Source organism: Triturus cristatus, chromosome 10 (assembly GCF_964204655.1).
Source record: "Triturus cristatus chromosome 10, aTriCri1.1, whole genome shotgun sequence".
Lineage (NCBI taxonomy): Eukaryota > Metazoa > Chordata > Amphibia > Caudata > Salamandridae > Triturus > Triturus cristatus.
Genome location: NC_140593.1, coordinates 956,282,236 through 956,354,324, shown reverse-complemented (window position 1 = coordinate 956,354,324; position 72,089 = coordinate 956,282,236).

The window sequence follows — 72,089 nt, the reverse complement described above, 5'->3', positions numbered from 1 at the left end:
ATCGTATTTTCATACGAAAATTGTTTTTTTTGGATTGTACAAAAAATTATTCAAAATGTCATTTGGATCATGCCTAATGTTGAATATCAATTTTGTGGGCCTCTCAGTGACAAAAGTTGACATTTTTACAGACTTTTTCTCCTTCTCAGAAGATTCTATTTTGGCCAAGTTTGGGCAGGAAAATGACCTTAAACAGACTAATTAAACATGCTTGTTATAGTTCAAAAAGAAATGATTCACATCCAACAGTCATTTACCGTCAAAAGATTAAGAATTAAAAAGTATCACCAATTCTGACCTTTGGAGATGGTTTGTCAGGTCTGGGGTCATCGTTTTTTTATAAGAAAATAGATTTTTTGGACTGTACAAAAAATTATTCAGAATTGCAATTGTATTGGGCCTCATGTTGAATAACCACTTTTTGAGGCCTATCAGTGATCAAAATTGCCTTCTTATAGTCTTTTCCTCCTACTGAAAGATTGTATTTTGCCTGATTTCAACCATACAAATGACTCTAAACACACATATTTGAGTTCCAAAAGTGATGATTCACATCCTACCAGTCCTTAACGTCTAAAGATTAAACATTCAAAAAAGAACCATTAGTGATTATTTGGAGAAGGTCACGTCCAGCTCATTGCTTTTGATCATAAAAATAATGTTTGGGATTGTACAAAAAATGATTTAAAATGTTAATTGTATCAAGCCTCTTTTTGAATACCCACTTTTTAAGGACTCCCAGTGATCAAATTTGTCAATTTTATACAATTTTCCTCCTTCTCAGAAGCTCGTATTTTGCCCGATTTCAAGCATGAGAATGACTCAAAATACAATTATGTTAGTTCTAAAAGTGATGATTCACATCCGACTTTCAATTCCAGTCCAAAAATTAAAGTTCGATAGGTCGGGGTTCATTGGATTTCATCAGAAATTAGATTTTTTGGACTGTACAAAAAAAGATTAAAAATGTCATTTGAATTGTGCCTCATGATAAATAACCACTTTTCAAAACCTAACAGTGACCAAAATTGCCATTTTTACAGACTTTTCCTCCTACTCAGAAGCTTCTATTTTGTCAAATTTCGGGCCGGAAATATACTCTAACCACACTTATTTTCGGTCCAAAAGTGATAATTCCCATGCAATAGTCATTTATTGTCAAAAGGTTAAACATTAACAAATGACCATTTCTGACCATCTGGAGAAAGTTCGATAGGTCCGGGGTCTATTTTTTTCAAAAAGAAATTTATTTTTTGGACTGTTCAAGAAATGATTCAAAATGTCAATTGGATTGTGCCTCATGTTGAATAACCACTTTTTAAAGACTAACAGTGGCCAAAATTGCAATTTTTACAGACTTTTCCTCCTACTCGGAAGCTTCTATTTTGATGAATTCCGGGTACGAAAATGACTCTAAACACACTTATTTTAGTTCCAAAAGTGATAATTCACATGCAATAGTCATATACCGTCACAAGATTAAACATTACAAAATTACCATTTTTGACCATCTGGAAAAAGTTTGACAGGTCTGGGGTCATCGTTTTTCATCCGAAAATAGATTTTTGGGACTGTAAAAAAAATGAATCCAAATGTCAATTGCATTGTGCCTCATGTTGAATAACCACTTTTTAAAGCCTCACAGTGACCAAAATTGCCATTTTTACAGACTTTTCCTCCTACTCAGAAGCTTCTATTTTGACCAATTTCGGGCAGGAAAATTACTCTAAGCACACTTATTTTAGTTCCAAAAGTGATAATTCACATGTAATAGTTGTTTACAGTCAAAAGATTAAACATTAAAAAATGACCTTTTCTGACCATCTGGAGAAAGATCGACAGGTCCGGGGTCACTGTTTTTCATAAGAAAATGTATTTTTTGGACTGTAAGAAAAATGATTCAAAACGTCAATTGGATTGTGCCTCATTTTGAATAACCACTTTCTGAAGCCTCACAGTGACCAAAATTGCCATTTTTACATACTTTTCCTCCTACTCAAAAGCTTCTATTTTGACCAATTTCAGACAGGAAAATGACTCCTAACACACTTATTTTAATTCCAAAAGGGAAAAATTCACATACAATAGTCATTTACAGTCAAAAGATTAAACATTAAAAAATGACCATATCTGACCATCTGGAGAAAGTTCGACAGGTTCGGGTCATCGTTTTTCATCAGAAAATTGATTTTTTGGACTGTACAAAAAATGATTCGAAATGTCACTTGGATAGTGACTCATGTTGAATAACCACTTTTTAAAGCCTCACAGTGACCAAAACTGCGAGTTTTACAGACTTTTCCTCCTACTTAGAAGCTTCTATTTTGACTGCTTTCGGGGAGGAAAATAACTGTAAACACACTTATTTTAGTTCCAAAAGTGATAATTCACATGCAATAGTCATTTAACGTCAGAAGATTACACATTAAAAAATGACCATATCTGACCATCTGGAGAAAGTTCGACAGGTCCGAGGTCCTTGTTTTTGATGAGAAAATAGATTTTTTGGACTGTACAAAAAATTATTCGAAATGTCACTTGGATAGTGACTCATGTTGAATAACCACTTTTTAAAGCCTCACAGTGACCAAAACTGCCAGTTTTACAGACTTTTCCTCCTACTTAGAAGCTTCTATTTTGACTGATTTCGGGGAGCAAAATAACTGTAAACACACTTATTTTAGTTCCAAAAGTGATAATTCACATGCAATAGTCATTTAACGTCAAAAGATTACACATTAAAAAATGACCATATCTGACCATCTGGAGAAAGTTTGACAGGTCCGAGGTCCTTGCTTTTGTTGAGAAAATAGATTTTTTGGACTGTAAGAAAAATGATTCAAAAAGTCAATTGGATTGTGCCCCATTTTCAATAACCACTTTCTAAAGCCAAAATTGCCATTTTTACATACTTTTCCTCCAGCTCAAAAGATTCTATTTGACCGATTTCGGGCAGGAAAATGACTCCAAACACACTTATTGTAATTACAAAAGGGGTACATTCACATGCAAAAGTCATTTACAGTCAAAATATTAAACATTAAAAAATGACCATCTCTCACCATCTGGAGAAAGTTCGACAGGTCCGGGGTCCTCATTTTTCATCAGAAAATTTATTTTTTGGACTGTACAAAAAGGATTCAAAATGTCAATTGGATTGTGCCTCAAGATAAATAACAATGTTTCAAAGCCACACAGTGACTAAAATTGCCATTTTTACAGATTTTTACTCCTAATCAGAAGCTTCTATTTTGACGAATTTCGGGCAGGAAAATTACTCTAAACATACTTATTTTAGTTCCAGATGTGATAATTCTCATGCAATAGTCATTTACTGATGGATTGTGCCTCATGTTGAATAACCACTTTTTAAAGCCTCACAGTGACCAAAATTGACATTTTTACAGATGTTTCCTCCGACCCAGAAGCTTTCTACTTTGAACAATTTTGGGCAGGAAAATTATTCTAAACACTCTTAGTTTAGTTCCAAAAGTGATAATTCACATGCAATAGTCATTTAAAGTCAAAATATTAAACATAAAAAAATCACTATTACTGACCATCTGGAGAAAGCGCAACAGGTCCGGGTCATCGTATTTTCATACGAAAATTGTTTTTTTTGGATTGTACAAAAAATTATTCAAAATGTCATTTGGATCATGCCTAATGTTGAATATCAATTTTGTGGGCCTCTCAGTGACAAAAGTTGACATTTTTACAGACTTTTTCTCCTTCTCAGAAGATTCTATTTTGGCCAAGTTTGGGCAGGAAAATGACCTTAAACAGACTAATTAAACATGCTTGTTATAGTTCAAAAAGAAATGATTCACATCCAACAGTCATTTACCGTCAAAAGATTAAGAATTAAAAAGTATCACCAATTCTGACCTTTGGAGATGGTTTGTCAGGTCTGGGGTCATCGTTTTTTTATAAGAAAATAGATTTTTTGGACTGTACAAAAAATTATTCAGAATTGCAATTGTATTGGGCCTCATGTTGAATAACCACTTTTTGAGGCCTATCAGTGATCAAAATTGCCTTCTTATAGTCTTTTCCTCCTACTGAAAGATTGTATTTTGCCTGATTTCAACCATACAAATGACTCTAAACACACATATTTGAGTTCCAAAAGTGATGATTCACATCCTACCAGTCCTTAACGTCTAAAGATTAAACATTCAAAAAAGAACCATTAGTGATTATTTGGAGAAGGTCACGTCCAGCTCATTGCTTTTGATCATAAAAATAATGTTTGGGATTGTACAAAAAATGATTAAAAATGTTAATTGTATCAAGCCTCTTTTTGAATACCCACTTTTTAAGGACTCCCAGTGATCAAATTTGTCAATTTTATACAATTTTCCTCCTTCTCAGAAGCTCGTATTTTGCCCGATTTCAAGCATGAGAATGACTCAAAATACAATTATGTTAGTTCTAAAAGTGATGATTCACATCCGACTTTCAATTCCAGTCCAAAAATTAAAGTTCGATAGGTCGGGGTTCATTGGATTTCATCAGAAATTAGATTTTTTGGACTGTACAAAAAATGATTAAAAATGTCATTTGAATTGTGCCTCATGATAAATAACCACTTTTCAAAACCTAACAGTGACCAAAATTGCCATTTTTACAGACTTTTCCTCCTACTCAGAAGCTTCTATTTTGTCAAATTTCGGGCCGGAAATATACTCTAACCACACTTATTTTCGGTCCAAAAGTGATAATTCCCATGCAATAGTCATTTATTGTCAAAAGGTTAAACATTAACAAATGACCATTTCTGACCATCTGGAGAAAGTTCGATAGGTCCGGGGTCTATTTTTTTCAAAAATAAATTTATTTTTTGGACTGTTCAAGAAATGATTCAAAATGTCAATTGGATTGTGCCTCATGTTGAATAACCACTTTTTAAAGACTAACAGTGGCCAAAATTGCAATTTTTACAGACTTTTCCTCCTACTCGGAAGCTTCTATTTTGATGAATTCCGGGTACGAAAATGACTCTAAACACACTTATTTTAGTTCCAAAAGTGATAATTCACATGCAATAGTCATATACCGTCACAAGATTAAACATTACAAAATTACCATTTCTGACCATCTGGAAAAAGTTTGACAGGTCTGGGGTCATCGTTTTTCATCCGAAAATAGATTTTTGGGACTGTAAAAAAAATGAATCCAAATGTCAATTGCATTGTGCCTCATGTTGAATAACCACTTTTTAAAGCCTCACAGTGACCAAAATTGCCATTTTTACAGACTTTTCCTCCTACTCAGAAGCTTCTATTTTGACCAATTTCGGGCAGGAAAATTACTCTAAGCACACTTATTTTAGTTCCAAAAGTGATAATTCACATGTAATAGTTGTTTACAGTCAAAAGATTAAACATTAAAAAATGACCTTTTCTGACCATCTGGAGAAAGATCGACAGGTCCGGGGTCACTGTTTTTCATAAGAAAATGTATTTTTTGGACTGTAAGAAAAATGATTCAAAACGTCAATTGGATTGTGCCTCATTTTGAATAACCACTTTCTGAAGCCTCACAGTGACCAAAATTGCCATTTTTACATACTTTTCCTCCTACTCAAAAGCTTCTATTTTGACCAATTTCAGACAGGAAAATGACTCCTAACACACTTATTTTAATTCCAAAAGGGAAAAATTCACATACAATAGTCATTTACAGTCAAAAGATTAAACATTAAAAAATGACCATATCTGACCATCTGGAGAAAGTTCGACAGGTTCGGGTCATCGTTTTTCATCAGAAAATTGATTTTTTGGACTGTACAAAAAATGATTCGAAATGTCACTTGGATAGTGACTCATGTTGAATAACCACTTTTTAAAGCCTCACAGTGACCAAAACTGCGAGTTTTACAGACTTTTCCTCCTACTTAGAAGCTTCTATTTTGACTGATTTCGGGGAGCAAAATAACTGTAAACACACTTATTTTAGTTCCAAAAGTGATAATTCACATGCAATAGTCATTTAACGTCAGAAGATTACACATTAAAAAATGACCATATCTGACCATCTGGAGAAAGTTCGACAGGTCCGAGGTCCTTGTTTTTGATGAGAAAATAGATTTTTTGGACTGTACAAAAAAGTATTCGAAATGTCACTTGGATAGTGACTCATGTTGAATAACCACTTTTTAAAGCCTCACAGTGACCAAAACTGCCAGTTTTACAGACTTTTCCTCCTACTTAGAAGCTTCTATTTTGACTGATTTCGGGGAGCAAAATAACTGTAAACACACTTATTTTAGTTCCAAAAGTGATAATTCACATGCAATAGTCATTTAACGTCAAAAGATTACACATTAAAAAATGACCATATCTGACCATCTGGAGAAAGTTTGACAGGTCCGAGGTCCTTGCTTTTGTTGAGAAAATAGATTTTTTGGACTGTAAGAAAAATGATTCAAAAAGTCAATTGGATTGTGCCCCATTTTCAATAACCACTTTCTAAAGCCAAAATTGCCATTTTTACATACTTTTCCTCCAGCTCAAAAGATTCTATTTGACCGATTTCGGGCAGGAAAATGACTCCAAACACACTTATTGTAATTACAAAAGGGGTACATTCACATGCAAAAGTCATTTACAGTCAAAATATTAAACATTAAAAAATGACCATCTCTCACCATCTGGAGAAAGTTCGACAGGTCCGGGGTCCTCATTTTTCATCAGAAAATTTATTTTTTGGACTGTACAAAAAGGATTCAAAATGTCAATTGGATTGTGCCTCAAGATAAATAACAACGTTTCAAAGCCACACAGTGACTAAAATTGCCATTTTTACAGATTTTTACTCCTAATCAGAAGCTTCTATTTTGACGAATTTCGGGCAGGAAAATTACTCTAAACATACTTATTTTAGTTCCAGATGTGATAATTCTCATGCAATAGTCATTTACTGATGGATTGTGCCTCATGTTGAATAACCACTTTTTAAAGCCTCACAGTGACCAAAATTGACATTTTTACAGATGTTTCCTCCGACCCAGAAGCTTTCTACTTTGAACAATTTTGGGCAGGAAAATTATTCTAAACACTCTTAGTTTAGTTCCAAAAGTGATAATTCACATGCAATAGTCATTTAAAGTCAAAATATTAAACATAAAAAAATCACTATTACTGACCATCTGGAGAAAGCGCAACAGGTCCGGGTCATCGTATTTTCATACGAAAATTGTTTTTTTTGGATTGTACAAAAAATTATTCAAAATGTCATTTGGATCATGCCTAATGTTGAATATCAATTTTGTGGGCCTCTCAGTGACAAAAGTTGACATTTTTACAGACTTTTTCTCCTTCTCAGAAGATTCTATTTTGGCCAAGTTTGGGCAGGAAAATGACCTTAAACAGACTAATTAAACATGCTTGTTATAGTTCAAAAAGAAATGATTCACATCCAACAGTCATTTACCGTCAAAAGATTAAGAATTAAAAAGTATCACCAATTCTGACCTTTGGAGATGGTTTGTCAGGTCTGGGGTCATCGTTTTTTTATAAGAAAATAGATTTTTTGGACTGTACAAAAAATTATTCAGAATTGCAATTGTATTGGGCCTCATGTTGAATAACCACTTTTTGAGGCCTATCAGTGATCAAAATTGCCTTCTTATAGTCTTTTCCTCCTACTGAAAGATTGTATTTTGCCTGATTTCAACCATACAAATGACTCTAAACACACATATTTGAGTTCCAAAAGTGATGATTCACATCCTACCAGTCCTTAACGTCTAAAGATTAAACATTCAAAAAAGAACCATTAGTGATTATTTGGAGAAGGTCACGTCCAGCTCATTGCTTTTGATCATAAATATAATGTTTGGGATTGTACAAAAAATGATTAAAAATGTTAATTGTATCAAGCCTCTTTTTGAATACCCACTTTTTAAGGACTCCCAGTGATCAAATTTGTCAATTTTATACAATTTTCCTCCTTCTCAGAAGCTCGTATTTTGCCCGATTTCAAGCATGAGAATGACTCAAAATACAATTATGTTAGTTCTAAAAGTGATGATTCACATCCGACTTTCAATTCCAGTCCAAAAATTAAAGTTCGATAGGTCGGGGTTCATTGGATTTCATCAGAAATTAGATTTTTTGGACTGTACAAAAAATGATTAAAAATGTCATTTGAATTGTGCCTCATGATAAATAACCACTTTTCAAAACCTAACAGTGACCAAAATTGCCATTTTTACAGACTTTTCCTCCTACTCAGAAGCTTCTATTTTGTCAAATTTCGGGCCGGAAATATACTCTAACCACACTTATTTTCGGTCCAAAAGTGATAATTCCCATGCAATAGTCATTTATTGTCAAAAGGTTAAACATTAACAAATGACCATTTCTGACCATCTGGAGAAAGTTCGATAGGTCCGGGGTCTATTTTTTTCAAAAATAAATTTATTTTTTGGACTGTTCAAGAAATGATTCAAAATGTCAATTGGATTGTGCCTCATGTTGAATAACCACTTTTTAAAGACTAACAGTGGCCAAAATTGCAATTTTTACAGACTTTTCCTCCTACTCGGAAGCTTCTATTTTGATGAATTCCGGGTACGAAAATGACTCTAAACACACTTATTTTAGTTCCAAAAGTGATAATTCACATGCAATAGTCATATACCGTCACAAGATTAAACATTACAAAATTACCATTTCTGACCATCTGGAAAAAGTTTGACAGGTCTGGGGTCATCGTTTTTCATCCGAAAATAGATTTTTGGGACTGTAAAAAAAATGAATCCAAATGTCAATTGCATTGTGCCTCATGTTGAATAACCACTTTTTAAAGCCTCACAGTGACCAAAATTGCCATTTTTACAGACTTTTCCTCCTACTCAGAAGCTTCTATTTTGACCAATTTCGGGCAGGAAAATTACTCTAAGCACACTTATTTTAGTTCCAAAAGTGATAATTCACATGTAATAGTTGTTTACAGTCAAAAGATTAAACATTAAAAAATGACCTTTTCTGACCATCTGGAGAAAGATCGACAGGTCCGGGGTCACTGTTTTTCATAAGAAAATGTATTTTTTGGACTGTAAGAAAAATGATTCAAAACGTCAATTGGATTGTGCCTCATTTTGAATAACCACTTTCTGAAGCCTCACAGTGACCAAAATTGCCATTTTTACATACTTTTCCTCCTACTCAAAAGCTTCTATTTTGACCAATTTCAGACAGGAAAATGACTCCTAATACACTTATTTTAATTACAAAAGGGAAAAATTCACATACAATAGTCATTTACAGTCAAAAGATTAAACATTAAAAAATGACCATTTCTGACCATCTGGAGAAAGTTCGACAGGTTCGGGTCATCGTTTTTCATCAGAAAATTGATTTTTTGGACTGTACAAAAAATGATTCGAAATGTCACTTGGATAGTGACTAATGTTGAATAACCACTTTTTAAAGCCTCACAGTGACCAAAACTGCCAGTTTTACAGACTTTTCCTCCTACTTAGAAGCTTCTATTTTGACTGATTTCGGGGAGGAAAATAACTGTAAACACACTTATTTTAGTTCCAAAAGTGATAATTCACATGCAATGGTCATTTAACATCAAAAGATTACACATTAAAAAATGACCATCTCTCACCATGTGGAGAAAGTTCGAAAGGTCCTCATTTTTCATCAGAAAATTTATTTTTTGGATTGTACAAAAAATGATTCAAAATGTCAATTGGATTGTGCCTCATGATAAATAACCACGTTTCAAAGCCACACAGTGACTAAAATTGCCATTTTTACAGATTTTTACTCCTAATCAGAAGCTTCTATTTTGACGAATTTCGGGCAGGAAAATTACTCTAAACACACTTATTTTAGTTCCAGATGTGATAATTCCCATGCAATAGTCATTTACTGATGGATTGTGCCTCATGTTGAATAACCACTTTTTAAAGCCTCACAGTGACCAAAATTGCCATTTTTACAGACTTTTCCTCATACCCAAAAGCTTCTATTTTGACCAATTTTGTGCAAGAAAGTGACTCTAAACACACTTATTTTAGTTCCAAAAGTGATACTTCACATGTAATAGTCACTTACTGTCAAAAGCTTAAACATTAAAAAAATGACCATTTCTGACCACCTGGAGAATGTTCGACAGGTCTGGGGTCATCGTTTTTCATCAGAAAATTGATTTTTTGGACAGTAAAAAAAAACTTCCTCCAAATGTCAATTGGATTGTGCCTCATGTTGAATACCCACTTTTTAAAGCCTCACAGTGACCAGAATTGCCATTTTTACAGACTTTTCCTCCTACTCAGAAGCTTCTATTTTGATGAATTTCCGGCAGGAGAATGACACTAAACACACTTATTTTAGTTCCAAAAGTGATATTTACATGCAATAGTCATTTACTGTCAAAAGATTAAACCTTAAAAAATGACCATTTCTGACCATCTGGAGAAAGTTCGACAGGTCCGGTTCATCGTTTTTCATCAGAAAATGAATTTTTTGGACTGTGCAAAAAATAATTCAAAATGTCAATTGGATTGTGCCTCATGTTGAGTAACCACTTTTTAAAGCCTCACAGTGACCAAAACAGCCATTTTTACAGACTTTTCCTCCTACTCAGAAGCTTCTATTTTCACCGATTTTGGGCAGAAAAAACACTGTAAACACACTTATTTTAGTTCCAAAAGTGATAATTCACATGCAATAGTCATTTACCATCAAAAGATTAAACATAAAAAAATGACCATTTCTGACCATCTGGAGAAAGTTCGAAAGGTCTGGGGTCATCGTTGCTCCTCAGACATTTAATTATTTTGGACTGTACAAAAAATTATTCAAAATGTCAATTGAATTGTGTCTCATCTTGAAATACCACTTTTTAAAGCCTCCCAGTGACCAAAATTGCCAGTTTTTACAGACTATTCCTCCTACTCAGAAGTTTCTATTGTGTCAAATTTCGGGCAGGAAAATTACTCCAAACACACTTATTTTAGTCCAAAAATTTATAATTTACATGAAATAGTTGTTTACAGTCAAAAGATTAAACATTAAAAAATGACCTTTTCTGACCCACTTGAGAAAGTTCGACTGGTCTGGGGTCATTGTTTGTCATAAGAAAATATACCTTTTGAACTGTACGAAAAATGATTCAAAACGTCAATTGGATTGTGCCTCATTTTGAATAACCACTTTTTAAAGCCTCACAGTGACCAAAATTGCCTGTTTACATACTTTTGCTCCTACTCAAAAGCTTCTAATGTGACCAATTTCGGGGAGGAAAATGATTCTAAGCACACTTATCTTAATTACAAAAGTGATAATTCACATGCAATAGTCATTTACCGTCAAAAGATTGAATATAAAAAAATGACCAATACTGACTATCTGGAGAAAGTTCGACGGGTCCAGGGTAATGGTTTTTCATCAGAAAATTTATGTTTTGAACTGTACAAATAATGATTTAAAATGACAATTGAATCATGCCTCATGTTGAATAACCACTTTTTAAAGCATCTCAGTGACCCAAATTGAAATTTTTAGAGACTTTTCCTCCTACTCCGAAGCTTCTATTTTGACCAATTTTGGGCAGGAAAATGACTCTAAACACACATATTTTGGTTCCAAAACTGATAATGCACATGCAATAGTCATTTACAGTCAAAAGATTCAATGGTAAAAAATGACAAATACTGACCATCTAGAGAAAGTTCGACAGGTCCAGGGTAATCATTTTTCATCAGAAAATGTATTTTTTGAACTGTACAAATAATGATTTAAAATGTCAATTGGATCATGCCTCATGTTGAATGACAACTTTTTAAAGCCTCACTGTGATCAAAATTGCCATTTTTACAGGCTCTTCCTCCTATTCACATGCTTACATTTTGACCAATTTCAGGCAGAAAATGACTCTAAACACACATATTTTAGTTCCAAAAGTGACAATTCACATGCAATAGTCATTTACAGTCAAAAGATTAAACATTAAAAAATTACAATTTCTCATCATCTGGAGAAAGTTCCACAGGTCCGGGGTTAGTGGTTTTTCATCAGCAAATAGATTTTTGGGACTGTACATAAAATGATTCAAAATGTTAATTCTATTGTGCCTCATGTTGAATAACCACTTTTTAAAGCCTCACAGTGACCAAAATTGACATTTTTACAGATCTTTCCTCCGACCCAGAAGCTTCTACTTTGAACAATTTTGGGCAGGAAAATTATTCTAAACACTCTTAGTTTAGTTCCAAAAGTGATAATTCACATGCAATAGTCATTTAAAGTCAAAATATTAAACATCAAAAAATCACTATTACTGACCATCTGGAGAAAGCGCAACAGGTCCGGGTCATCGTATTTTCATACGAAAATTGTTTTTTTTGGATTGTACAAAAAATTATTCAAAATGTCATTTGGATCATGCCTAATGTTGAATATCAATTTTGTGGGCCTCTCAGTGACAAAAGTTGACATTTTTACAGACTTTTTCTCCTTCTCAGAAGATTCTATTTTGGCCAAGTTTGGGCAGGAAAATGACCTTAAACAGACTAATTAAACATGCTTGTTATAGTTCAAAAAGAAATGATTCACATCCAACAGTCATTTACCGTCAAAAGATTAAGAATTAAAAAGTATCACCAATTCTGACCTTTGGAGATGGTTTGTCAGGTCTGGGGTCATCGTTTTTTATAAGAAAATAGATTTTTTGGACTGTACAAAAAATTATTCAGAATTGCAATTGTATTGGGCCTCATGTTGAATAACCACTTTTTGAGGCCTATCAGTGATCAAAATTGCCTTCTTATAGTCTTTTCCTCCTACTGAAAGATTGTATTTTGCCTGATTTCAACCATACAAATGACTCTAAACACACATATTTTAGTTCCAAAAGTGACAATTCACATGCAATAGTCATTTACAGTCAAAAGATTAAACATTAAAAAATTACAATTTCTCATCATCTGGAGAAAGTTCCACAGGTCCGGGGTTAGTGGTTTTTCATCAGCAAATAGATTTTTTGGACTGTACATAAAATGATTCAAAATGTTAATTCTATTGTGCCTCATGTTGAATAACCACTTTTTAAAGCCTCACAGTGACCAAAATTGACATTTTTACAGATCTTTCCTCCGACCCAGAAGCTTCTACTTTGAACAATTTTGGGCAGGAAAATTATTCTAAACACTCTTAGTTTAGTTCCAAAAGTGATAATTCACATGCAATAGTCATTTAAAGTCAAAATATTAAACATCAAAAAATCACTATTACTGACCATCTGGAGAAAGCGCAACAGGTCCGGGTCATCGTATTTTCATACGAAAATTGTTTTTTTTGGATTGTACAAAAAATTATTCAAAATGTCATTTGGATCATGCCTAATGTTGAATATCAATTTTGTGGGCCTCTCAGTGACAAAAGTTGACATTTTTACAGACTTTTTCTCCTTCTCAGAAGATTCTATTTTGGCCAAGTTTGGGCAGGAAAATGACCTTAAACAGACTAATTAAACATGCTTGTTATAGTTCAAAAAGAAATGATTCACATCCAACAGTCATTTACCGTCAAAAGATTAAGAATTAAAAAGTATCACCAATTCTGACCTTTGGAGATGGTTTGTCAGGTCTGGGGTCATCGTTTTTTATAAGAAAATAGATTTTTTGGACTGTACAAAAAATTATTCAGAATTGCAATTGTATTGGGCCTCATGTTGAATAACCACTTTTTGAGGCCTATCAGTGATCAAAATTGCCTTCTTATAGTCTTTTCCTCCTACTGAAAGATTGTATTTTGCCTGATTTCAACCATACAAATGACTCTAAACACACATATTTGAGTTCCAAAAGTGATGATTCACATCCTACCAGTCCTTAACGTCTAAAGATTAAACATTCAAAAAAGAACCATTAGTGATTATTTGGAGAAGGTCACGTCCAGCTCATTGCTTTTGATCATAAAAATAATGTTTGGGATTGTACAAAAAATGATTAAAAATGTTAATTGTATCAAGCCTCTTTTTGAATACCCACTTTTTAAGGACTCCCAGTGATCAAATTTGTCAATTTTATACAATTTTCCTCCTTCTCAGAAGCTCGTATTTTGCCCGATTTCAAGCATGAGAATGACTCAAAATACAATTATGTTAGTTCTAAAAGTGATGATTCACATCCGACTTTCAATTCCAGTCCAAAAATTAAAGTTCGATAGGTCGGGGTTCATTGGATTTCATCAGAAATTAGATTTTTTGGACTGTACAAAAAAAGATTAAAAATGTCATTTGAATTGTGCCTCATGATAAATAACCACTTTTCAAAACCTAACAGTGACCAAAATTGCCATTTTTACAGACTTTTCCTCCTACTCAGAAGCTTCTATTTTGTCAAATTTCGGGCCGGAAATATACTCTAACCACACTTATTTTCGGTCCAAAAGTGATAATTCCCATGCAATAGTCATTTATTGTCAAAAGGTTAAACATTAACAAATGACTATTCTGACCTGGAGAAAGTTCGATAGGTCCGGGGTCTATTTTTTTCAAAAATAAATTTATTTTTTGGACTGTTCAAGAAATGATTCAAAATGTCAATTGGATTGTGCCTCATGTTGAATAACCACTTTTTAAAGACTAACAGTGGCCAAAATTGCAATTTTTACAGACTTTTCCTCCTACTCGGAAGCTTCTATTTTGATGAATTCCGGGTACGAAAATGACTCTAAACACACTTATTTTAGTTCCAAAAGTGATAATTCACATGCAATAGTCATATACCGTCACAAGATTAAACATTACAAAATTACCATTTCTGACCATCTGGAAAAAGTTTGACAGGTCTGGGGTCATCGTTTTTCATCCGGAAATAGATTTTTGGGACTGTAAAAAAAATGAATCCAAATGTCAATTGCATTGTGCCTCATGTTGAATAACCACTTTTTAAAGCTTCACAGTGACCAAAATTGCCATTTTTACAGACTTTTCCTCCTACTCAGAAGCTTCTATTTTGACCAATTTCGGGCAGGAAAATTACTCTAAGCACACTTATTTTAGTTCCAAAAGTGATAATTCACATGTAATAGTTGTTTACATTCTAAAGATTAAACATTAAAAAATGACCTTTTCTGACCATCTGGAGAAAGATCGACAGGTCACTGTTTTTCATAAGAAAATGTATTTTTTGGACTGTAAGAAAAATGATTCAAAACGTCAATTGGATTGTGCCTCATTTTGAATAACCACTTTCTGAAGCCTCACAGTGACCAAAATTGCCATTTTTACATACTTTTCCTCCTACTCAAAAGCTTCTATTTTATTTTTGACCAATTTCAGACAGGAAAATGACTCCTAACACACTTATTTTAATTCCAAAAGGGAACAATTCACATACAATAGTCATGTACAGTCAAAAGATTAAACATTAAAAAATGACCATATCTGACCATCTGGAGAAAGTTCGACAGGTTCGGGTCATCGTTTTTCATCAGAAAATTGATTTTTTGGACTGTACAAAAAATGATTCGAGATGTCACTTGGATAGTGACTCATGTTCAATAACCACTTTTTAAAGCCTCACAGTGACCACAACTGCGAGTTTTACAGACTTTTCCTCCTACTTAGAAGCTTCTATTTTGACTGCTTTCGGGGAGGAAAATAACTGTAAACACACTTATTTTAGTTCCAAAAGTGATAATTCACATGCAATAGTCATTTAACGTCAGAAGATTACACATTAAAAAATGACCATATCTGACCATCTGGAAAAAGTTTGACAGGTCCGAGGTCCTTGTTTTTGATGAGAAAATAGATTTTTTGGACTGTACAAAAAATTATTCGAAATGTCACTTGGATAGTGACTCATGTTGAATAACCACTTTTTAAAGCCTCACAGTGACCAAAACTGCCAGTTTTACAGACTTTTCCTCCTACTTAGAAGCTTCTATTTTGACTGATTTCGGGGAGCAAAATAACTGTAAACACACTTATTTTAGTTCCAAAAGTGATAATTCACATGCAATAGTCATTTAACGTCAAAAGATTACACATTAAAAAATGACCATATCTGACCATCTGGAGAAAGTTTGACAGGTCCGAGGTCCTTGCTTTTGTTGAGAAAATAGATTTTTTGGACTGTAAGAAAAATGATTCAAAAAGTCAATTGGATTGTGCCCCATTTTCAATAACCACTTTCTAAAGCCAAAATTGTCATTTTTACATACTTTTCCTCCAGCTCAAAAGATTCTATTTGACCGATTTCGGGCAGAAAAATGACTCCAAACACACTTATTGTAATTACAAAAGGGGTACATTCACATGCAATAGTCATTTACAGTCAAAATATTAAACATTAAAAAATGACCATCTCTCACCATCTGGAGAAAGTTCGACAGGTCCGGGGTCCTCATTTTTCATCAGAAAATTTATTTTTTGGACTGTACAAAAAGGATTCAAAATGTCAATTGGATTGTGCCTCAAGATAAATAACAACGTTTCAAAGCCACACAGTGACTAAAATTGCCATTTTTACAGATTTTTACTCCTAATCAGAAGCTTCTATTTTGACGAATTTCGGGCAGGAAAATTACTCTAAACATACTTATTTTAGTTCCAGATGTGATAATTCTCATGCAATAGTCATTTACTGATGGATTGTGCCTCATGTTGAATAACCACTTTTTAAAGCCTCACAGTGACCAAAATTGACATTTTTACAGATGTTTCCTCCGACCCAGAAGCTTCTACTTTGAACAATTTTGGGCAGGAAAATTATTCTAAACACTCTTAGTTTAGTTCCAAAAGTGATAATTCACATGCAATAGTCATTTAAAGTCAAAATATTAAACATCAAAAAATCACTATTACTGACCATCTGGAGAAAGCGCAACAGGTCCGGGTCATCGTATTTTCATACGAAAATTGTTTTTTTTGGATTGTACAAAAAATTATTCAAAATGTCATTTGGATCATGCCTAATGTTGAATATCAATTTTGTGGGCCTCTCAGTGACAAAAGTTGACATTTTTACAGACTTTTTCTCCTTCTCAGAAGATTCTATTTTGACCAAGTTTGGGCAGGAAAATGACCTTAAACAGACTAATTAAACATGCTTGTTATAGTTCAAAAAGAAATGATTCACATCCAACAGTCATTTACCGTCAAAAGATAATGAATTAAAAAGTATCACCAATTCTGACCTTTGGAGATGGTTTGTCAGGTCTGGGGTCATCGTTTTTTTTATAAGAAAATAGATTTTTTGGACTGTACAAAAAATTATTCAGAATTGCAATTGTATTGGGCCTCATGTTGAATAACCACTTTTTGAGGCCTATCAGTGATCAAAATTGCCTTCTTATAGTCTTTTCCTCCTACTGAAAGATTGTATTTTGCCTGATTTCAACCATACAAATGACTCTAAACACACATATTTGAGTTCCAAAAGTGATGATTCACATCCTACCAGTCCTTAACGTCTAAAGATTAAACATTCAAAAAAGAACCATTAGTGATTATTTGGAGAAGGTCACGTCCAGCTCATTGCTTTTGATCATAAAAATAATGTTTGGGATTGTACAAAAAATGATTAAAAATGTTAATTGTATCAAGCCTCTTTTTGAATACCCACTTTTTAAGGACTCCCAGTGATCAAATTTGTCAATTTTATACAATTTTCCTCCTTCTCAGAAGCTCGTATTTTGCCCGATTTCAAGCATGAGAATGACTCAAAATACAATTATGTTAGTTCTAAAAGTGATGATTCACATCCGACTTTCAATTCCAGTCCAAAAATTAAAGTTCGATAGGTCGGGGTTCATTGGATTTCATCAGAAATTAGATTTTTTGGACTGTACAAAAAATGATTAAAAATGTCATTTGAATTGTGCCTCATGATAAATAACCACTTTTCAAAACCTAACAGTGACCAAAATTGCCATTTTTACAGACTTTTCCTCCTACTCAGAAGCTTCTATTTTGTCAAATTTCGGGCCGGAAATATACTCTAACCACACTTATTTTCGGTCCAAAAGTGATAATTCCCATGCAATAGTCATTTATTGTCAAAAGGTTAAACATTAACAAATGACCATTTCTGACCATCTGGAGAAAGTTCGATAGGTCCGGGGTCTATTTTTTTCAAAAATAAATTTATTTTTTGGACTGTTCAAGAAATGATTCAAAATGTCAATTGGATTGTGCCTCATGTTGAATAACCACTTTTTAAAGACTAACAGTGGCCAAAATTGCAATTTTTACAGACTTTTCCTCCTACTCGGAAGCTTCTATTTTGATGAATTCTGGGTACGAAAATGACTCTAAACACACTTATTTTAGTTCCAAAAGTGATAATTCACATGCAATAGTCATATACCGTCACAAGATTAAACATTACAAAATTACCATTTCTGACCATCTGGAAAAAGTTTGACAGGTCTGGGGTCATCGTTTTTCATCCGAAAATAGATTTTTGGGACTGTAAAAAAAATGAATCCAAATGTCAATTGCATTGTGCCTCATGTTGAATAACCACTTTTTAAAGCCTCACAGTGACCAAAATTGCCATTTTTACAGACTTTTCCTCCTACTCAGAAGCTTCTATTTTGACCAATTTCGGGCAGGAAAATTACTCTAAGCACACTTATTTTAGTTCCAAAAGTGATAATTCACATGTAATAGTTGTTTACAGTCAAAAGATTAAACATTAAAAAATGACCTTTTCTGACCATCTGGAGAAAGATCGACAGGTCCGGGGTCACTGTTTTTCATAAGAAAATGTATTTTTTGGACTGTAAGAAAAATGATTCAAAACGTCAATTGGATTGTGCCTCATTTTGAATAACCACTTTCTGAAGCCTCACAGTGACCAAAATTGCCATTTTTACATACTTTTCCTCCTACTCAAAAGCTTCTATTTTGACCAATTTCAGACAGGAAAATGACTCCTAACACACTTATTTTAATTCCAAAAGGGAAAAATTCACATACAATAGTCATTTACAGTCAAAAGATTAAACATTAAAAAATGACCATATCTGACCATCTGGAGAAAGTTCGACAGGTTCGGGTCATCGTTTTTCATCAGAAAATTGATTTTTTGGACTGTACAAAAAATGATTCGAAATGTCACTTGGATAGTGACTCATGTTGAATAACCACTTTTTAAAGCCTCACAGTGACCAAAACTGCGAGTTTTACAGACTTTTCCTCCTACTTAGAAGCTTCTATTTTGACTGCTTTCGGGGAGGAAAATAACTGTAAACACACTTATTTTAGTTCCAAAAGTGATAATTCACATGCAATAGTCATTTAACGTCAGAAGATTACACATTAAAAAATGACCATATCTGACCATCTGGAGAAAGTTCGACAGGTCCGAGGTCCTTGTTTTTGATGAGAAAATAGATTTTTTGGACTGTACAAAAAATTATTCGAAATGTCACTTGGATAGTGACTCATGTTGAATAACCACTTTTTAAAGCCTCACAGTGACCAAAACTGCCAGTTTTACAGACTTTTCCTCCTACTTAGAAGCTTCTATTTTGACTGATTTCGGGGAGCAAAATAACTGTAAACACACTTATTTTAGTTCCAAAAGTGATAATTCACATGCAATAGTCATTTAACGTCAAAAGATTACACATTAAAAAATGACCATATCTGACCATCTGGAGAAAGTTTGACAGGTCCGAGGTCCTTGCTTTTGTTGAGAAAATAGATTTTTTGGACTGTAAGAAAAATGATTCAAAAAGTCAATTGGATTGTGCCCCATTTTCAATAACCACTTTCTAAAGCCAAAATTGCCATTTTTACATACTTTTCCTCCAGCTCAAAAGATTCTATTTGACCGATTTCGGGCAGGAAAATGACTCCAAACACACTTATTGTAATTACAAAAGGGGTACATTCACATGCAAAAGTCATTTACAGTCAAAATATTAAACATTAAAAAATGACCATCTCTCACCATCTGGAGAAAGTTCGACAGGTCCGGGGTCCTCATTTTTCATCAGAAAATTTATTTTTTGGACTGTACAAAAAGGATTCAAAATGTCAATTGGATTGTGCCTCAAGATAAATAACAACGTTTCAAAGCCACACAGTGACTAAAATTGCCATTTTTACAGATTTTTACTCCTAATCAGAAGCTTCTATTTTGACGAATTTCGGGCAGGAAAATTACTCTAAACATACTTATTTTAGTTCCAGATGTGATAATTCTCATGCAATAGTCATTTACTGATGGATTGTGCCTCATGTTGAATAACCACTTTTTAAAGCCTCACAGTGACCAAAATTGACATTTTTACAGATGTTTCCTCCGACCCAGAAGCTTTCTACTTTGAACAATTTTGGGCAGGAAAATTATTCTAAACACTCTTAGTTTAGTTCCAAAAGTGATAATTCACATGCAATAGTCATTTAAAGTCAAAATATTAAACATAAAAAAATCACTATTACTGACCATCTGGAGAAAGCGCAACAGGTCCGGGTCATCGTATTTTCATACGAAAATTGTTTTTTTTGGATTGTACAAAAAATTATTCAAAATGTCATTTGGATCATGCCTAATGTTGAATATCAATTTTGTGGGCCTCTCAGTGACAAAAGTTGACATTTTTACAGACTTTTTCTCCTTCTCAGAAGATTCTATTTTGGCCAAGTTTGGGCAGGAAAATGACCTTAAACAGACTAATTAAACATGCTTGTTATAGTTCAAAAAGAAATGATTCACATCCAACAGTCATTTACCGTCAAAAGATTAAGAATTAAAAAGTATCACCAATTCTGACCTTTGGAGATGGTTTGTCAGGTCTGGGGTCATCGTTTTTTATAAGAAAATAGATTTTTTGGACTGTACAAAAAATTATTCAGAATTGCAATTGTATTGGGCCTCATGTTGAATAACCACTTTTTGAGGCCTATCAGTGATCAAAATTGCCTTCTTATAGTCTTTTCCTCCTACTGAAAGATTGTATTTTGCCTGATTTCAACCATACAAATGACTCTAAACACACATATTTGAGTTCCAAAAGTGATGATTCACATCCTACCAGTCCTTAACGTCTAAAGATTAAACATTCAAAAAAGAACCATTAGTGATTATTTGGAGAAGGTCACGTCCAGCTCATTGCTTTTGATCATAAAAATAATGTTTGGGATTGTACAAAAAATGATTAAAAATGTTAATTGTATCAAGCCTCTTTTTGAATACCCACTTTTTAAGGACTCCCAGTGATCAAATTTGTCAATTTTATACAATTTTCCTCCTTCTCAGAAGCTCGTATTTTGCCCGATTTCAAGCATGAGAATGACTCAAAATACAATTATGTTAGTTCTAAAAGTGATGATTCACATCCGACTTTCAATTCCAGTCCAAAAATTAAAGTTCGATAGGTCGGGGTTCATTGGATTTCATCAGAAATTAGATTTTTTGGACTGTACAAAAAATGATTAAAAATGTCATTTGAATTGTGCCTCATGATAAATAACCACTTTTCAAAACCTAACAGTGACCAAAATTGCCATTTTTACAGACTTTTCCTCCTACTCAGAAGCTTCTATTTTGTCAAATTTCGGGCCGGAAATATACTCTAACCACACTTATTTTCGGTCCAAAAGTGATAATTCCCATGCAATAGTCATTTATTGTCAAAAGGTTAAACATTAACAAATGACCATTTCTGACCATCTGGAGAAAGTTCGATAGGTCCGGGGTCTATTTTTTTCAAAAATAAATTTATTTTTTGGACTGTTCAAGAAATGATTCAAAATGTCAATTGGATTGTGCCTCATGTTGAATAACCACTTTTTAAAGACTAACAGTGGCCAAAATTGCAATTTTTACAGACTTTTCCTCCTACTCGGAAGCTTCTATTTTGATGAATTCCGGGTACGAAAATGACTCTAAACACACTTATTTTAGTTCCAAAAGTGATAATTCACATGCAATAGTCATATACCGTCACAAGATTAAACATTACAAAATTACCATTTCTGACCATCTGGAAAAAGTTTGACAGGTCTGGGGTCATCGTTTTTCATCCGAAAATAGATTTTTGGGACTGTAAAAAAAATGAATCCAAATGTCAATTGCATTGTGCCTCATGTTGAATAACCACTTTTTAAAGCCTCACAGTGACCAAAATTGCCATTTTTACAGACTTTTCCTCCTACTCAGAAGCTTCTATTTTGACCAATTTCGGGCAGGAAAATTACTCTAAGCACACTTATTTTAGTTCCAAAAGTGATAATTCACATGTAATAGTTGTTTACAGTCAAAAGATTAAACATTAAAAAATGACCTTTTCTGACCATCTGGAGAAAGATCGACAGGTCCGGGGTCACTGTTTTTCATAAGAAAATGTATTTTTTGGACTGTAAGAAAAATGATTCAAAACGTCAATTGGATTGTGCCTCATTTTGAATAACCACTTTCTGAAGCCTCACAGTGACCAAAATTGCCATTTTTACATACTTTTCCTCCTACTCAAAAGCTTCTATTTTGACCAATTTCAGACAGGAAAATGACTCCTAATACACTTATTTTAATTACAAAAGGGAAAAATTCACATACAATAGTCATTTACAGTCAAAAGATTAAACATTAAAAAATGACCATTTCTGACCATCTGGAGAAAGTTCGACAGGTTCGGGTCATCGTTTTTCATCAGAAAATGGATTTTTTGGACTGTACAAAAAATGATTCGAAATGCTTCTATTTTGTCAAATTTCGGGCCGGAAATATACTCTAACCACACTTATTTTCGGTCCAAAAGTGATAATTCCCATGCAATAGTCATTTATTGTCAAAAGGTTAAACATTAACAAATGACCATTTCTGACCATCTGGAGAAAGTTCGATAGGTCCGGGGTCTATTTTTTTCAAAAATAAATTTATTTTTTGGACTGTTCAAGAAATGATTCAAAATGTCAATTGGATAGTGACTAATGTTGAATAACCACTTTTTAAAGCCTCACAGTGACCAAAACTGCCAGTTTTACAGACTTTTCCTCCTACTTAGAAGCTTCTATTTTGACTGATTTCGGGGAGGAAAATAACTGTAAACACACTTATTTTAGTTCCAAAAGTGATAATTCACATGCAATGGTCATTTAACATCAAAAGATTACACATTAAAAAATGACCATCTCTCACCATGTGGAGAAAGTTCGAAAGGTCCTCATTTTTCATCAGAAAATTTATTTTTTGGACTGTACAAAAAATGATTCAAAATGTCAATTGGATTGTGCCTCATGATAAATAACCACGTTTCAAAGCCACACAGTGACTAAAATTGCCATTTTTACAGATTTTTACTCCTAATCAGAAGCTTCTATTTTGACGAATTTCGGGCAGGAAAATTACTCTAAACACACTTATTTTAGTTCCAGATGTGATAATTCCCATGCAATAGTCATTTACTGATGGATTGTGCCTCATGTTGAATAACCACTTTTTAAAGCCTCACAGTGACCAAAATTGCCATTTTTACAGACTTTTCCTCATACCCAAAAGCTTCTATTTTGACCAATTTTGTGCAAGAAAGTGACTCTAAACACACTTATTTTAGTTCCAAAAGTGATACTTCACATGTAATAGTCACTTACTGTCAAAAGCTTAAACATTAAAAAAATGACCATTTCTGACCACCTGGAGAATGTTCGACAGGTCTGGGGTCATCGTTTTTCATCAGAAAATTGATTTTTTGGACAGTAAAAAAAAACTTCCTCCAAATGTCAATTGGATTGTGCCTCATGTTGAATACCCACTTTTTAAAGCCTCACAGTGACCAGAATTGCCATTTTTACAGACTTTTCCTCCTACTCAGAAGCTTCTATTTTGATGAATTTCCGGCAGGAGAATGACACTAAACACACTTATTTTAGTTCCAAAAGTGATATTTACATGCAATAGTCATTTACTGTCAAAAGATTAAACCTTAAAAAATGACCATTTCTGACCATCTGGAGAAAGTTCGACAGGTCCGGTTCATCGTTTTTCATCAGAAAATGAATTTTTTGGACTGTGCAAAAAATAATTCAAAATGTCAATTGGATTGTGCCTCATGTTGAGTAACCACTTTTTAAAGCCTCACAGTGACCAAAACAGCCATTTTTACAGACTTTTCCTCCTACTCAGAAGCTTCTATTTTCACCGATTTTGGGCAGAAAAAACACTGTAAACACACTTATTTTAGTTCCAAAAGTGATAATTCACATGCAATAGTCATTTACCATCAAAAGATTAAACATAAAAAAATGACCATTTCTGACCATCTGGAGAAAGTTCGAAAGGTCTGGGGTCATCGTTGCTCCTCAGACATTTAATTATTTTGGACTGTACAAAAAATTATTCAAAATGTCAATTGAATTGTGTCTCATCTTGAAATACCACTTTTTAAAGCCTCCCAGTGACCAAAATTGCCAGTTTTTACAGACTATTCCTCCTACTCAGAAGTTTCTATTGTGTCAAATTTCGGGCAGGAAAATTACTCCAAACACACTTATTTTAGTCCAAAAATTTATAATTTACATGAAATAGTTGTTTACAGTCAAAAGATTAAACATTAAAAAATGACCTTTTCTGACCCACTTGAGAAAGTTCGACTGGTCTGGGGTCATTGTTTGTCATAAGAAAATATACCTTTTGAACTGTACGAAAAATGATTCAAAACGTCAATTGGATTGTGCCTCATTTTGAATAACCACTTTTTAAAGCCTCACAGTGACCAAAATTGCCTGTTTACATACTTTTGCTCCTACTCAAAAGCTTCTAATGTGACCAATTTCGGGGAGGAAAATGATTCTAAGCACACTTATCTTAATTACAAAAGTGATAATTCACATGCAATAGTCATTTACCGTCAAAAGATTGAATATAAAAAAATGACCAATACTGACTATCTGGAGAAAGTTCGACGGGTCCAGGGTAATGGTTTTTCATCAAAAAATTTATGTTTTGAACTGTACAAATAATGATTTAAAATGACAATTGAATCATGCCTCATGTTGAATAACCACTTTTTAAAGCATCTCAGTGACCCAAATTGAAATTTTTAGAGACTTTTCCTCCTACTCCGAAGCTTCTATTTTGACCAATTTTTCGGCAGGAAAATGACTCTAAACACACATATTTTGGTTCCAAAACTGATAATGCACATGCAATAGTCATTTACAGTCAAAAGATTCAATGGTAAAAAATGACAAATACTGACCATCTAGAGAAAGTTCGACAGGTCCAGGGTAATCATTTTTCATCAGAAAATGTATTTTTTGAACTGTACAAATAATGATTTAAAATGTCAATTGGATCATGCCTCATGTTGAATGACAACTTTTTAAAGCCTCACTGTGATCAAAATTGCCATTTTTACAGGCTCTTCCTCCTATTCACATGCTTACATTTTGACCAATTTCAGGCAGAAAATGACTCTAAACACACATATTTTAGTTCCAAAAGTGACAATTCACATGCAATAGTCATTTACAGTCAAAAGATTAAACATTAAAAAATTACAATTTCTCATCATCTGGAGAAAGTTCCACAGGTCCGGGGTTAGTGGTTTTTCATCAGCAAATAGATTTTTTGGACTGTACATAAAATGATTCAAAATGTTAATTCTATTGTGCCTCATGTTGAATAACCACTTTTTAAAGCCTCACAGTGACCAAAATTGACATTTTTACAGATCTTTCCTCCGACCCAGAAGCTTCTACTTTGAACAATTTTGGGCAGGAAAATTATTCTAAACACTCTTAGTTTAGTTCCAAAAGTGATAATTCACATGCAATAGTCATTTAAAGTCAAAATATTAAACATCAAAAAATCACTATTACTGACCATCTGGAGAAAGCGCAACAGGTCCGGGTCATCGTATTTTCATACGAAAATTGTTTTTTTTGGATTGTACAAAAAATTATTCAAAATGTCATTTGGATCATGCCTAATGTTGAATATCAATTTTGTGGGCCTCTCAGTGACAAAAGTTGACATTTTTACAGACTTTTTCTCCTTCTCAGAAGATTCTATTTTGGCCAAGTTTGGGCAGGAAAATGACCTTAAACAGACTAATTAAACATGCTTGTTATAGTTCAAAAAGAAATGATTCACATCCAACAGTCATTTACCGTCAAAAGATTAAGAATTAAAAAGTATCACCAATTCTGACCTTTGGAGATGGTTTGTCAGGTCTGGGGTCATCGTTTTTTATAAGAAAATAGATTTTTTGGACTGTACAAAAAATTATTCAGAATTGCAATTGTATTGGGCCTCATGTTGAATAACCACTTTTTGAGGCCTATCAGTGATCAAAATTGCCTTCTTATAGTCTTTTCCTCCTACTGAAAGATTGTATTTTGCCTGATTTCAACCATACAAATGACTCTAAACACACATATTTGAGTTCCAAAAGTGATGATTCACATCCTACCAGTCCTTAACGTCTAAAGATTAAACATTCAAAAAAGAACCATTAGTGATTATTTGGAGAAGGTCACGTCCAGCTCATTGCTTTTGATCATAAAAATAATGTTTGGGATTGTACAAAAAATGATTAAAAATGTTAATTGTATCAAGCCTCTTTTTGAATACCCACTTTTTAAGGACTCCCAGTGATCAAATTTGTCAATTTTATACAATTTTCCTCCTTCTCAGAAGCTCGTATTTTGCCCGATTTCAAGCATGAGAATGACTCAAAATACAATTATGTTAGTTCTAAAAGTGATGATTCACATCCGACTTTCAATTCCAGTCCAAAAATTAAAGTTCGATAGGTCGGGGTTCATTGGATTTCATCAGAAATTAGATTTTTTGGACTGTACAAAAAAAGATTAAAAATGTCATTTGAATTGTGCCTCATGATAAATAACCACTTTTCAAAACCTAACAGTGACCAAAATTGCCATTTTTACAGACTTTTCCTCCTACTCAGAAGCTTCTATTTTGTCAAATTTCGGGCCGGAAATATACTCTAACCACACTTATTTTCGGTCCAAAAGTGATAATTCCCATGCAATAGTCATTTATTGTCAAAAGGTTAAACATTAACAAATGACCATTTCTGACCATCTGGAGAAAGTTCGATAGGTCCGGGGTCTATTTTTTTCAAAAATAAATTTATTTTTTGGACTGTTCAAGAAATGATTCAAAATGTCAATTGGATTGTGCCTCATGTTGAATAACCACTTTTTAAAGACTAACAGTGGCCAAAATTGCAATTTTTACAGACTTTTCCTCCTACTCGGAAGCTTCTATTTTGATGAATTCCGGGTACGAAAATGACTCTAAACACACTTATTTTAGTTCCAAAAGTGATAATTCACATGCAATAGTCATATACCGTCACAAGATTAAACATTACAAAATTACCATTTCTGACCATCTGGAAAAAGTTTGACAGGTCTGGGGTCATCGTTTTTCATCCGGAAATAGATTTTTTCGGACTGTAAAAAAAATGAATCCAAATGTCAATTGCATTGTGCCTCATGTTGAATAACCACTTTTTAAAGCTTCACAGTGACCAAAATTGCCATTTTTACAGACTTTTCCTCCTACTCAGAAGCTTCTATTTTGACCAATTTCGGGCAGGAAAATTACTCTAAGCACACTTATTTTAGTTCCAAAAGTGATAATTCACATGTAATAGTTGTTTACATTCTAAAGATTAAACATTAAAAAATGACCTTTTCTGACCATCTGGAGAAAGATCGACAGGTCACTGTTTTTCATAAGAAAATGTATTTTTTGGACTGTAAGAAAAATGATTCAAAACGTCAATTGGATTGTGCCTCATTTTGAATAACCACTTTCTGAAGCCTCACAGTGACCAAAATTGCCATTTTTACATACTTTTCCTCCTACTCAAAAGCTTCTATTTTATTTTTGACCAATTTCAGACAGGAAAATGACTCCTAACACACTTATTTTAATTCCAAAAGGGAACAATTCACATACAATAGTCATTTACAGTCAAAAGATTAAACATTAAAAAATGACCATATCTGACCATCTGGAGAAAGTTCGACAGGTTCGGGTCATCGTTTTTCATCAGAAAATTGATTTTTTGGACTGTACAAAAAATGATTCGAGATGTCACTTGGATAGTGACTCATGTTCAATAACCACTTTTTAAAGCCTCACAGTGACCACAACTGCGAGTTTTACAGACTTTTCCTCCTACTTAGAAGCTTCTATTTTGACTGCTTTCGGGGAGGAAAATAACTGTAAACACACTTATTTTATTTCCAAAAGTGATAATTCACATGCAATAGTCATTTAACGTCAGAAGATTACACATTAAAAAATGACCATATCTGACCATCTGGAAAAAGTTTGACAGGTCCGAGGTCCTTGTTTTTGATGAGAAAATAGATTTTTTGGACTGTACAAAAAATTATTCGAAATGTCACTTGGATAGTGACTCATGTTGAATAACCACTTTTTAAAGCCTCACAGTGACCAAAACTGCCAGTTTTACAGACTTTTCCTCCTACTTAGAAGCTTCTATTTTGACTGATTTCGGGGAGCAAAATAACTGTAAACACACTTATTTTAGTTCCAAAAGTGATAATTCACATGCAATAGTCATTTAACGTCAAAAGATTACACATTAAAAAATGACCATATCTGACCATCTGGAGAAAGTTTGACAGGTCCGAGGTCCTTGCTTTTGTTGAGAAAATAGATTTTTTGGACTGTAAGAAAAATGATTCAAAAAGTCAATTGGATTGTGCCCCATTTTCAATAACCACTTTCTAAAGCCAAAATTGCCATTTTTACATACTTTTCCTCCAGCTCAAAAGATTCTATTTGACCGATTTCGGGCAGGAAAATGACTCCAAACACACTTATTGTAATTACAAAAGGGGTACATTCACATGCAATAGTCATTTACAGTCAAAATATTAAACATTAAAAAATGACCATCTCTCACCATCTGGAGAAAGTTCGACAGGTCCGGGGTCCTCAATTTTTCATCAGAAAATTTATTTTTTGGACTGTACAAAAAGGATTCAAAATGTCAATTGGATTGTGCCTCAAGATAAATAACAACGTTTCAAAGCCACACAGTGACTAAAATTGCCATTTTTACAGATTTTTACTCCTAATCAGAAGCTTCTATTTTGACGAATTTCGGGCAGGAAAATTACTCTAAACATACTTATTTTAGTTCCAGATGTGATAATTCTCATGCAATAGTCATTTACTGATGGATTGTGCCTCATGTTGAATAACCACTTTTTAAAGCCTCACAGTGACCAAAATTGACATTTTTACAGATGTTTCCTCCGACCCAGAAGCTTCTACTTTGAACAATTTTGGGCAGGAAAATTATTCTAAACACTCTTAGTTTAGTTCCAAAAGTGATAATTCACATGCAATAGTCATTTAAAGTCAAAATATTAAACATCAAAAAATCACTATTACTGACCGTCTGGAGAAAGCGCAACAGGTCCGGGTCATCGTATTTTCATACGAAAATTGTTTTTTTTGGATTGTACAAAAAATTATTCAAAATGTCATTTGGATCATGCCTAATGTTGAATATCAATTTTGTGGGCCTCTCAGTGACAAAAGTTGACATTTTTACAGACTTTTTCTCCTTCTCAGAAGATTCTATTTTGGCCAAGTTTGGGCAGGAAAATGACCTTAAACAGACTAATTAAACATGCTTGTTATAGTTCAAAAAGAAATGATTCACATCCAACAGTCATTTACCGTCAAAAGATTATGAATTAAAAAGTATCACCAATTCTGACCTTTGGAGATGGTTTGTCAGGTCTGGGGTCATCGTTTTTTTTATAAGAAAATAGATTTTTTGGACTGTACAAAAAATTATTCAGAATTGCAATTGTATTGGGCCTCATGTTGAATAACCACTTTTTGAGGCCTATCAGTGATCAAAATTGCCTTCTTATAGTCTTTTCCTCCTACTGAAAGATTGTATTTTGCCTGATTTCAACCATACAAATGACTCTAAACACACATATTTGAGTTCCAAAAGTGATGATTTACATCCTACCAGTCCTTAACGTCTAAAGATTAAACATTCAAAAAAGAACCATTAGTGATTATTTGGAGAAGGTCACGTCCAGCTCATTGCTTTTGATCATAAAAATAATGTTTGGGATTGTACAAAAAATGATTAAAAATGTTAATTGTATCAAGCCTCTTTTTGAATACCCACTTTTTAAGGACTCCCAGTGATCAAATTTGTCAATTTTATACAATTTTCCTCCTTCTCAGAAGCTCGTATTTTGCCCGATTTCAAGCATGAGAATGACTCAAAATACAATTATGTTAGTTCTAAAAGTGATGATTCACATCCGACTTTCAATTCCAGTCCAAAAATTAAAGTTCGATAGGTCGGGGTTCATTGGATTTCATCAGAAATTAGATTTTTTGGACTGTACAAAAAATGATTAAAAATGTCATTTGAATTGTGCCTCATGATAAATAACCACTTTTCAAAACCTAACAGTGACCAAAATTGCCATTTTTACAGACTTTTCCTCCTACTCAGAAGCTTCTATTTTGTCAAATTTCGGGCCGGAAATATACTCTAACCACACTTATTTTCGGTCCAAAAGTGATAATTCCCATGCAATAGTCATTTATTGTCAGAAGGTTAAACATTAACAAATGACCATTTCTGACCATCTGGAGAAAGTTCGATAGGTCCGGGGTCTATTTTTTTCAAAAATAAATTTATTTTTTGGACTGTTCAAGAAATGATTCAAAATGTCAATTGGATTGTGCCTCATGTTGAATAACCACTTTTTAAAGACTAACAGTGGCCAAAATTGCAATTTTTACAGACTTTTCCTCCTACTCGGAAGCTTCTATTTTGATGAATTCCGGGTACGAAAATGACTCTAAACACACTTATTTTAGTTCCAAAAGTGATAATTCACATGCAATAGTCATATACCGTCACAAGATTAAACATTACAAAATTACCATTTCTGACCATCTGGAAAAAGTTTGACAAGTCTGGGGTCATCGTTTTTCATCCGAAAATAGATTTTTGGGACTGTAAAAAAAATGAATCCAAATGTCAATTGCATTGTGCCTCATGTTGAATAACCACTTTTTAAAGCCTCACAGTGACCAAAATTGCCATTTTTACAGACTTTTCCTCCTACTCAGAAGCTTCTATTTTGACCAATTTCGGGCAGGAAAATTACTCTAAGCACACTTATTTTAGTTCCAAAAGTGATAATTCACATGTAATAGTTGTTTACAGTCAAAAGATTAAACATTAAAAAATGACCTTTTCTGACCATCTGGAGAAAGATCGACAGGTCCGGGGTCACTGTTTTTCATAAGAAAATGTATTTTTTGGACTGTAAGAAAAATGATTCAAAACGTCAATTGGATTGTGCCTCATTTTGAATAACCACTTTCTGAAGCCTCACAGTGACCAAAATTGCCATTTTTACATACTTTTCCTCCTACTCAAAAGCTTCTATTTTGACCAATTTCAGACAAGAAAATGACTCCTAACACACTTATTTTAATTCCAAAAGGGAAAAATTCACATACAATAGTCATTTACAGTCAAAAGATTAAACATTAAAAAATGACCATATCTGACCATCTGGAGAAAGTTCGACAGGTTCGGGTCATCGTTTTTCATCAGAAAATTGATTTTTTGGACTGTACAAAAAATGATTCGAAATGTCACTTGGATAGTGACTCATGTTGAATAACCACTTTTTAAAGCCTCACAGTGACCAAAACTGCGAGTTTTACAGACTTTTCCTCCTACTTAGAAGCTTCTATTTTGACTGCTTTCGGGGAGGAAAATAACTGTAAACACACTTATTTTAGTTCCAAAAGTGATAATTCACATGCAATAGTCATTTAACGTCAGAAGATTACACATTAAAAAATGACCATATCTGACCATCTGGAGAAAGTTCGACAGGTCCGAGGTCCTTGTTTTTGATGAGAAAATAGATTTTTTGGACTGTACAAAAAATTATTCGAAATGTCACTTGGATAGTGACTCATGTTGAATAACCACTTTTTAAAGCCTCACAGTGACCAAAACTGCCAGTTTTACAGACTTTTCCTCCTACTTAGAAGTTTCTATTTTGACTGATTTCGGGGAGCAAAATAACTGTAAACACACTTATTTTAGTTCCAAAAGTGATAATTCACATGCAATAGTCATTTAACGTCAAAAGATTACACATTAAAAAATGACCATATCTGACCATCTGGAGAAAGTTTGACAGGTCCGAGGTCCTTGCTTTTGTTGAGAAAATAGATTTTTTGGACTGTAAGAAAAATGATTCAAAAAGTCAATTGGATTGTGCCCCATTTTCAATAACCACTTTCTAAAGCCAAAATTGCCATTTTTACATAATTTTCCTCCAGCTCAAAAGATTCTATTTGACCGATTTCGGGCAGGAAAATGACTCCAAACACACTTATTGTAATTACAAAAGGGGTACATTCACATGCAAAAGTCATTTACAGTCAAAATATTAAACATTAAAAAATGACCATCTCTCACCATCTGGAGAAAGTTCGACCGGTCCGGGGTCCTCATTTTTCATCAGAAAATTTTTTTTTTGGACTGTACAAAAAGGATTCAAAATGTCAATTGGATTGTGCCTCAAGATAAATAACAACGTTTCAAAGCCACACAGTGACTAAAATTGCCATTTTTACAGATTTTTACTCCTAATCAGAAGCTTCTATTTTGACGAATTTCGGGCAGGAAAATTACTCTAAACATACTTATTTTAGTTCCAGATGTGATAATTCTCATGCAATAGTCATTTACTGATGGATTGTGCCTCATGTTGAATAACCACTTTTTAAAGCCTCACAGTGACCAAAATTGACATTTTTACAGATGTTTCCTCCGACCCAGAAGCTTCTACTTTGAACAATTTTGGGCAGGAAAATTATTCTAAACACTCTTAGTTTAGTTCCAAAAGTGATAATTCACATGCAATAGTCATTTAAAGTCAAAATATTAAACATCAAAAAATCACTATTACTGACCATCTGGAGAAAGCGCAACAGGTCCGGGTCATCGTATTTTCATACGAAAATTGTTTTTTTTGGATTGTACAAAAAATTATTCAAAATGTCATTTGGATCATGCCTAATGTTGAATATCAATTTTGTGGGCCTCTCAGTGACAAAAGTTGACATTTTTACAGACTTTTTCTCCTTCTCAGAAGATTCTATTTTGGCCAAGTTTGGGCAGGAAAATGACCTTAAACAGACTAATTAAACATGCTTGTTATAGTTCAAAAAGAAATGATTCACATCCAACAGTCATTTACCGTCAAAAGATTAAGAATTAAAAAGTATCACCAATTCTGACCTTTGGAGATGGTTTGTCAGGTCTGGGGTCATCGTTTTTTTATAAGAAAATAGATTTTTTGGACTGTACAAAAAATTATTCAGAATTGCAATTGTATTGGGCCTCATGTTGAATAACCACTTTTTGAGGCCTATCAGTGATCAAAATTGCCTTCTTATAGTCTTTTCCTCCTACTGAAAGATTGTATTTTGCCTGATTTCAACCATACAAATGACTCTAAACACACATATTTGAGTTCCAAAAGTGATGATTCACATCCTACCAGTCCTTAACGTCTAAAGATTAAACATTCAAAAAAGAACCATTAGTGATTATTTGGAGAAGGTCACGACCAGCTCATTGCTTTTGATCATAAAAATAATGTTTGGGATTGTACAAAAAATGATTAAAAATGTTAATTGTATCAAGCCTCTTTTTGAATACCCACTTTTTAAGGACTCCCAGTGATCAAATTTGTCAATTTTATACAATTTTCCTCCTTCTCAGAAGCTCGTATTTTGCCCGATTTCAAGCATGAGAATGACTCAAAATACAATTATGTTAGTTCTAAAAGTGATGATTCACATCCGACTTTCAATTCCAGTCCAAAAATTAAAGTTCGATAGGTCGGAGTTCATTGGATTTCATCAGAAATTAGATTTTTTGGACTGTACAAAAAATGATTAAAAATGTCATTTGAATTGTGCCTCATGATAAATAACCACTTTTCAAAACCTAACAGTGACCAAAATTGCCATTTTTACAGACTTTTCCTCCTACTCAGAAGCTTCTATTTTGTCAAATTTCGGGCCGGAAATATACTCTAACCACACTTATTTTCGGTCCAAAAGTGATAATTCCCATGCAATAGTCATTTATTGTCAAAAGGTTAAACATTAACAAATGACCATTTCTGACCATCTGGAGAAAGTTCGATAGGTCCGGGGTCTATTTTTTTCAAAAATAAATTTATTTTTTGGACTGTTCAAGAAATGATTCAAAATGTCAATTGGATTGTGCCTCATGTTGAATAACCACTTTTTAAAGACTAACAGTATCCAAAATTGCAATTTTTACAGACTTTTCCTCCTACTCGGAAGCTTCTATTTTGATGAATTCCGGGTACGAAAATGACTCTAAACACACTTATTTTAGTTCCAAAAGTGATAATTCACATGCAATAGTCATATACCGTCACAAGATTAAACATTACAAAATTACCATTTCTGACCATCTGGAAAAAGTTTGACAGGTCTGGGGTCATCGTTTTTCATCCGAAAATAGATTTTTGGGACTGTAAAAAAAATAAATCCAAATGTCAATTGCATTGTGCCTCATGTTGAATAACCACTTTTTAAAGCCTCACAGTGACCAAAATTGCCATTTTTACAGACTTTTCCTCCTACTCAGAAGCTTCTATTTTGACCAATTTCGGGCAGGAAAATATACTCTAACCACACTTATTTTCGGTCCAAAAGTGATAATTCCCATGCAATAGTCATTTATTGTCAAAAGGTTAAACATTAACAAATGACCATTTCTGACCATCTGGAGAAAGTTCGATAGGTCCGGGGTCTATTTTTTTCAAAAATAAATTTATTTTTTGGACTGTTCAAGAAATGATTCAAAATGTCAATTGGATAGTGACTAATGTTGAATAACCACTTTTTAAAGCCTCACAGTGACCAAAACTGCCAGTTTTACAGACTTTTCCTCCTACTTAGAAGCTTCTATTTTGACTGATTTCGGGGAGGAAAATAACTGTAAACACACTTATTTTAGTTCCAAAAGTGATAATTCACATGCAATGGTCATTTAACATCAAAAGATTACACATTAAAAAATGACCATCTCTCACCATGTGGAGAAAGTTCGAAAGGTCCTCATTTTTCATCAGAAAATTTATTTTTTGGACTGTACAAAAAATGATTCAAAATGTCAATTGGATTGTGCCTCATGATAAATAACCACGTTTCAAAGCCACACAGTGACTAAAATTGCCATTTTTACAGATTTTTACTCCTAATCAGAAGCTTCTATTTTGACGAATTTCGGGCAGGAAAATTACTCTAAACACACTTATTTTAGTTCCAGATGTGATAATTCCCATGCAATAGTCATTTACTGATGGATTGTGCCTCATGTTGAATAACCACTTTTTAAAGCCTCACAGTGACCAAAATTGCCATTTTTACAGACTTTTCCTCATACCCAAAAGCTTCTATTTTGACCAATTTTGTGCAAGAAAGTGACTCTAAACACACTTATTTTAGTTCCAAAAGTGATACTTCACATGTAATAGTCACTTACTGTCAAAAGCTTAAACATTAAAAAAATGACCATTTCTGACCACCTGGAGAATGTTCGACAGGTCTGGGGTCATCGTTTTTCATCAGAAAATTGATTTTTTGGACAGTAAAAAAAAACTTCCTCCAAATGTCAATTGGATTGTGCCTCATGTTGAATACCCACTTTTTAAAGCCTCACAGTGACCAGAATTGCCATTTTTACAGACTTTTCCTCCTACTCAGAAGCTTCTATTTTGATGAATTTCCGGCAGGAGAATGACACTAAACACACTTATTTTAGTTCCAAAAGTGATATTTACATGCAATAGTCATTTACTGTCAAAAGATTAAACCTTAAAAAATGACCATTTCTGACCATCTGGAGAAAGTTCGACAGGTCCGGTTCATCGTTTTTCATCAGAAAATGAATTTTTTGGACTGTGCAAAAAATAATTCAAAATGTCAATTGGATTGTGCCTCATGTTGAGTAACCACTTTTTAAAGCCTCACAGTGACCAAAACAGCCATTTTTACAGACTTTTCCTCCTACTCAGAAGCTTCTATTTTCACCGATTTTGGGCAGAAAAAACACTGTAAACACACTTATTTTAGTTCCAAAAGTGATAATTCACATGCAATAGTCATTTACCATCAAAAGATTAAACATAAAAAAATGACCATTTCTGACCATCTGGAGAAAGTTCGAAAGGTCTGGGGTCATCGTTGCTCCTCAGACATTTAATTATTTTGGACTGTACAAAAAATTATTCAAAATGTCAATTGAATTGTGTCTCATCTTGAAATACCACTTTTTAAAGCCTCCCAGTGACCAAAATTGCCAGTTTTTACAGACTATTCCTCCTACTCAGAAGTTTCTATTGTGTCAAATTTCGGGCAGGAAAATTACTCCAAACACACTTATTTTAGTCCAAAAATTTATAATTTACATGAAATAGTTGTTTACAGTCAAAAGATTAAACATTAAAAAATGACCTTTTCTGACCCACTTGAGAAAGTTCGACTGGTCTGGGGTCATTGTTTGTCATAAGAAAATATACCTTTTGAACTGTACGAAAAATGATTCAAAACGTCAATTGGATTGTGCCTCATTTTGAATAACCACTTTTTAAAGCCTCACAGTGACCAAAATTGCCTGTTTACATACTTTTGCTCCTACTCAAAAGCTTCTAATGTGACCAATTTCGGGGAGGAAAATGATTCTAAGCACACTTATCTTAATTACAAAAGTGATAATTCACATGCAATAGTCATTTACCGTCAAAAGATTGAATATAAAAAAATGACCAATACTGACTATCTGGAGAAAGTTCGACGGGTCCAGGGTAATGGTTTTTCATCAGAAAATTTATGTTTTGAACTGTACAAATAATGATTTAAAATGACAATTGAATCATGCCTCATGTTGAATAACCACTTTTTAAAGCATCTCAGTGACCCAAATTGAAATTTTTAGAGACTTTTCCTCCTACTCCGAAGCTTCTATTTTGACCAATTTTGGGCAGGAAAATGACTCTAAACACACATATTTTGGTTCCAAAACTGATAATTCACATGCAATAGTCATTTACAGTCAAAAGATTCAATGGTAAAAAATGACAAATACTGACCATCTAGAGAAAGTTCGACAGGTCCAGGGTAATCATTTTTCATCAGAAAATGTATTTTTTGAACTGTACAAATAATGATTTAAAATGTCAATTGGATCATGCCTCATGTTGAATGACAACTTTTTAAAGCCTCACTGTGATCAAAATTGCCATTTTTACAGGCTCTTCCTCCTATTCACATGCTTACATTTTGACCAATTTCAGGCAGAAAATGACTCTAAACACACATATTTTAGTTCCAAAAGTGACAATTCACATGCAATAGTCATTTACAGTCAAAAGATTAAACATTAAAAAATTACAATTTCTCATCATCTGGAGAAAGTTCCACAGTCAGTGGTCAGTGGTTTTTCATCAGCAAATAGATTTTTTGGACTGTACATAAAATGATTCAAAATGTTAATTCTATTGTGCCTCATGTTGAATAACCACTTTTTAAAGCCTCACAGTGACCAAAATTGACATTTTTACAGATGTTTCCTCCGACCCAGAAGCTTCTACTTTGAATAATTTTGGGCAGGAAAATGACTTTAAAAACTCTTATTTTAGTTCCAAAAGTGATGATTCACATGCAATAGTCATTTACAGTCAAAAGATTAAACATTAAAAAATCACTATTACTGGTCATCTGGAGAAAGTTCGACAGGTCCGGGGTCATCGTTCTTCATTGGAAAATAGTTTTTTGGGGCTGTATGAAAAATTATTAAAAATGTCAATTGTACCATTCCTCTTGTTGAATAACCACTTTTTATAGCCTCACAGTGACCAAAATTGACATTTTTACAGATGTTTCCTCAGACCCAGAAGCTTCTACTTTGAACAATTTTGGGCAGGAAAATTATTCTAAACACTCTTAGTTTAGTTCCAAAAGTGATAATTCACATGCAATAGTCATTTATAGTCAAAATATTAAACATTAAAAAATCACTATTACTGACCATCTGGAGAAAGCGCAACAGGTCCGGGTCATCGTATTTTCATACGAAAATTGTTTTTTTGGGATTGTACAAAAAATTATTCAAAATGTCATTTGGATCATGCCTAATGTTGAATATCAATTTTGTGGGCCTCTCAGTGACAAAAGTTGACATTTTTACAGACTTTTTCTCCTTCTCAGAAAATTCTATTTTGACCTGTTTGGGCAGGAAAATGACCTTAAACAGACTAATTAAACATGCTTGTTATAGTTCAAAAAGAAATGATTCACATCCAACAGTCATTTACCGTCAAAAGATAAAGAATTAAAAAGTATCACCAATTCTGACCTTTGGAGATGGTTTGTCAGGTCTGGGGTCATCGTTTTTTATAAAAAATTAGATTTTTTGGACTGTACAAAAAATTATTCAGAATTGCAATTGTATTGGGCCTCATGTTGAATAACCACTTTTTGAGGCCTATCAGTGATCAAAATTGCCTTCTTTTCCTCCTACTGAAAGATTGTATTTTGCCTGATTTCAACCATACAAATGACTCTAAACACACATATTTGAGTTCCAAAAGTGATGATGCACATCCTACCAGTCATTAACGTCTAAAGATTAAACATTCAAAAAAGACCCATTAGTGATTATTTGGAGAAGGTCACGTCCAGGTCATTGCTTTTGATCCTAAAAATAATTTTTGGGATTGTACAAAAAATTAGTAAAAATGTTAATTGTATCAAGCCTCTTTTTGAATACCCACTTTTTAAGGACTCCCAGTGATCAAATTTGTCATTTTTATACAATTTTCCTCCTTCTCAGAAGCTCGTATTTTGCCCGATTTCGAGCATGAGAATGACTCAAAATACAATTATTTTAGTTCTAAAAGTGATGATTCACATCCGACTTTCAATTCCAGTCCAAAAATTAAACATTCACAAAATCGCTATTACTTACCATTTGGTGAAGGTTCGTCATGTCTGGGGGTCATCATTTTTGATCAGAAAATTTATTTTTTAACTGTACAAAAAATGATTGAATAGGTCAATTGCATCCAGCCTCATGTTGAGTAACCACTTTTTAGGGCCTCCCAGTGACCAAAATTGCCATTTTTATACAATTTTCCACATTCTTGGAAGCTTGAATTTTGCCCGATTTTGACTATGAAAATGGCTCTAAATACACTTATTTTAGTTCTAAAGGTGATGATTCACATCCAACAGTCATTTAAGGTCAAAAGATAAAAATTTCTTAAAATCACCATTACTGATCATTTAGAGAAGGTTTGTCAGGTCCAGGGTCAATGTTTTTGATCAGAAAATTTAATTTTTCAGACTGTACAAAAAATATTAAAAATGTCAATTGTATCGAGCTTCATGCTATATTACCACCTTTTAAGGCCTCCAAGTGACCACAATTTCTAGTTTTATACAATTTAAGTCCTACATAGGCATGATAAAGGGAGTGGGTGGAAACCTATTGGTGAGACCCTTAATGAATCTCATAATTATGGGAGATTTAAATAAAGAGGGTTGGCATGGTAAAGAGAGAGGTACAAGGCAGACAAGTAGCCTTTAACAGTAGCTACTGCACAAACCTGTCAAGCCAGGAAAAGAGAGAAACTCAGAATATCAGACATATGGGCTCGCAAAGTCTTTATCGATCTCTTGCCACATCACTTAACAAACTTGGCCCACCTACCAGAATAGACAGATTTGGTGGAGTGTCTGCTCGCTGATAAAATAACATCCACCAAATCTGACGGGAGAGAGAAAGAGCTCAGGTTGCCCCGTTCAATTTCCATGCATTAAGGTGCAGGCTTTGGAGGTCGGGGTATAGAACCTGCCCCTGCAACTGCAAGAGGAGGTCTGCCCTGAGACAGAAACGGGGCAGAGGGTGCGATGAGAGATAAATGAAGTCAGTGTACCACATCCTTCTTGGCCAATCCGGGGCGATCAATACGACATGAGCCTGGTCTTGGCAAATCTTCCTCAGAACTAGAGGAATAAGGGTATGTGAAGAAACGCATAACAAAGACTCCACCTTTGAACTTTGTCACGGACCCTTTGAATATCGAGCCACTGGGGGATAGTGCGTTAATCAAACACTTTACAAGCTCGGTGGAGGTTATTATTAAGTCAAATATTGAGCCTCCTGTAGGGGTGTTAAATAGCATTGATATGTCACTAAAGATATTAATTGGCTCTAGTGTTTCAAAGATCTATTCAGGCACGTAAATTGCGACTAACTCTTTCCCTGATCTTAATTTGGACTTCTCCCAGGTGTCACCACCTTCCCTGATACCGTCACCTGTGGACTGTGTTACTAATAACATCCAGATTGCAATGCAATCAGTAAATCAACAAGAAAAAGGACGCTCAGGCCCCATATCTGTGTCTGGGGAAATCAGTGGGTTTAACCCCACGGGTAGAAAATACAATAAACATCCAGTTGGTACCCACAAAAGTGACCCGAGAACACTCCATCTTCTCCCAGAAGCCACCCCTTATGTCATTGTCCTTAAAAATGTCCCTTCCCTGCCAATCAAAAAAGGAAGAAGACTGGAAACAGCTAAAAAATAAAACAGTGCATTGGTTGGCAAAGACTATGGATTGGTCAGGAAATGATGCTTTAAATGATAACATAATCAATGTTGAACGTGTGTCATGGGTGGGTCGACAGGCAAAAACTGAAACAGGTGATTGTATTGTTGTTAATTTTAGGGATTGGACCTTTGCACATTGGCTTATGGAAAGACTACCCTGGAGTAATAGAGTGGGGGGCCCTATTGAAGCTGTATCACTAGGATATTTTCATAAGCCGTTGTTAAATAAGGGCATTTGTCCCGCCCCTTCATACACTAAAGCATTCTCTCCGTTCACCATTCCAACTTATAATTATTTCTCCCATTTAGACCAGGTGGAATGACTGAACTATCTGCCTTTGAGGGTGCTCGGTGTTGAAAATTCAATTTTACCATACCCCCTTCCTGAAATAGACAGTGTTAACTTTCATGCACCAACAGTTACCCCATCATCATCTCTCAATAATAAATCTTTAAGAGAAGTCTCCCTGTCCAACCTGGGTGGTTTGTTAAATCTAATATATCCTATAGTGTCCGCCACTGTTAGTTCCATCTCTGATGGCATATCAGAGCTCTCACCAGCACTGCCGGATGTACAATCTCCGGGGGTGCTGGAGTCTAATGAGTTAATAGATACGGTGACGGAAGAAGGCAGTGTTGCAGTTACTTGCTGTTTAGAAAGCGAGTACACTAGTCAGACCAGTGTAACCACATATGGCAGTCTCTTTTGGAATGTAGCAGAACTGTCAAACAAACTAGAAATTAAAGATTGGGCGTATTTTGTTGGAAAGTATAGTATAGTATAGTTTGTTTACAGGAAACCTGGATGTGTGACATAGCTCACATAAATGGATTTTACTCTATTCATACACCAGCTAGAGCCTCCACAGGTGGCCACGATAAGGGAGGATTATTAACTCTGGTCTCAACAACATTAAATGACAGAGTAAGGAAGATGCAGCTGGAGTCACCGCCTTTCCACATCATTAACATCTCATTTAGGAAAAACCTGGTCTTGGTGGTTGTCAACTTTTATCACAATAATTTGAATAACACAAATAATATTATCGCTCAAGAATTGGAAACTGCATTACCGAAACATATAGAGGAGATAGAAATGGATTCTGTAGTGTTCTGGGGGGTGATTGTAATTGTAAATTATGTCCCCTATCTAAACGTGCCGCATGTCACCGATTAGCGTGGGTCACCGTGGGCAGTTATCATTTTGAACATTGCTCTTGTGGGAGCATTTTTAATTTTACTCTATTCATACACCAGCTAGAGCCTCCACAGGTGGCCACGATAAGGGAGGATTATTAACTCTGGTCTCAACAACATTAAATGACAGAGTAAGGAAGATGCAGCTGGAGTCACCGCCTTTCCACATCATTAACATCTCATTTAGGAAAAACCTGGTCTTGGTGGTTGTCAACTTTTATCACAATAATTTGAATAACACAAATAATATTATCGCTCAAGAATTGGAAACTGCATTACCGAAACATATAGAGGAGATAGAAATGGATTCTGTAGTGTTCTGGGGGGTGATTGTAATTGTAAATTATGTCCCCTATCTAAACGTGCCGCATGTCACCGATTAGCGTGGGTCACCGTGGGCAGTTATCATTTTGAACATTGCTCTTGTGGGAGCATTTTTAATTCCTTGTTACTAAAATATTCTCCATTTTAACTTTAGATTTTATAGAACTGTTAAATTCTGATGTGGTAACATATGTTGGCAGAGGCCAAGGCACTTTGATTGATTTTATTATTTTGTCTGATTATTTTAATTCACACTCTGTGACTTTTAACATACCTAAAATATATTTTAGTGATCACTATCCATTAATTTTAGAACTGGTGGTCCCATCTGACGATTTAACAACGCCAGCCAGAATATTTCCCTTGTCCTATGCTTAAAACAAGGGGTTAACACGGAAGTGGTCCACTGTTAACCCCGATTTTGTTTTGGAGGAGATCATAAAAAACAACCTCAGACAAGTTCTGGATTGCCTGGAAGATAATATAAACTCACCAGTCATGATCAAATCGTTCATGGCAATAACTGAGACAACTAAGGTGCTTTTAACCAAGAACCACATTGATAGAATACATAGTAATAAAAGGTGGTTCAATAGTGAATGTTCCCACCTACATAACAAATTAATCAAGACCTTAAAAATTAAACCTCATAATAAGGTGGAAGTGAGACAGACACGTATGGATTATAAGCGCGCGTTGGAGAAACACAAGATGGAAATCAGGCAAGAAGCATGGGTTCAACTACATGTGGCATGCCGGAGCAAAGACTCTAGACTTTACTGTCAAACTGTAAATCGAAAGTAGTTTAGTGATACAAAAAATGTTAATATTGATGTAACAATCATGCTTGAAACCTGGGTGAAACTCTTTGCTGGTCTCTATGGAACTAGTACTGACTCACACTGTGGCGCCGACCTCCAATATGTGGCATCTACTTTGGAACCCCTGACTTTAGATGAAGTAAATAGGGCGCTATCTCAGACTGTAAACAATATGGCTCCGGGGCCGGACGGTATACCTGCGGACCTGTTTTTAGCTAACACCTCCCTGTTGCTCCAATTGTTAACCAATATATTGAAATGCTATGCGGCCCAGGGTCCTCCAGATTCTTGGAGATCAGTTATAATAGTCCCTATTCACAAAAAGAGAGACAGGTCGGACCCCAAATGTTACTGACCAATATCTTTATTTGATTGCTCCCGTAAGATCATGGGACGAGTAATATTAGAGAGGTTGGAGACATGGATAGCAGAAACCTAGGAGTTTTCTGATGTTCAATATGGCTTTAGGAAAGGTTTGGGCACTGTAGAACAGTGCCTTAATCTGCACCTGGACATTGGCAAACACACTATGGCTAAGTCAGGGTCTTTATATCTCGGGTTTAAGGACCTGCCTTTGACTGGGTACAGAGGGGAGGCTCTGGGAGAAAATGCTGCTTATGGGCATTGAATCATCTATTATCCATTTTTTAGCATCTATGCACCAGGGAGTCACAGGGAGAATGCGATACGGAGCAGATGGCGAACTTACCTCACCTATAAAGATGGATTGTGGGGTCCGCCAGGGATGTGTACTCACCCCTTTTTTATTTTGTTTATACATAAATGGTTTAGAAAGCCACATCAGAATTGGAAATGTAGATGCACCCCTGATAGGCCATAGGTCCCTTCCAGCATTATTATATCCAGATGACTGTATTTTAATGTCGAGAACTGGGGTGAGATTGCAAAGGCTTCTAACCAGTTTTAACGATTTTATGAGTGACCTTGGCCTAAAAACTAATATTGCAAAATCACACGTTATGGTGGTGGGCAAATCCCCCTCGAAAACAAAATCCTTTTACATAAAGAATGAAAAATTGCTTCAGGTGCCAACCTTTTCTTATTTAGGCATCCTTTTTAATGAAAAAAACTCTTGGTTTCACCTAGTCGACACAAGGATTGGAGGTTTTAACAAAAATGTTGAGGCCATTTTTAGATTCACAAAAAAAGTAGGCTCTCGTCACATAAAAGCCATCATAGATATCTACAAAGTACGGTCGTGCGCTGTTACTTTGTATGGTGCCAGAGTCTGGGGTTGTTCTAATACTTTGGGACTTCAGAGAGCAGAAAACATGATCTTAAAAGGTGTGTTGACAGTACCCAAAAGCACCCCTGCTACCATTTGTCATAATGAACTGGGTGTAATACCATTATCTTTTCGCACACAATTAGCACCTTTGATGCTTTGGCATAACATTTGGGAAAAAGAGACCGTGATATAATTTTAGACTGTTTGAAGCTGGACTATGTGAAAAAAATTCCCTGGTTTTCCAATATACAAGAACAATTGGAGAAGTTGGGATTGCAGGATTGTTTTGACACTCCCGGAAACATATCCGCAATCCCAAGAGCCAAGCTGAAAAGAGACTTTTTTTCTCATCTGAAGCATGCCAGAGACAGTCAAGAGATGGTTAAAAAAAGGGTTGTAGAGCACTCATTGTTAGTCTGCTCCCCAAGAATTGAATCCTACCTCTCTTTTTATTTTAATCATGCCAAAATGTTTTATCTGATTAGGTTTAGATGGGCATTTCTCATCTCTTGGTCTCATATCCACACAACGCATATTGCGATGCCAAATTAGAATTGTGTCCATGTGACTCAGTGTCCGCACAGAGTACCTTACACTTTGTGTTTTTTTGCAAACTTTATCTTAATCCAAGACGTGCCTTTTTAAAACCATTGTTAAGATTTTTAAACATAAGAAAGGGTCAACCTGCATTAAATTATTTACTTCTTTTAAATGATGAATTTACCTGTTAGATGATTTATAAGTACATTTCCTCTACAGTTCGACTCCGTAATATTGTTGGGAAATGACTTTTTGTGTATTGATCATGTTGGTTACATTTTATTATGCTGGGGGGTGTGGCCAAGCCGCGGACCAAGATGGCCGCACGGCTCTGAAGCTCTGCCAGCCGTTCCAGCAACACACTTAATATCCCCTATTTCCACGGGGCACACAGCCATGAAGTCTTCGACGTTGGTTCTGTGAGCGGCACCTGAGCACAGCAAACTTTGCAAATTACAAATCGGAGCAGTGATGCCTGTGATACCCGACTTCTGATGAGATGGGCAAAATCAGCGAAATGGTAGCAACATGGGCCTGCAGCATCTGAGTGCAAACACAGTGTGCCTTACAGCTTCATCAGACGTGGGTGGCGCGGCGATGTGGCGGTGAGTGCATAGGCCGCAGGGCCAGTTAATTGTCTGCATCCCCCATGCTGATCGTAGTCCTAACAGCACGGCGGTCCATTTGGCCGTCTGTGCACTGCATGGTGAGCTCCCCCCTGTGATACACTGGGACCCGCGGGGACAGGGCCTGCGTGCGCCTCCCACTTGCAGCCTCCGGTCCAGTAGTGTGCTTACAGCGAGCGATCACTGGGGATAGCATCGTGGCTGATTTGGCCCGTGCCCGGTTGCCTCCTCACCTCCCCCCCGGGACTGTTCATACCAGTCGCTGCCTTCGGGCTAGTGGGCATCCCGCGCCCATTTCGCTATGAGTTTCCAGGTCGCCGGCCCGCTAATCAGCTAAATCTGCCTCCTTGACTTCTGCCGGATCCCACTCCCCTACTTGGCTCACTAGAGGACGCTTCCCCATCTGGCGCCTGATCCAGCATATCCTACAGTACCAGAACTGGGCATGCAGGACAGCGCTACTATCGACACCCCCCACGGCTGTGAGATTGTTGCTTGCGAGAGGCCGGCTCGTGCTGCCCACCATCTGGTAGCGATAACTGTGCTGCTTCCCGAATGGCTCTGGGTCCCCTCTACTAAACGCTGGCGCTAGCATCCATCTTCAGTTGAGTATCCGCCCTGGGCACTCCTGTCATCACCTATCCCGCGCACCGGAACAGCGGCATGGGCTGCAAAGATCCGAAACAGAGGGTCCTTCCTTTTGAGAAACTGGCGAGACTTCCCCGGATAACTCTTCGGCCATGGCTGAAGGCAGACAGGAAGCAGGGAACCTGGAACACACTGTGGGGCAGATCGACTCACTGTTACAGGAGATGAGAGAAGGATTTAAAGCTCTAGACGATAGATTTGATGCCCTAGATAAAAATCTCGATGATCTGGGGGCGAAAATCCAGGTGCACGACAGGCGCCTCGACGTAGCGGAATCCCGTATATCTGACATCGAAGACGGGACAGCGCAATCCCTCAAATGGCTTGAACGCGTGGAACACCTCCTCAAAGACGTTGCCATCAAGAATGAAGATTTAGAGGAACGCTGTCGTCGAAACAACATACGCATTTTAGGAGTGCCGAAATCTACCGCTAAGGGCCGTGTGGATACTTTCGTTGAGACGATTCTCACTGATATGTTTGGGAGGGACTCTTTCACCCCTGGCTTCGTGGTGGAGCACGCCCATCGTACGCTGGGACCCGGACCTAACCCTGGCTGCCCACCGAGGTCCATCATTGCTCGCCTCATGAACTTTAGAGACTGAGACTCTGCTCTCCGCCTTGCACGTGAACGTGGCGAAATCATATGGCAGGGCTCCAAACTGTCCTTCTACCCAGACTTCACTGTCATGGTCCAGGAGGCCAGCCGCAAGTACAAAGGTGTCAAAGCCACACTCAGAAACCTCTGCCTAAAGTATGGCATGCCCTATCCCGCACGACTGCGAGTGGAGATCAATGCCGAGCCTACATCTTTGACAGCCCCACAGAGGTGCAGGAATATTGCCGCACTCACAAACAAAACACTCAGCAGGTTGGAGAAGGCAACAGACCCTCTCCGCCACACAGCGGTTCGTATGCCAGTATGAAACTTTTCTCTGGGACAGGCTCTGATTGAATTCACTCTGATGCCCCTTTCTCCTATTGCTTTATGACAACATTGGGATATCTTACTTCACCAAGCACCATTCCAGATCGCTGGTCGGCTGAAATGACATTGCCACCCCCAGCTGGTGTACGCCGTGAATTTGTTTTCTAGTTTACGAATGTACCTTTCTGGGCTTTTCGCATCTTCCTGTTACAGCGATTGGTACTATGGGTTTATTTGACAATGTTGGATGTGCCTCACTTGTTGGGTAGTGAGAGGGGGGACTATTGCTATTATTTAGTCATGCTAGGTTACTTATTAGTTTGAACACAGTCATAAGTCACGTTGTTGTGCGACGGCACGCATTTAACCTTCAAACATCTAACTCGCACATGGCCCTGCTAGGTCGCATTGGTGGTCCCTCAGACTTGTCATTGATGACGTGGAATGTCCGGGCCTTAATGGTAAATGCAAGAAACGCCACATCCTACACTATTTGCTGCGCCATAAAGTGGACATCGCCTTTCTACAAGAGAAACACTTCTCCACATCTGATCCTGCTCATTTCGCTTCTAGCTGGGGCGCGCACAGATATTTTGCAAACTTCAGCAGCTATGCGAGAGGCACTGCCATTCTCATTCACAAGAGGGTCCCTTTTAGCATGCACACGACTGTCTGTGACAACGAAGGCAGATGCATCATTGTAGTTGGAATGTTGATGGGAGATGGGGTTGCATTAGTATGCGTTTATGGCCCGAACACTGACACCCCTGACTTTTACCACACCCTGCTCGTCCAATTTCTAAAACTTGGCCCCGTGGCCTTCCTGGCGGGCGGAGACTTTAACATCGCCCCGGACCTGACACTAGATAGCACCTCAGTCGCCCCAGATCCCAAACCACGCGCACACTGGGTGCTCCTGTCCCTATGCAAACAACGAACTATACTAGATATGGGGCGAGCACGCAACCGAGCCCACACGGACTTCACTCATTACACAGGCTATGACAACACCTGGACCAGAATTGACTTCTGGTTGACCTCCCTTTGCATCACCAGTTGGTGTCACTCAGTCCTGACTCTCCCTTGGACATATTTAGCCTACTCCCCCGTGCTGTTGCTTCTCAAGATGCCCGTCCTGAGGGCTTCGAGAGGCAGTGGCACTTCCCAAGCCGTGCTCTCGAGGATGACCTGTTTCAGCATAAAATCCGGGAAGCAATTATTTTGCCATCAACACCGGCTTGGTAGACACAATGGCAGTTCTCTGGGAGGGATTCAAAGCGTACATACGGGGTGGGTGTATTGCTAAGCATGCTGGAGTACTCCGCGACTTATGCACCAATCTGTCCCAAATAGAATGCAAGCTAACTGATTTAGATGCTACGCTTCTGCAAACATGTAACCCAGACACTGAATTAAAGTGTGTGACCCTGATAGTGGACTATAGAGACACTGCCGATTGGGAGATTCTATTCATGGGAAAATACCAAAATGCTAAACAATACGAGGAGGGTGAGTGACCGGGGAGGGTCTTAGCACAGATGCTCAGACCTCCATACAGCAAGGCATACGTTTCTGAATTACAGACCTCTAGAGGCCAGCTGCTTACCGACACAACGGAAATTTGGGATGAATTTCTGTCCTGTTTTAAAAATCTATATGCCTCCAGAATAGGGAGTGACCACCCCGAACAGGAATCTTACGTGTCTGAGGTAGCGCTTGTCTACCTAGAGAAACATATGCAGGACTTCCTGGCGGAGCCCATCTCTGAGCCTGACGTTATTGCCGCCATTGGCGCTCTACAGTCGTCCTCTGCCCCTGGTCTGGACGGGTTCACGAGCGACTTCTACAAGATGTACAAGGACTTACTAGTGCCGCAGCTTATCAAAGTCTACGCGGAGGCTCTGGAGAGACAAATACTGCTTCCCACCCTTCTTCTCCCAAAACCGGGTAAAAATCCACAGCTCTGGGGTCCATACAGGCCCCTCTCATTATTAAATTTGGACTCTAAAATCCTGGCCAAGATAGTCGCAGGACGGTTGTCACAATTAATGGAATTTATCATCTCACCTGGCCAAAACGGCTTTGAACCCCACCGTTCCACATCTTTTAATTTAAGAACGCTATTCTCCACCCTACACAGAATAAATCCAGACGTGCCGGTGGCCGCAATATTACTCAACACTGAAAAGGCCTTCTACTCATTGGAATGGCCCTTTTTCCTGTCAATCATACGCCGCATGGGGATGCCTATGGGATTTGTGGCAACAACGGCGCTATTATATCGCCTCCCTACAGCTCGTCTCAGGCTGAACGGCACACTCTCCAAACCCTTTACATTGTCAGGGGGAACGCGACAAGGCTGCCCGGTATCGCCTTTATTATTTATTCTTGCTATGGACCCCCTAATCTGCCATTTCCAAGAAAAACACCAACACAGAGGCCTGCAATTTAACACGGGCCCCCTATTAGTCTCACTGTATGCTGATTACACTATACTTTACGTTAGAGACCCTCAAGTTAATCTTGACACTCTCATCCATGAAATTCTGTGATTTTCCCCCTAACTCCCAGCATGAAGGCTTGGGAGCCTAAGTTCCCACTTGAATGGTGTACGGATTCTGTCAAGTACCTGGGCATACACATCCACCTAGATGCAGAGCAGATCATCCGCCTCAACTATGGACAGGCTGCTAACACCCTTGAGACACAAATTGACAAGTGGCTCAGGTTGCCGCTGTCCATTGCCGGCTGAGTTGCAATTATCAAGATGGTTGCTCTCCCTAAGTTTCTATATCTCTTCAACAACATTCCCATTTCCCTCCTAAATGGCTTTTTTTTGATGCTCTGCTCACACTTAATACGTCTGGTCTGGGGGGACAAACGGGCACGAGTTCGCTGGCAGGTCATGACTCTTCCCTATGAAAGATGAGGCTATGGGGTACCCAATTTACATTTGTATTACTTTGTAGCTCAGTGCAGCTACGCATATGCCTGGTATCACCCAGACGCCAGAATCCCTTTTCTGCGCCCAGAGGCTGATCTTGTCCTTCCTGAGCAATCAGCAGCTATCCTCCCCAAAGGCCTACCCCGCGACCTGAACGATATTCAAATGGTCTCCACGACTAGTTGGGCCTGGGAAAAACTTTGGCGTGTCCCCGACACGACCTCCTATACTCCACCACCTTACCACTCCCTAATGCCCGCTGGCTGCCGAGTGAGCGAGTGGTACAATGCACCTTAACTAAATTAGAGATTGCAAAACTGGTGATTTATTCCCTGACAGCCACGCCTTTGAGACAGGTGACAAAACTCGTTTTGAGGAACTTCGATTTCTGATCGCGATCGAATCGACCCGCCATTTTGTGCTCCACCGCCATTTTGTGTTGCCATCACTCAGGCAGCACGGCGAACAAAGTCTATTCTGCTTTTTCTGCAGCCTGGTGTCGAAATACGCTTTCTGCCTCTGGTTGCAAAGCTGATGTTAGGACTGGCCGAGTACACTAATCCCTGTCTGGCTTTTCTAATCACCGGCTCAACTATCTGTTGATTCACACTATTCTTTTCTGACTTTATCTTATCGTCTGGCCTTCACTGTCTTCTGCTAGCATTCTCTCGTTTCACAACTGTGCTCCAACACACACAAACGTATCTCGCCACCTGCAAGTTAGTTACGAATCCGTTAATGAATTAGTTGGAGGGAGGGGTGACAAACATAGTTGGAGGAGAGGTTTCTTCGAGTCATCTGACACTTTGTTTTCCAAACTCTCCTATTGGTTCTGTCCTGTTTTCCAACTTTCCTTATTGGCTCTTTCTTGTATACTCTGGGTGTATATTTGGTTAATGTATATGTTTCTATATAGTATATAAGTTTGTGCGCCACAGAGTGAAGTGGCAGTCTCCTGAGAACCTACCTTGTGTACTTCTGGGATAACTGTATTAGCTGCAGCTAATAATATCTTTTCGTCTAACGCCGACAGAGTGTCCCGTGTCTCTGTGTAGCTGAGCAGGAGAACCTAGAAGATTAAGGCATACCCTGCGCCGCCAGGCCCAAAAGGTTCTGGTTCTTCAACTGGCGCCCAACGTGAGGCCGCTTCAGTGGTACCGGTTCTGCCCGAAGGTCGTGAGGAACCCCGCAAGAAAATTCCAGAGGGTTCGCGAGCCACATTAAGCGACCCCTGTATGTCGAAAGTGGTCCGAAGGTCTTTTGCAGTGCGGTTACTCCTTCCTGACGGCTACTAATGACCGCTGCCCTGACTGCCGCCCTGCCTTGGCCCTTCCTTTGATGATGTATGGTAAGGCGAGACGATAGACGGGCCTCTGTTGATGTGAGAAGACGTCCTTAGTTAAGTATCTTCGTGGGTCGCGCCCACCATTTTTATCCTTTGTTTTCTTAGTATTTGTGGTCCTTAGATTCGACTATTGCAATAGCCGAAGCCGAGGGTAAGTGCATTTGTGCTGCGTAAACTGAGTTTTACCCCCTTGAAGTTTGTGAACAGTCCGGTGAAATCAGGAGATGTCTGGTTTGACTAAGTTTAGAAGAATTTGTTGCTTTGGTTGTAATAGGGATTCCCGACTTGAGGACTCTTGTCCGATTCCTTCGGTTGGAACTCCCACATATGAGCTCTATTCAAAACATGGTATTGGCCCCATTGCCTTTAGCGAGGCATGGACCCGATACACGAAGAAAGATGGTGTTCTAAAGTGGCCAGAAAATGGTAGTTTTGATCCTGATGTGCTAGACAATTTTGAAGCAGTTTTATTCAAAAGAAAAGCCCGGCCGGCAATGTTTGACTCTTTCCGCCTTTGGCGAAAGGAAGCCAAACAGAAAGAAATTAAACAAGCAAAGCGAGATAGAAAAGCACAGGGTATGACAATTATTCAGGCTGCCCAACAGTTTAAAAACGATGAAATTGATAATGCGACTGAAATCTCAGAGACAGCATCGTATGGCGATAGATAAATGCTATCCGGTGTTGCCTGTTTCCCCTTCTGATAATAAGAAAGATATAGAAGAAAATCCCCTAATGTCCCACTTATTAAGGTTGCCTCCGCCCTATGCACAAAGTGCCAATGCACCTCAGCCGTTACAGCCTGTTCAGCCGCCAGCGGTACCTCCGCCTGTTCCGGCTCTTCCGCATTTGCCTCCTCCAGTATTACCGCCTTTGCTGGTTTTACCGTTAACTTCAATTTCTTTGCCCTCATCTCCTGATCTTAGATTTCTCTTGCCTTCTGCTCCTCCTGCAGTTATCGATTCTCCTTCTGTCAGTTCTCCTAATACTTTGGGCCTTATGTAGGTGGGCTGGCATTTACCACTTCATAAATACCGAATCATACCGATTCGGTATTTATGAAGTGGTAAATGCAATGTAGGTAATGAGTCGGTAAATATTACCGATTCGGAAACATTCGGTAATTACCGAATCGGTATTTACCGATTCGGTAATGAGGCATATCTTCCCATTGATGAGAAGGTATGCCTCATTACCGAATCGGTAAATACCGATTCGGTAATGGGGGAGCACAGGCAAGGGTGGCAGGGTGTCACATTGACACCCTGTTGCACCCCTGATTCGGCCATGTGTGCACATGTGGCGCACATACATGCCCTAAGGGCATGTATGTCTGCCACATTGCACACTTAAACGTGCACAAAAATGCTTTTTGTCACCTATTCGTCATTTACCACCAACCTTTAGTTGGTGGTAAATAACGAATCCCCACACCCACCACACACTCCCCCTACATCTCATTTCATGATTCGGTATTTACCGATTCGGTAATTTTACCGATTCGGTAAATACCGAATCATGAAATTCTCCCCCTACATCTCAAAAGCCAAAATACCGGTCGGTAACGGTATAATTACCGAAAATCGGCCGTTACCGACCGGTATTCGGCTTCCTACATGAGGCCCTTTGTCTCCAATTCTTATGTCTAATTCTCCGTCTGTGCGTAAGCGTCTCACAGACACAGTCACTGGTATTCTATCTCCTTTCTTTGAAGCTTTAAATGTGTCTCCGGCTTTTGCTCGAAGACAGTCTCGTAGTCAGTTCCCAGATTTTGAAGAACGAGAAAGGTTGGACTCTCTTGCACGTAGATGGATCAAAAAGGGTCCTCAATACAGTGTGCCCGATATTATGTCTACCTTTTTACAATGGAATGCGCCTACGCAAAGATATGTTTTTAATACAATGTGCGACACACTCATTAAAGAATGGGAAGATGTGAGTTTGAGTCCGATCCCACAAGATCTATTAGAGGTTCAGACTGATTTTGATAAAGGACTTCTTGTGGGTTCTAAGGTTGAGAAAGCTATAAGGACACTTATTTCTTATAGATCCTTATTGTCCTCTCAAGCTTTCCTTGATTCTGATCTGTCGGTTAAACTGACACTGAAAAATTATCCCATGAGAGAGGTTCCTCCAGTATGGAAGGAAGAGGTAGCGGGAGTAGGTGGTAATGCACCTATCCCTGCTCATTTCCAACGTATATGGATACATGTCCCCTGGAAGAGATCTGAAGTCTTGGCCCTTAAACAGACTCTACCGGATCCTCGTAACAACCCTGCAGGTTATTATAAAGAATTATCAGAGACAGTTGATGCTTGCATTATGAACCTAGCAGATATCGACATGTTGATGGGAAATGTAGTCCCACAGACAATATGGGCTAAGATTCGTAGAGAGGATCACGCGCAGGAATTAGGTGCTACTTGGGATGTTATAACTACCACAGACAGAGATCAAGTGGGTGGTGCAAAGCCTGACGCTTTGATTTCGGAACTCCCTGGTAGAATCATTACATTGATGAAAACTATGATGCCTGCATTGAGAGTAAATTGGGATAAACTAGCAGCATGCAAACAAAAGAAAGATGAGAGTGTCTCTGATTTCTTTACTCGTTTTGAGGAGACATTTATTGATCATAGTGGTCAAGATATGGCTACAGAGGGTGGACAGCGATTATTTGTAGACAAATTTGTATTTAATTTGCTTCCCGAGCTGTCACACAAATTGAAAGATTCAGAAAGTTCATGGGCTGTTTCTTCTTCTGCCCAGATATTGGCTACTGCGCAATATTATGAAAACAGGGATAAAGAAGAAAAAGAAAAGCAAGAGAAAAAGACGAAAGAATTAAAAACGAAGGTTCTCTTGCAACAAGCTTATCCTCCACGTTATACTCAGCCTCAATTTCATCAGCCTCCGCAGTTTCAGAGGTTGTATCAAAAACCTGAGCCATACATTCCGCGACCTTTGTTAGGACCTAATCAATGCGCCTATTGTAGAGAGGAAGGTCATTTTAAGAATAGTTGTCCGGTTTTATTGCAGTGCAATGGAACATTATCTGCTCCACGAGGTCGTGCTGGCCTCCAGTCAGCAAACAGAGGTAGAGGTCGGGGTGTGTTGATTCAAGAACAACGTGCCCTTCCTTCTCCCAATTCCGTGAACTACTTTGATCAGCAAAATGTTAGGTCTACACAGTATTACAATGAAGACCATTATATTGAAGGCGAGAATGAAAGTCTTCATGCTAACTAGGACAGCCATGGACAAAGTAAGGGAGTTGTGTCGATCCCAGTAGATCAGAATGGACCTTATGTTAACATCACTACAATGGGTGTTTCAGAGCCATTTCTTCTAGATACTGGGGCAATGAGAAGTTCTATCATTCATTCTAAACTCCCTGGGGCACCTTTGTCTGGCTTAACGAATATTTCTGTAGGATTTTCTGGCGCCCCTGTTCGTAATCCAGTTTCTTACCCTTTACCTATTTCAGTTGGTCCTTATGATTTGGAAGCTCCACTTTTGTTGATGAATGGTTGCGGTGAGAATCTGTTGGGTCTAGACCTATTGAAAAGAATGCATGCTACAATATATTGTTCTCCTTCTGGTGTACACCTTACTTTAGGACAGAAATTGACTTCTCCAATGTATTTGTCCAAAGATCAGTTTCCACCTGAATTGCTTTCTCTTCCAGCACCGCTTTGGACCACGGGTCCGAATGATGTGGGTTGTCTTGAGATTCCACCTTATGTTGTCACTCTCAAGCCCAATGTTGAATTGCCGCGCATCCCGCAGTATAGGATTTCCACTGAAGGTGAAAAAGCGCTTTTAGAAATCATTCATGATTTGATCCAGAAGGGTGTGGTTGAAGAAACAAGAGGTAACACATGCAATAGTCCTATTCTTCCTGTTCTTAAACGCACTGATCCTTCTCAGCCACCTGTATATCGTTTCGTAATTGATCTGCGGGAGGTAAACAAAATTGTTGTACCACAATTTCCTGTTGTTCCAGATATTACTACACTGTTGACAATGATACCTTCCACAGCGACTTGGTTCTCTGTTATCGATCTAAAGAATGCCTTCTTTAGTATTCCCATTGCAGAAGAGAGTAGGGACATTTTTGGCTTCTCTCTTGGAGGCCGAAGCTTCCGGTTTAAGCGTGCACCTCAGGGCTATTGTGAAAGTCCCTCCATTTACAGCCAAGCTTTAAAATGTCATCTTGATACTTTTTATTTGCCGTCTGGTGCTGCTCTTATCCAATACATGGACGACTTGTTAGTCGCCGCTGATTCAGAAGATATTTGCAAAAATGTCACTGTTGCATTATTACGCCATTTGTTTAATCTGAATCATAAGGTTTCACCTTCCAAATTACAATATGTTTGTCGAGAGGTTACCTACTTGGGTCATCTCCTATCAAAGGAGGGACGACGATTGACACCAGAACTAATTCAGGCAATTGCGCAAATGTCTGTGCCATCCACACAAAGGGAGGTACGTGCCTTTCTGGGTATCACCTCTTATTGTAGGCAGTGGATCCCTAACTTCTCTTTAATAGCCAAACCTTTGTTGGCACTCTCTTTAAAAGATACGCCTCAGCCCCTTCCTTGGACTGATGAGTGCCAAAAGAGTTTCACTGATTTACGCACTGCTCTGTGTTCTGCTCCTGTACTAGGCACCCCTGATTACAGTAAGCCTTTTTCGCTCTATGTTCACGAGAGAGAAGGTTGTGCATTGTCAGTTTTAACACAGCAATTTGGAGACAAATAGCGGCCATGTGCCTATTTTTCGGCTACATTAGATCCAGTAGCTAAAGCATTGCCCAGTTGTCTCAAAGCGACAGCAGCAGCAGAAATTTCTATTCGACAGTCTGCTGGAATAGTGTTGGATAACACTCTCATTGTCATGGTACCACATGCAGTGGATACCTTACTAAACAGAACGAAAACGCAGCATCTTACGAGTGCTCGTCTAACTGGATACGAGCTGACGCTTTTGTCTAGTCACATACACATTAAACGATGTAATACCCTAAATCCAGCTACTCTGTTGCCCCTTCCAGATGAGCAAAGTGTTGAGGAGCAACATGATTGTTTCTTCCGTACTGAGGAAGAGACAAAAGGAAGAATTGACTTGAAAGACACACCACTAGAGAATCCTAATGGAACTCTATGGGTAGACGGTTCTTGTTTTAAAATGCCTAATGGAGATACAGTTTCAGCCTATGCTGTAACTACTTTACATACAGTTGTGGAAACTGCACGCATTAGACACAATTCAGAGCAAGCAGCAGAATTGATAGCATTAACAAGAGCTTGTGTATTATCAAAGGGGAAGAGAGTGAACGTGTACACTGACAGCCAATATGCCTTTGGTGTAGCGTTTAACTTTGGGCGTCTTTGGAAGGAAAGGGGTTTTCTCACTTCACATGGCACCAAAATACAACATGGTCAGTTAGTGACTGATCTTCTTGAATCACTTGCCTTACCCACCCAAATAGCAATCGTGAAGTGTAGTGCACACAAAAAGATTACAGATGATGTTGGTCGAGGAAATGCATTTTCAGATGAAATAGCGAAAAAGACAGCGAGAGATGTTACAAGTCGAATGTATGTGGCGGGTCCTGCGAATTGGGTCAGAGAGAGAGAAATGTATGAGGATACAGTGGAAAATGTAAAAGCGATTCAGAAAGAGGCTTCAGAGAGAGAGTTAAGCAAGTGGAAAGAAAGTACAGGAATGTTGGATGAGATGGGTTGTTGGGTAGAATTATCTGAACATCAACGTTGGCTGTTACCAGATGCCTATGTACTCCCAGTGGTTACTATGGCACATGGTCCAGCCCACTTAAGTGCAAAAGGTATATGTAAACTTCTGGCTCCAGTATGGCAGAATGAACAAATCCCAAAATGCGCAGACAATATAGTGAAACATTGTATCGTTTGTATAATGTACAATCCGGGAAAGGGAACCCCAACTCCAGCAGGTCACTTTGCTCCTCCAACATATCTATTTGAGGTATTGCAGATCGATTATATTCATATGGAGCGATGCAACAACCTCAAATACATTCTGGTGGTAGTATGCGCCTTTTCAAGATGGATTGAAGCATACCCTTTAAAGGATAACACAGCCCTATCCACAGCTAAAGTTCTACTAAAAGAATTCTTCCCCAGGTTTGGTTTGCCGCGCATTGTCTGGAGTACCAATGGGAGCGAATTTGTTGGCCAAGTCATGCAAAAAGTTTGTGCAGGTCTTGGTATCAAGCAAAAGTTCCATGCGGCCAATCAGCCACAGTCAGCGGGTTTAGTAGAATGCTACAACGGTACATTAAAATTAAAACTAGCAAAGGTTCAAGCGAGTACAGGACTCAATTGGCCCGATGCTTTGCCATTAGCCTTGTTATCCACCAGAACTGCAGTACACTCTCGTTTGGGACTTAGCCCTTACGAAGTGGTTTTTGGATGCCCGTCTAATGTATGGGGAGTCCCTCGCCCTAAGAAATACTTAGACTTGCCATATCCAATGTTGATTGACTACCTGCATGATCTTACGACTAAATTGCGTGTTCTCCATCAACAGGTTCAGAGTGCTCTGCCGGAGGCCTCCACAGACCCAGGTCATTCCATCCGACCAGGTGACTGGGTCTGTACCAAAAATTTCCAAAGGACGAGAAATTTGGAACCGAGGTGGAGAGAGCCCCGAATGGTTTTGCTAACCACGAGAACAGCAGTTAAAGTCAAAGGAAAGAAAAAATGGATTCACGGTGTACATTGTAAGAAAGTGCCTTTGCCTTTACCCTACGATCAATGGGTGCACAGGGGTATTGGTGACTCTGAAAGTGAGAAGGTTCCACGATTCGTACCCTTTAGTGATGCACACCTAAATGGGACACTGTCTGAGAAAGAGGACGACGACATTCTTCAAGAAGCAATACCATCACATCGTCGCTTGAATACGACTAATCCACGAACATTGTTCCAAGATCAAACCACGTCTGGAAAGGAACACTACAATCTAAGACCTAGAACAAAGAACTTTTAATATTTCTCTCTTGTGTAGTATTCTGTCCCGGTTGCAGGGTCACGGTAGGAGTCTTAATTGCGACCTGAGCAGTGGCAACAGGCCTGCAGGACTTGCAGTGTCATAGGACGGCAGACAATCGTAATTAAGCGATCAAGGAAAATTGCCGTGAGCATCCATTAGAAAGATGGAGACTACACTAGGAAAAAGAGAGAGAAAGGACAAAATGAAGAAAGAATCCTGTAAAATAATGTACAGTCGTTTTAATATAACCATATGTATTATTATATCATTGTGTATTGTTTTGGCGTTTATAGGTTGGATTATTCATGCTCTGCAGCAAAAAGTTGTCTCTCCTTCTTCATCTTCGTCTTCTTCTACTGTCTCTCCACATCTCTTTCATACCCTTCCTCAACATGAACTCATTAGAAGAACTGAATATTATAACAATTCCTTTGTCCAATTGTTACACCAACACCAGTTAGTGGTCAAAACGACTGACTGTTGGGTGTGTGGACTTATGCCACATACCACAGAGAAAGGAATGCCATATTTAGTTCTCCCGTTTTCTTATGAGTTTTCTGCTTGGGCTTATTTTGTCATCTTCTCCAATGCTTATCAAAGCAAATTCAGTCGATCCGTTAGTTCACATGTTAGTGATCCGGATTTTAGTCATAGTTCTTTGATTAAGGGAATGGTAGCTATGGCTAAAATCATGGAAAATAGTAAAATCTCCATTGACGAAAGAAAAGCGTACACTAACAGGAACGTCACCCAATATATGTCTAGTCTTAGTGATAAAATTAAGAAAGGAAAGTCTTCACCAATTTGGACTATACCACATCAGGGCAATTTCTGCTTACAGATAAACAATCGCTCTTCTGACACCATACAAAGGAATAACTGCTCCTATACGTACATTTATTCCTCTCAAAACTCACCTCCTCTAGTGCCATCTCAAGGCACATATTTCATCTGTTATAATAGAGCTTACACATGGTTACCAACGGGTTTCTCTGGTACTTGTTTATATAGCTTTCCTTCTTCCCCCTACATACACCGCTCTGCAAATCATCATCGAAACAGATACGGCAGAGGGATTATTGATTCGAAAGATACAGCAGGACAAGAGGGAGGAGATTTCCTTAAGGGATTTCTTCCTTTTCGGGGTCCAATGGCCAACAGCAGAAATATAAGGCAACTGGTTTGTGTCGTAGAGACCACCATAGACATCACTGTAGGAGCCTTAAGTAACATCACGGCAGAACTACAGGCGGACCGTCTTATGACATTACAAAATCGAGTTGCCTTAGATTTTGTTCTTGCAGATCGTGGTGGAGTGTGCAAACTGATCGGGTCAAGTTGCTGTATTTTCATACCTAATGACGCTCGAACAGTATACCAAGCTATCTCCAAGTTGCACATAATCTCTGAGTCTATTCATCAGGATGAAGGAGATTGGTCTTTTACGGAGTGGTTTTGGGAACTACTATCCAAATGGGGCTGGAAAGCGTTGACATTTCTTGGAATAATTCTGACCATTATTTTCTCCTGTTGCCTTTGTATGCACTGTGGTCCCGCTATCTGTGACCTTTGTGCTACTATGTGCATCCCAAAACCCAAACCACAAGTAACAGAAAACATAAGAATGATGTTACAGCAACAGCTCGATGACCTCATGACTATCGACATTGACTCAGATTAACATGAGTCTATCTTGCCTGAGTTCTGGCAAAAGGAGGGTCTGAGGAACTTCGATTTCTGACCGCGATCGAATCGACCCGCCATTTTGTGCTCCACCGCCATTTTGTGTTGCCATCACTCAGGCAGCACGGAGAACAAAGTCTATTCTGCTTTTTCTGCAGCCTGGTGTCGAAATACGCTTTCTGCCTCTGTTTGCAAAGCTGATGTTAGACCTGGCCGAGTACACTAATCCCTGTCTGGCTTTTCTAATCCCCGTCTCAACTATCTGTTGATTCACACTATTCTTTTCTGACTTTATCTTATCGTCTGGCCTTCACTGTCTTCTGCTAGCATTCTCTCGTTTTACAACTGTCCTCCAACACACACAAACGTATCTCGCCACCTGCAAGTTAGTTACGAATCCGTTAATGAATTAGTTGGAGGGAGGGGTGACAAACATAGTTGGAGGAGAGGTTTCTTCGAGTCATCTGACACTTTGTTTTCCAAACTCCCCTATTGGTTCTGTCCTGTTTTCCAACTTTCCTTATTGACTCTTTCTTGTATACTCTGGGTGTATATTTGGTTAATGTATATGTTTCTATATAGTATATAAGTTTGTGCGCCACAGAGTGAAGTGGCAGTCTCCTGAGAACCTACCTTGTGTACTTCTGGAATAACTGTACTAGCTGCAGCTAATAAAATCTGATCTTCTAACGCCGACAGAGTGTCCCGTGTCTCTGTGTAGCTGAGCAGGAGAACCTAGAAGATTAAGGCGTACCCTGCACCGCCAGGCCCAAAAGGTTCTGGTTCTTCAGTTTCCCTAACGCCACCTTTATGGGCAGGTTTGTGTTGAGGCGAATTCACTCTGCTATGCGCGCCACATTTCCTGGCTTCTCCCTTGAACCAAAGTCATTCACTCCCCTAACACTAGTCATCAAGAGCGACCGGGGTGTCCACCTCATCTCCAAACTATATAAAGTTTGTGCAAACCTTGTCCCACTCAACGATGACAAGATCCGCAGGGATTGGGAGGAAGATCTGGGTAGCTCGATAACAGACGAGCAATGGGCAGCCTGCTGCGCAGTCATGAAAAATGTCTCCCTCAATAGCCGACACAAGCTAATTCACTTCAAACTTCTACACAGAATATACATTACCCCGAGTCCACAAAATAGACCCGTCTAGACCCCATAACTGACGTAAATGCGACGCCCCAAACGCAGACTTCGCTCACAAAGCATGGACCTGCCCGCGTTTACAATCCTTCTGGGAAGCAGTACACAAAACATTGGGAGACATTATCAACTTACAAATTGACCTGTTACCCGAAATTGCCCTCTTAGGATACGTGGTCAAGTTTCCCAAAAATGTTCGAAAGCTTGCGGCCATTTGTCTTCTGTTGGCCAAGAGAGAAGTGGCCATTCACTGGGGCAGCAAGACAGCACCTACAGTTCAGGGTTGGTTGAGCAGCCTGCCGTCTTGCACCACAAGGAGCGAGGTGTATACCACCACGGTACCATCAGCATCACGGCCCAGAGACATATGGGGCCCCTTCACAACGTACCTAGCATCTTTGCGGCACGACTCAGCCTCTCAGCTGGAACAGGGTATAGTTCCCACTGGGGTTGGTTAGTGAAGCATTCTCTCACACTCTAAACACTGCACTGGTCGGCTACCTAACTGTTCTATGTATCCTTTACTGAATGCACAGAATTGATGCACTTTATTTAGGACTTGGAGATTTCACAATGTGCTAAGAGGTTACGTGCCCCTGAGGGTATTGTCAGCTAAATACTGAATATTGCAACGACATTGGGCTGCACTCTTTTTAGTGTATATCTTAATCAAACCAATCTATATATGTACAAACTCCTTCATTGGCTATTGGTATTGACTGTGTTTATCAATGCTTATCATGTTACCACTGTGACAAACTGCTAAATAAAGTTAAAAAAATATATTACCTACTGGCGGTCACCAGTAGGTAGTTATCGTTAGGACCTATTTTCCATAGGAAATCCGCAACATTCTATTCCCAAAATCTTTGGCACCGATTGACGAATCTTCGCAAAATTTTCAAAACTTTTGGCCAGCTCCGGTCCGCTCCTATCCTAAAAGTCTCGGGATGATTCGTGTAGCGGGGCCGATAAAAAAGGGGGGTCCCAAAACGTGTTCTCCCCATGCAATTTCCCATAGGACCCTTAGCCACAGCTACAGCCCGAACTGCTTAAAGGAATTACACCAAATTTGGCAAAGAGGTAGTCCTCAGTTCAGACTCGTGCCTTTTGCTGAAATGGTGTCAATCTGTTCAGTAGTTCCTGAGAAAATCAAAATCACATATATATCTGGGCGGAGCCTAACCACTGATTGGCTGTCAGCACTTCATCCAAGAAGTGTTGGCAGCCATCTTGGGACCAATATACATGATAGCACCTCATTAAAAAGCATTGCAGTTAATAGAAGGTTTTAAGACTTTAGTTATATTATAAATCATTTGTTGATGGTATCATACTCATTTTAGGAATACTGGTGTGTTCTAAGGCGATTTTACCATGTGAATAAGCCTTCTGCTGTGGATATCATGAATCATGTTTGAGAGAAAAATATTTTCTCATGCTTTTCCCACAGAGGTTTGGAAGGTGATCTATAAGCTAACCTGAGAGCATTGTTTTCTGTAAATTCACATTATCTTTCTCAGTCATGTGAGAATGAAGTCTGACATTCTCAGTAGAACATGTACATCCAACAAGGGCAGAGACTGTCAGTTGATTCCTTTGTGTACTACTGCAGCTTCCCAGAGTGTTCTAAAGAACAACTAGAGCGCTAACAGTCCTACTTATGACAAACGTATGGCACACCTGAAGCCATCTTGATTGGAAGTAGTAACTCTTAAAACATTTAATTTAAAAAGGAACAAAATGAGGGGGTTCATTTTGCCATAAAAAGTATGATTAGTGCTGCAGAAAGAAAAATTAGGGCACATTTTAAGTGACTTCTCAAATCCTCTTCTATTTCATAAAACAATTCTGACATGCAGACTGAAACATGCACTTTGAATACCAGCAGCAGACTTCCCTGGTGAGCAGTAGCTTTACTACAGTGATCTAATGAGCAACTAGAGTGCTAACATTCTGAATTTATGGCAAATGTATGACACATCTGAAAGCCTTCTTGATGGAATCAAAGTAAAAAACTGAAAGTATTTCCTACTGAGGAGAATGTAGTAAATGCGGAAATTAGGAAACTTCATAACAAATAAGTCTCCCAAGATGGCCACCAGAGACAAAAGAGCCCAAATGTAGCACAAATATCACCCAGATGTAGCCCAAGTATAGTTCAATGACAAAATGTCCCAGAGAGTTCTAAATAACAACTAGAGCGCTAACAGTCTTACTTATGACAAAATTATGGCACACCTGAAGCCATCTTGATTGGAATAAAGTGGTAACACTTAAAACATTTAATTTGCAAAGGAACAAATTGAGGGGGTTTATTTTGCCATAGAAATTATGTTTAATGCTGCAGAAAGAAAAATTAGGGCACATTTTGACTTCTCAAATCCTCTGCTATTTCATTAAAAACCTCTGACATGCAGACTGAAACATGCACTTTGAATACCAGCAGCAGACTTCCCTTGTGAGCAGTAGCTTTACTACAGTGATCTAAGCCGTAATTTATAGGCCACTGGATTGATCCTCTTTACCACTCTATAGGGGCCTATAAACTATGGCTTCCGGGCTCTCTTTGGATCCACCCTGTCTTCCACTGTATCCTTTTGAAACCTGCAAAGGGGGGGCTGAGGAAGCCACCACCAGCTGTATCCACAGAAGAGGGACAGGCGTATGAGGTGCGACGCATTGTGGATTCAAAGTACAGGGGGGATAACCTATGGTACTTAATATCCTGGAAGGGGTATACCTCGGAAGAGGATTCGTGGGTACCCTGTGACAACGTGCACGCCCCGGCCAGGGTTCGTGCGTTCTATTGCCGACACCCTGACAAGCCCGGTTCTAGGAGGTGCCGGGACAGGGATCTACTGTCAGGGATCAGGCATTGCGCGCCTGCATTGCATACGATCCCCAGAATACCCGGGGATAGAGTGGGAGGAGCCACGAGCACAAAAGAGAAGTGACGCACACAGGATGCTGTGCGTAATTCCGGATTGGCGAGTTCCGTTTCCCGAACCCGCTCCGAGAAGAACGGAGCTGTAGCTTTGTATTGCCCGTCGCCTGTTGGGAGGATTCGCTCCACCGGTGGTTTCAAGAACCCCTGCCAGCCTTTTTCCGAGGCACTTCTAGGCCGCCTGTCAGCTAGGCGAGCGGCTGTTGACGCGTACTCTCGGAGACAGCGGTAAACGCCTGAGCCGTGTTCGGGGCTTCCAGACCCGGGGCTAAACCCGTCAGGTATTTCTCGCCAAAGCCTTCCCCTCGGATTGGAGGCATTCTGTAGCGACTCTCCCACTGCTGGTCGCATCAGTCCATTGCGAGGCAGGGAGCGCTGTTGCCTTAGCGCTAAGCAGGGAATCCTGCTCGTACTTTCCTCTCTTCCACAGAAAACATTCTGCTGGGGTACATTGTTTGTTTTCTTTGTGTGTGCTTGAGTCCAAGGAGTGGTGCCGCAATCACAACGGACGTATAGCTCGAACAATTGTGAAACTCCCTAGGAGACATGTTCGATTGTATCAGACCAGCGTCTAACCATTTAACTCGGTTGTTATTATAGGTCACACGAACGCACACCATTTCCTCACTTCGTGCTATACTGAGTCTCTCCAGAATTGCCACTGCGGGACTAGTAAGGCAATAAGGGGAGGTTCCTGGTGTACAGTACGCCCACACTGTTTCTCTGCAGGGTATCAGCAAGCGAAAGAGGGTGGTGTTTTTCCGCTGTTTTATGTTCATGTATGCCTGAGAGATGCCAGGGCTTGGTTCTGGTTTATTTGTTGGTATGATTATGGTGCAATATTGGTGTTAGCAAAGAGGAAACAAGAACCACAAGTCTAACAGTTATAGAAGGAATTGGTGTCCCTAGCGAGAATTGATGAGCGTAGCGTGATATGCCTTTTGTGTTTGTATGTTTTATTCTTTTACAGGTTCTACTCCCCACTGTTCCCTTCCTTCCCTTCCCTCGCTTGATTGCTCCAACCTTCCATGCCATTAGTGCAGGAGTTGGGGACGTCGAGAGGTGGACCCCCTATGGCATCACTCAAATTCTGAGGAGTATCGGACCTGGGACGGAACTGTTACAAGTAGAGTGAGTAGTAGAGAGAGAGTAGTAGAGAGTGAATAGTAGAGACTGAGTAGTAGAGAGTAGTAGAGTGAATGGTAGAGAGTGAGTAGTAGAGAGAGAGTAGTAGAGAGCGAGTAGTAGAGAGTGAGTAGTAGAGAGTGAGTAGTAGAGAGTAAATAGTAGAGAGAGAGTAGTAGAGAGTGAGTAGTAGAGTAGTAGAGAGTAGTAAATTGAGTAGTAGAGAGTAATAGTAGAGAGTAGTAGTGAGTAGTAGAGAGTAGCAGAGAGTGTGTAGTAGAGAGTGAGTAGTAGAGAGTAGTAGCGAGTGAGTAGTAGAGAGTGAGTAGTAGAGAGTGAATAGCAGAGAGTAGTAGAGAGTGAGTAGTAGAGAGTGAGTAGTAGAGAGTAGTAGAGAGTGAGTAGTAGAGAGTAGTAGAGTAGTAGAGAGTTAGTAGTAGAGAGTGAGTAGTAGAGAGAGAGTAGTAGAGAGTGAGTAGTAGAGAGTAGTCAGTCAGTGTCAGTCAGTCAGTGTCAGTCAGTCAGTGTCAGTCAGTCAGTGTCAGTGTCAGTCAGTCAGTGTCAGTCAGTCAGTCACTGTCAGTCAATCAGTGTCAGTGTCAGTCAATGTCAGTCAGTCAGTGTCAGTCAATCAGTGTTGGTCAGTGTCAGTCAGTCAGTAAGTGTGAGTCAGTCAGTGTCTGTCAATCAGTGTCAGTCATTGTCAGTCAGCCAGTGTCAGTCAATCAGTGTCAGTCAGTGTCAGTGTCAGTCAGTGTCAGTGTCAGTCAATCAGTGTCAGTCAGTGTCAATCTGTCAGTGTCAGTCAGTCAGTGTCAGTCAGTCAGTGTCAGCTAGAGCAGCTTTGCTGACCTGGTTCTCTGGCTCTAAAGCACCTCTGCTGACCTTGTTCTCTCCCTCTAAAGCAGCTCTGCCGACCTGGTTTCTCTGACTCTACAGCCGGTCTGCTGACCTGGTTCTCTGGCTCTAGAGCAGCTCTGCTGACCTAGTTCTTAGGCTACAGAGCAGCTTTGCTGATCTGGTTCTCTGGCTCTACAACAGCTAAGCTGACCTGGTTCTCTGGCTCTAAAGCAGCTTTGCTGACCCGGTTCTATGGCCCTAAAGCAGTTCTGCTGACATGGTTCTCTGGCTCTAGAGCACCTCTGCTGACCTGGTTCTCTCCCTCTGCAGCAGCTCTGCTGACCTGGTTCTCTCCCTCTAAAGCAGCTCTACTGACCTGGTTTCTCTGGCTCTCCAGCGGCTCTGCTGACCTGGTTCCCTGGCTCTAGAACAGCTCTGCTGACCTGGTTCTATGGCTCTAAAGCAGCTCTGCTGACTCGGTTCTCTGGCTCTAGAGCCGTTCTGCTGACCAGGTTCTCTGGCTCTAGAGCAGCTCTGCTGACCTGGTTCTCTGGCTCTAAAGCAGTTCTGCTGCCCTGGTTCTCTCCCTCTAAAGCAGCTCTGCTGACCTGGTTTCTCTGGCTCTACAGCATCTCTGCTGACCTGGTTCTCGGCCTCTATAGCAGCTCTGCTGACCTGGGTCTCTGGCTCTAGAGCAGCTTTGCTGACCTGGGTCTCTGGTTCTAGAGCAGCTCTGCTGACCTGCTTCTTAGGCTCTAGAGCAGCTCTGCTGACCTGGTTCTCTGGCTCTACAACGGCTCTGCTGAACTGGTTTCTCTGGCTCTACAGCACCTCTGCTGACCTGGTTCTCTGCACTCACGATGCACGCACCCTACTTCGCGAAAATATATTTAAAAGTAATATAAGTTTATTATAAGTACAAATATGTTATTTTTATGACGATCTTAGATAATATCTTGCCCTAATATGTACACTAAACCATAGAAATTCCTCTGTTATAGTTAGTTCTGCTAACTATAACTCGCGCGCCCGCAATGCACTGCTGATGATGTCACACATTGCATCATTCATGACATGGTTAGTGACATCACTGATGACATCACTGATGACATCTCAAATGACATCACTGTTGACATCATCCACGTGACAAACTGATACACCTCATCATACACTAGTATGACCTTTCATCACTCACTGTAAAATACAGAGTACCATATTTGAAACCACTGACACACCATAACCAGTTACTACATACCCACTCACTGATTCCTAAGTCTACACTCACAACTACCCATTCAACAACAGAATCATTTATACATACAGTCACTAATTAATAGAACACTATCAAATGCACTTATACACATATATAGACATTGACACATCAGCAGTCATCTTAGTCAGTTATGCAGTCATCCTACTCAATCGTGAAAAAAATTAATCACACTTACATTTACTCACTTACACAATTATCCAACAACATCTCATTTATTCAAACACATAGTAACTCATAGTTAATATGTTAAAAAATCACCATTACAATTATACACTCATTCATATAGTTACTCTCACAATCACTGACTCTTACAAATACTTATTTATATACACCAACTCTCACATACAATGCCTTTTATTTTTTTACTTTGTTGAAGATATACAACTAAAAAATATATTCGCTCACCAATACACAAATAAATACACTCCGTCACCCAAACAACTGTTTCCACATGCACTCTTAAACCAATACACCTAGTCAATCAACCATTCACACATCTATGCATAGAGTTACACACACCCCATCCAACCACACACAAACTCAGTGTCCCATACAAATACTCCCCCAACTAATCAATAACTAATATAAAAACTCATATAGTTAGTGACAAACTGATGCAGTATGTTATACAACAACAGAGACAGTGATGCACACATTCACATAGTTTAGTTACTGATCCATGTATTAAGTGAGACACTTTTAATTACTCACTTAAACAGACAGTCAGACATCTACTACATCCTCCATCCAGACAGTTATATATCCACTCAATCTTCAATACAGATTGGTGTATATATATATATATAATACATATTTAAATGTCAAACTAAACTACATTTACTGGATGATGTCATCAGTGATGTCCTCAGTGATGTCATTTGAGATGTCATCAGTGATGTCACTGATCATGTCATGAATGATGCAATATGTGACATCATCAGCAGTGCATTGCGGGCGCGCGAGTTTTAGTTAGCAGAACTAACTATAACGGAGGAATTTCTATGGTTTTGTACGAGTGAAATGGCCAGCTAACAATAACACCCCTGAAACCTATGTTTTTTTTCTGTGAATATATATATATATATATATATATATATATATATATATATATATATATATATATTCTGTAGAAACAAAAGACGTGAGGCCCATTACTGCAGCAGAGGTTTAATATCCAAGTTAAGCAGCGCCTGCTTCCATATTCCGACGTTTCGGCTTACTAGCCTTGTTCACAGATGGAAGTGACAAACACTCAGGTGCGCTCGGGCGTGCTCTTAAACAGATTATATCACGTGACTGGATTCACTTTACTTCAATAATGGGCCTCACGTCTTTTGTTTCTACAGAGAGTGTTTTGCTGGGCTGCTCCGTGCCCAGTGTGTGAGGCCGCCTTGAAGGGTCTTGGGCTTCGGAACGGAGACTGTTGTTTTGAAGTTGAATTGAGGGGCCTGACCCACTCGTGCACCCTACCTACAAAGGTAAAAGCTAATGGAGCGAAAAGAGGGATGGCGCGAGGAAAGGATTCAGGCAGGATGATTTCCTGCCATGATCGTGCTGCTTGATGGAGTTTTAATTTCAAGTTATCACTGTAATGAGAACATTGGGTAACTTTAACAATTCATTTGACTGCCTTTATATAAGATTCCACACTGGCATCAGTGCCTGTGCTTTATGAAATTACCAACAGACCTAATAACATTCGAGGACTTCTGGCTATGTTACGAACTGGCACACTGCACTGTGGGATTTGAAGTAAAGTGAATCCAGTCACGTGATATAATCTGTTTAAGAGCACGCCCGAGCGCACCTGAGTGTTTGTCACTTCCATCTGTGAACAAGGCTAGTAAGCTGAAACGTCGGAATATGGAAGCAGGCGCTGCTTAACTTGGATATTAAACCTCTGCTGCAGTAATGGGCCTCACGTCTTTTGTTTCTACAGAGAGTGTTTTGCTGGGCTGCTCCGTGCCCAGTGTGTGAGGCCGCCTTGAAGGGTCTTGGGCTTCGGAACGGAGACTGTTGTTTTGAATATATATATATATATATATATTATCTACTGGCGGTTGCCAGTAGATAGTTATAGTTAGGACCATGTTTCCATAGGAAATCCGCAACATTCTATTTGGAATAACTTTGGCGCCGGTTGACGAATCCTTGCGAATTTTTCAAAACTAATGGGGCGCTACGCTCCGCTCCTACCCTGAAAGTCTCGGGGGGATTCGTCAAGCGGGGGCTGAGAAAAAAGGGGGGTCCCAAAACGCATTATTTCCATGCATTTTCCCATAGGACTTTTAGTCCGAGCTACAGCCCGAACGGCTGAACAGAATTACTTGAAATTGGGCAGAGAGGTAGTCCTCAGGTCAGGGATGTGCCTTTTGCAGGTCTGGTGTAAATCTGTTCAGTAGGTCGTGAGAAAATAGCATTTAAATCAATATATATATATCTGTAAGCGCGCTCCGTGCGCTTATGGTAAGCTTACCGTACGCGTACGGTGCCATGCGCGAGCTCAATTCTGATTGGTGGTTACATGACTGTAAACATTCGAATCGGTCGAAATCAGAAAGTATCGGCCGCCATTTTCTGTCTCTCGCACTGAAAAACAAAGGTTGATAACATGAAAAGGGGGCAACGAAAAGAGTTGCAGACCCCCTAGCATTCGTCAGGGGGTTCACAAAGGACCAAAAAGTATGAAAAATAAATTTAATAATTTTAAAAAAAAATCGCGGAGTACGCGTACGGTAAGCTTACCGTACGCGTACGGTAAAAAAAAAAAAAAAGAATTAACAATCACATTTAATATAGAAATCTAAGGACCCCCAAGGGAGAAAAAAACAATTGATATTTTGTAAAAAATGGCGAGGCGTGCACAGCGCGAGCACGGTGAGTGAAGCGCCTTGTGCGCGCAAAAATTTAAAATAAATACATAACTTAGCATTTAAAAAACCGTACAAATTCACTGAAAAAACCATAGGTTTCACACACGTTATAGTTAGGAATTAGCATTTAAAAAACCTTGCAAATTCACTTAAAAAACCATAGGTTTCACACAAGTTATAGTTAGCTGTACATTTCACTCGTAAAAAACCAATGTAATTCCACGTTATAGTTAGATCAGGTAACTATAACTTGCGCGACCGCAATGCACAATGTGTCATTTCAGATGTCATCATTGATGTCATGAGTGATGTCACTGACCATGTCATAAGTGATGTAATATGTGACGTCATCAGCAGTGCATTGCGGGGGCGCAAGTTATAGTTACCTGATCTAACTATAACGTGGAATTTCGTTGGTTTTTTACGAGTGAAATGTACAGCTAACTATAACTTGTGTGAAACCTATGGTTTTTTAAGTGAATATATATATATATATATATATATTTTATTGTGCTAATTATCTTGAAATATTGTTCTTTTATGTCTTCTTTTATGGCTGGTATTCAGCCGAATAAAGATTTTTGACTGATTGACAGTATTTCAAAAGTTGCTGCTCATCTAGTGAAGCAGTGTATGATGTGTTTAAAACACAATCCTGGGAAGGCTACCCCTACACCTTCTGGTAATTTTGCATCCCCCTTCTTTCCGTTTTGAGGTACTCCAGATGGATTACATAGAGCTACAGTGAATTAATAATTTGAAATATGTGTTAGTGGTAGTTAGTACATTTAGCAAATGGATTGAGGCTTACCCAACAAAGGAAAACACTGCAATGGCAACGGCAAAGGCTCTTATTAAGGAGTTTTTCCCACGCTACCGCTTGCCCCGTTTGATTTGGAGTGACAATGGAAGTCACTTCAACGCGTAGGTAATCCAACTGGTGTGCGATGGTCTGCCCATCAAGCAAAAATTCCATGCAGCCAATCACCCTCAGTCAGCAAGTTTAGTTGAGAAGTACAACGGTACTCTCAAACTAAAATTGGCAAAAATTAAGGAAAGTACTGGGTTGCAATGGCCAAATGCCTTACCTCTTGCCCTATTGTCTACCAGAATGACATCCCATTCTAGAACAGGATTATCACCCTATGAGGTGATCTTTGGTCATCCAGCAAATGTGTGGGGTGTCCCTAGACTGAAGAAGTTTTCTGAGATAGATTATCCTTTATTGGTTGATTATTTGTATGAACTCACTAGAAGCTTGAGTTCTATTCACCAACAGATACACAAGGTGTTACCTTCAGCACCTGAGGGGCCTGGGCACACAATTCAACCTGGCGACTAAATATTGGTCAAAAGCTTCCAGAGACGAGAATGTTTCTAGCCTAGATGGAAGGGACCCTATCTGGTCCTTAACACAATGAGGACAGCGTAAGAGTGAAAGGCCGGAAGCACTGAATCCATGCTTCCCACTGCAGACGGGTGCCGCTACCCCTTCCCTACGATGCCTGGGTGCGTGATGGCATTGGAGAACACGAGACAGAGAAAGTGCCAAGATTTCATCCGCTCTCTGATGCCCAACTAGTTTGTACGCAGACAGAGGAAGAAAATAATGCTGTTTTGAAAGCGGCAGTCTCCCCAGTAATTAAGGCTGCTCAGGTTTCCATCTCATCAGATTCGCAGGAACCTGAGTCTCAGTCCCCGGCACCCCCTCAATTTCAGATTCTTCTCCGAGATGAGACAGTCCCTGGAGTAGAAAGATACGATTTGCGTCCTCGACGGAAGAGTAGTGCA